Here is a 60,948-nt window from a genome sequence, read left to right on the forward strand (position 1 = left end):
TTTGGTTTGTGACAGGGTCTTGCTATGTAACCCAGGCTGGCCTCAGACTCATAATTACCCCAGTCCCTCGAGTGACTGATATCCTCGGATGACGGATAAACAACCCCCTGACTCCCTGTTCTCTTTCTAATTACTTCAGCCCCTTACTTACAGCGTTCATTTTAACCATTTATAATATAATACTGAATTTTTCTTCTCTTTTTTCCTTCCTTCCTTCCTTCTTTCCTTCCTTCCTTCCTTCCTCCCTTCCTCCCTCCCCCCCTCCCTCCCTCCCTCCCTCCCTCCCTTCCTCCCTTCCTTCCTTCCTTCCTTCCTTCCTTCCTTCCTTCCTTCCTTCCTTCCTTCCTTTTTTTCTTTTTCAAGACAGTGTTTCTCTGTGTAAGTACTGTCTATCTTGGCCTGACTCTCCTGGAACTCTTTTTGTAGACCAGGCTGGCCTCAAACTCACTGAGATTCACCTGCTTCTGCCTCCCAAGTACTGGGATTAAAGGCGTGTGCCTCCACCATCCAGCTACTTATGATCCCTTACTAGTTTTTTTTTTTTTTTAATCTATAAATACTTAAAACTTCCTTACTTTTTAAGGGTTTTAGCCAATCTGTGGGTCCGGCTGAACCTTCCTCATGATCTGAGTCGTTCCTTACTAGCCCAGCTCAGTTTCTCTTCCCTCTGGACTGATACTTAGCAGGAAATGAAAATGAATCTCAATGGAGAATCAGTCACAGAAATGAAAGTAAATCCATCCAAAGGAAGCTGGAGTACCAACAGTTCCCTCTTGCTACATATTATAATTGTATCGGTGTCACATGTGACATAAATAAAAACCCAGTGGCTTCCTCAGGGTCCAAAGTGAAAGCCGCTGAAGGCCCTAGAAACAGCATCCCTGCTGATTAGCCCCAAGGTAAAGAGCGTCTATGCTGATGATTAGCCCCAAGCTGCTTCTTCTACACTGAGGGTCAATGAAGAGGTTGCAGGCAACTGACAGCTTTGCTTTACAGACCCGACGGGGGGGGGGGGGGGGGGGGGGGGGGGGGGGGAGGGCTGAAATTTAGTCAAAGCTGGCTTCTCTCTAGAGACAATTAGTCTTTAGCGGTAGGGGTGTGACGAGGGTCAAGAAAAAAGACATTACTATCTTCCTAGTGGCTTAGTGTTTGGTAAGGATGGTAGATGTTGTATGTCTTCTGACTTTCCAGGAATCAAGTATGGCCTTCCTGAACTCAGTGGAGATGCTCCTCTTCATAGCTATAGTTTAAGACAAGGTAGTGGAACTCACTAGAGATTGTCTTTGGCTGTACAGCTGATGCTCCAGGCTGTCGACTGTACATTGGTGCTCCAGGCTGTCGGCTGTACAGCTGGTGCTCCAGGCTGCCGACTGTACACCTGGTGCTCCAGGCTGTCGGCTGTACAGTGAGTGCTCCAGGCTGTCGGCTGTACAGTGAGTGCTCCAGGCTGTCAGCTGTACATTGGTGCTCCAGGCTGCTGACAGTACAGCTGGTGCTCCAGGCTGTTGGCTGTACAGCTGGTGCTCCAGGCTGCCAACTGTACAGCTGGTGCTCCAGGCTGCCGACTGTACAGCTTATGCTCCAGGCTGTCGGCTGTACAGTGAGTGCTCCAGGCTGTTGACTGTAGAGTGAGTGCTCCAGACTGTTGACTGTACAGTGAGTGCTCCAGACTGTTGGCTGTACAGCTGGTGCTCCAGGCTGTTGGCTGTATAGCTGGTACTACAGGCTCCCGACTGTACAGTGAGTGCTCCATGCTGTCGGCTGTACATTGGTGCTTCAGGCTGCTGACTGTACAGCTGGTGCTCCAGGCTGTCTCCTCAAACTTCTTACCTGCTTCCAGGAAAATGTAACAGTATTGGTATAATGTAACACACAGTTAATGTCAAAATGAAAGACCACTCCTGGTTAGTTTTTTTCTCAAGTTGACACAAGTCAGAATTATCTGAGGAGAGGCATCTCAGTTGAGAAAATACTTCCACTAAATTGCCTATAAGGAAGCCCATAAGGCATTTTATAATTGATTGATGTGGGAGGGCCCAACTCACTGGGGACAGTGCCACCCTGGGCTTGTAGCAGGCAGAATAAGCCGTGAGGACCATGCCAGTAAGCAGCTCCCCTCCATGGCTTCTGCTTTAGTTCCTGCCTCCAGGTTCCTGCCTCGGCTTCTCTTCATGAAGAGACCACAGCTCTAAACTGAAATAAGCCTTTCCTCCCCGAGTTACTTTCAGTTACCAACACAAGGCATCTAAACCAACACAGCAGCACAAGGCAGACTAAAGCAAGGGCCCTGCCCGGAAGGAACGGGGTAACTGTGTCTGTGCCTCCTGCTCACACACAGGGCTTGCATGGGAAGAGGTGGCAAGAGCAGAGCGGCCATAGTCCCTAAGCGGTAATCGTATTCTAGCCCACTGGACCGCTCACCCTCAGACCCAAGTCTTTCTCTCTCGGTGGGAGTACCATCAGTAGCACACCCCGGGTTTCTCTCCTCTCTTCAGAGTCAACACCAGCTTCCAAACAGACAGATGAGATTAGCAGTCCACGAGAACAAGAGCTGCGTACATCTCTCTTCTCCCATTGGTTACGGCAATCGTTTCAGCTCAGAAATCTCCCACGGAGAGGCTATTTCCTAACCATAAGACCCTCGATGCCCCTCTCCTTCAAGCCGCTGGGTTTGAGTGATTTCTCTCTCATACTCATACAGACAGACTTCTTTCTCCTTTCTGTGGCTGGACAACTGTTGTTTAGTCAAGGCTTCTGAGATGAGACCTAACTGGGGGATCAACCATTCAGATTCTCTTTATTTCCCACCAGACTTGGGTGAAAGTCCAACATTTAAAAAACAACAAAAAACAAAAATCAAACACACACACAAAAAAAACAACCCCTGTGGGGTGTTTAGAGGAAATAGTGAAGATACCAGAAAGGGCATTTGCTTCTGTTGCTCAACTGAATCACACGTTTCCCCATTTCCTGGTCCTTCTCTTTTTCATAAATTTCTTCATGATGTGGTTTGAGAGGACACCCTGACCTCTTTTTCAGAATATGAAGATCACTCTTTGCTGTGTTTGCACAGAGCTCGGGTCCACGAACACACACACGTGTGTGTACGTGTTTGTGCATGTGTGTGTGTGTGCATGCGTGTGCATGCATGCGTGCTTGTATGTGTGTGAAGAGTGCATTTGTTACACACTCAGCATTTTTCACTTCTGTTGTGCAGGCCACACGTTCAAAGAGGAAGAGTGACTGCCCTGATTCATTTGTGTCTTGCTTCAATAAGGACACTCCGATGATGTCATCGAAATGCTTGGTGGTGATGAACCCAAGAGTAAGTGTGTGACTGATTACCAGCGCTTCCTTCAGTCTGTGGCAACCCAGAGGACACTCTGAATCTAAAATTCAAATATTAGCAGTTTCGGGCTAATATAACACGTGTACAAATGTTTACTTATTGATTTGTATTTGAAAACACTGCCTCTAGACGAAAATACATTAAGTGTAGCTTTATAGACCAGGCTGTCCTCCAGCTCACAGACATCTGCTTGACTCTGCCTCCCGAGTGCTGGGATTAAAGGCGTGGTGTGCCACCACCGCCCAGCGATTCCATTATTTTAATAGAAAAAATTAATTTAATAACCTAATAAATAAAACATGGATTAAATCGACTAAATTCATATAATAAATAAAAGTTAAATAGGTATTTCTTTCTTGATAGAAAGATTTCTTACCAACGAAGAAGAAAGGATTTTTGTCTAGACCATGGTCAGTGGGGGAGAGAACAGAGACTCCGTGTCACATAGGCATTTGTCTCACATTTAAACGTGATCAGCATCTTCCTTCTCCCTAAGACTTTCTTCAAATAAAAACCTATTGCAAGAAGGCTCTCTAGAACCCTGAGATAATGATCATGTGTGGCAGACTGAGACTCGAAGACAAGCTGGTCTTGTATGCAAAGCACTTTGTTCAGAACTCATCTGAGCATGGCTCAGGCTGTAACCCCAGCATTTGGGAGACAGAGGCAGGAGAATCAGGAGTTCAAAGCCAGCCTGGGCTTCTCGAGGCTCTTCATGTGCATATATTTTAACGTAGATATTTTGTTTATTTTGGGGGTGAAAATCATCACATTAATCATAAAGAGTCATCCAAAAGTGCATAACTTCTCAGCGCCCACTATTAATTGAGCAGTCACATGACAGTGGCAGCTACCAGAAGTTTACGCTCGTTCCAGACAGAGGCCTGAGACCTAGAAACAGAAACTGGTCCAACCCAAGATTTGAACTGTATCTCTCTGAAGCAGTGGTTCTCAGCCTCCCTAAAGCTGCGACTCTTTAATACAGTTCCTCATGTCGTGCTGACCCCCAGCCATGAGATTATTTTTGTTGCTACGTCGTAACTGTAATTTCGCTGCTGTGATGACTCACAATGTAAATAAGTGTTTTTCAATGGTCTTTGGGGTCACGACCTATAGGTTGAGAACTGCTGCTCTAGAAAAATGCCGTTTAGTATATTTTGATTTTTCAAAAATATTATCCACACTAAATTAAAAAAGAGCTAACTACTTTTAGTTTCAAGAGCTTACAGGTCAGAAAGGAATTGAGGCAGGCTGTATTTCAGTTTGTCATAATTTATTTTTCAGTTTGATAATTCCATTTCTAGAGGCCCTCAGTTAACTCCTGGGTAAGTAGATCAGAGAATTTCCTCCCATTTAGGATGTGAGGATCAAATCATTTCAGCTGCTCCTCACTGCCATTGTCCCAAGTCCCAAGGAAACATCTTCACGGTTTATTTTCAAGCGGATGCAATTCACCATCTAAGGATTCTTCCTATGCTTGTAGCTCAGACTCTGCTTGCCTTCAACATTATGGGATCTTTCATAAACAATGTCCATGTATTTTTTTAAATGTCTGATCTCTGAAGGCAGCCTGCTACTTAAAAACGAGGATGCAAGGAGCTGGAGAGATGACTTGGGGTTAAGAGCACATCCTGCTATTGCAGAGGGCCCAGGTTCCATTCTCAGTACCCACATTGGGCAGCTCACAACCACCTGTGACTCCAGAGGGACCTGATGTGTCTGGCCTCCGCGGGCTCCGGCACTCATGTGAAGATGCCCTACACATAACTAAAAATAAAATTAATTATTTCTTAAAGATTTATGTACTTGTAATCGCAGCACTCAAAAAACAGAACGATGGAAGGACCAAGACTGTGGGCTATATAGCAAGAAACAGGCCAACAGGGAGCAATCACAGTGACCATTGCCAGAGCCAGCATTAACTTACGCATGAATCTGTAGTGTAGGCTCCAGGAGGGCTGGGGTGCCCCAACATCAGCATCTTGCTATGTCTTAGCCTGAAATATTCCTTACAGTTGGAATAGCTACAGATATTCCTTACACAATCCCAGGATTATGACATGGTCCAGCCATACCCCCCCGAGCATCGGGAGGGTGTGATGGTGGAGAATTTACTCTGTTCACTAAAGTCCTTGAGTAAGCCATCTTCCCCTACTTTTGCGCAAGCTCCAGAATTGCTTTGACAGCAGGGCCAATGTCCTGTGCTGACCCAGCTCCCACCCTGCTCTGGGAAGGATAAGCCCCTGCTGAGAAGCCGCGCGTTCACTTGGTTTATTTTCCGCAGCACATAACCAGAGGTAATAAGCACTGAGGGGCTAGGAATTGATTCTCAATATGTCAGTAGTATGGAAAATTTCAGAAGAGTCATAAGATATACCATCTAAAATTGCTCGGGAAACATTAAGGATCTGGAAGAATTTTTGCCTAGAAAGAGGTTTTCTTAGTGTCAGCATTCAGGATTATAAGGGGCTCATGAACCACACGTGATACCCGTCAATTAGAAGGATAAGAACTACAGTTTGCTTTAAAAGTGGGGGAGGGGCAGCATCAGGAGCAGCTTCCAAGGTGGCGATGGTAGGGGGCTGGTGGTGAGGTGGGGGCCACTCATCCGCCCCTCACCGGCCACATGGGGGGGTGACAGCTGACTGCTTGCTTGGAAGCTGGTTTAGAAAGGCCTGGTCCCATGGGAGCCATAAGTTCTTAAAGGGACTTGGCAGAGCAGCTTCTACTGCCCGCACAGGTGTGTTCAGCTTCCCTGCATCTCATACCCAGAAACTCTGAATGTACCCTCTCACCAGGGCGTGGGCCTGTTCCCCTGAGCCAGGTGCAATCCATCAGTCAGGAGGTAAGGTGTCCATAAATAAAAACCGGTGATAAACCAGACTGCCTCCATTTTAGGCTTGAAAGCCATCTTACAATGAAGACAAGCTAGGCTCATTCCTATTTGTCTTTAGGCCTCTGTTTCTCAAAGATTGCACCATACCCCACCTGTAACTTTAACTACAAAAGGTTCTCTTCTGTTCTGCCGTTCCAGGGAATGGCAGCCATGCCTTTGTTTCAAAGGGCTATAGGACTACCTTGTAATCGTGTCTTTGTTTCAGGAGGCTGTTCTGGTTAACTTGTTTACGTTCTGCTCCTGCAACCCCACCTATTTTGCCCAAATCTCCCACTTGGAAGGCCCCTAACCCTGAGCGGTAAAAACCCTTGTCTCCCTCATATCCAATGCTGACCTCTGGAACCCCACTTTGGGAGAGGCAGCTCGTGTACACAAATAAAAAGCTTGCTTTAATCAATTGCTTGCTTTATAATTAATTACAATTAATAACTGTCTTTAATTAATTTGACCATGGTGATTTGGGTCAGTGGTCTTTCTCCTCCAGTCTTTGGGATTAATCCTGTACAAGTCAAAGGTCTGGTTATCATGCAGAGAAAGGAAAGGGTTTTGTTAGCACTGTATACACACATTATTGGGAACAATAAGAAAGCAGATTTAGAGGGTCAAATAGAAATTCTAAATGAGCACAATCCCAGAGAACCTAGACAACAAAGAGGACCCTAAGAAAGACATGCATGGAGCTAATCTACGTGGGAAGTAGAAAAAGACAAGATCTCCTGGGTAAATTGGGAGCATGGGGACCATGGGAGAGGGGAGAGGAGAGGGGAGAGGAAGGTAGAGGAGTGAAGAAAAATATATAGCTCAATAAAAACAATTTAAAAAAAAGAAATTACTAAATGAAATAAAAGCAATAACATCAACAACTCAGCGGAAGAGTATAACAAAAGAACAATCACTCCTGAGAGTCAGTGGAGTGGAGGATAAGGAGATCCAAGGTGCAAAGAGTAAAGCAGAAGACACGGCCAAGCACACCCTAAGAAGCAGCAAATGGGGTGAGAGCGGGGAGAGAGAACGGAGGTGCATTTGAGACGTGCATCTCAGTTTTTCAGCCATGTGAGGGTGTACGTCGGACGACAAGATCACTGCAAGCTCGGCCATCTGAGTTCAGTCCACAGAACCCATGGGACGCTGAAGGAGAGACCTCAGCCCACAGAGTTGTCTGCCCTCTTACCTCTGCACATGCACACGCACGCACATGCATGCACGCACACGCACATGCACACACATTCACATGCACCTGCATGCACACGCACGCACATGCACACGCATGTGCGAGTGTTAGAGCAAATTTAAAAATTAATGAAGATGCCGGGCGGTGGTGGCGCACGCCTTTAATCCCAGCACTCGGGAGGCAGAGGCAGGCGGATCTCTGTGAGTTCGAGACCAGCCTGGTCTACAAGAGCTAGTTCCAGGACAGGCTCCAAAGCCACAGAGAAACCCTGTCTCGAAAAACCAAAAAAAAAAAAAAAAAAAAATTAATGAAGATGTAAGTCAAACCAAGATCTGACAAACAAGATAAATAGAGGTAAATAGATAAATAGAGAGAAATTCATGACTCTTCCCACCACAGTAAAACCTTGGAAAAATCAAAGGCAAAGAAAAAAATAGTGAGGAGGGCAGGCAGGAAAAATAAAAAAGAATCTATTCCAATCAGTAGCAGGCAGAGAACCACTGACTTCTGAAAGGCAAAAATCAAACACAAGTGACTTCAACGTGTTGAAAGGAAGAAACTGTCTGTGTACAGTAAAGACAGGCTTCCGTGGTCAATGCAAAATCATGATACTTTCATGGGGTTTGGGGAAGACCTGAGACAATTCTTCCCCAGCAGACAACAGGTCAACATGAAGAAAAAAACCTCAATGCTGCTTCTCACAAAAAAAGGAGGGGGAGGGAGAGGGAGGGTGGTCTCAAATGGAAAGGTAGAGACACAGAATGAAGTGAGGGGCAAGTAAGTCCATGAGGATAAATCTAGAGTGGTATCGTAACTTTGTTAGGGAGGGTTACTGTGATGAAACACCATGACCAAAGGAAAGCTGGGGAGGAAAGGGTTTGTTTACCTACACTTCAGTATCAGTTTGTCATCAAAGGAAGTCAGGACAAGCCCTCAAGCAGGGCAGGGACCCGGAGTCAGGAACTGATGCAGAGACCATGGAGCAGTGCTGCTTACTGGCTTACTCTTCACAGCTTGCTCAGCCTGCTTTCTTATAGAACCCAGGACCACCAGCCCAGGAGTGATACTGCCCACAAGGGGCTGGGCCCATCCCATCAACCACTAAGAAAATGTTCTACAGGTCTTCGTACAGCCAGATCTTATGGAGACTTTTTTTCTTCTTATTTTGGTTTTTCGAGACAGGGTTTCTCTGTAGCCTTGGAGTCTGTCCTGGAACTAGCTCTTGTAGACCAAGCTGGCCTTGAACTCACAGAGATCCGCCTGCCTCTGCCTCCCGAGTGCTGGGATTAAAAGCGTGCACGGCCACCGCCAGGCTCAGAGACATTTTCTTAATTGAGGTTCCCTCCTCTCAGATGACTCTAGCTTGTGTATAAAAATGTGTGAATACCCGTGTATGTTAGCTTTTCCTGAGGTAAACAACTAGGAGGGAAGAAAAGATTATTTTGCCTCAGGGTTCGAGAGGCTTCCATCTGTAGTCACTTAGCCTTGCTGCTTTGGACCTGTGTTGTGGAATAGAGTATTTGTTTAACTATGTAAAGATGTGTTGCTGTTTTACCTTGCCTACCTAAGGCACCTGATTGGTCTAATAAAAAACTGAATGGCCAATAGTTAGGCAGAGGACTAGGTTGCGTGTTGTCATTGACAGCCTGAACTCTCAGTCATCTTCTGCCGTCCCTGTGGTGTGATTACAGGTATGTGCCATTATTCACCCCAGAACCCAAGTTTTTAACCACCTGGTGGAAACCATGAGAAAGATCCCCGGACAGCATCACTTCTGGCGCAAAGACGGATGACAGTGCATGGGTGAGCTTTTTGTCATGGTGACAGCACCCAAGAGAAACAGTTTGGAGGAGGCCATGTTTCTTTGGGCTCACAGCGTCAGTCCGTGGCCCTCTAGAGGACTTAGCGCCGTGGCCTACATGAGGCTCGGTGTCATTGTGGGTACTGTGTGGTGAGGCAGACAGGAAGCAAAGAGGAGGGGTAAATGCTAAGAGGCTCCTTCAGAACACAGCCCAGTACCTTCTTCCAGTTGGGCCCCATCTTTTAAACATTTCAACACCACCCAAAGTAGTGTCACCACCAGGGAACCAAGGCTAAGACACCTGAGCTGGGGTGGGGAAGGGTATTTCGTATTCAGACCACAACATGTCCAAACACTTAGGCTTCTGATGCTCACGGCTCTCCTGCTCGGTCTGTCTCCTCCCTCCCACCGTATACCAAATACTCATCTATATGGATTCTTTATGCAAACTGCCTCCCTCATCAATGAAACAGCAGTATCCAGAGGCACTGAAACCTCCAAGAGGCAGTCCTTAGTGACAGGTTTTCAGGGCACTGGGACACGCCTTTGAGTGGGATAGTGGGGCCCCAGCAACTTCCTCTTTATCTTTTCCTGGTTGTGTGGTAAAGGATTTTGTTCCATAGATGCATAGATCATGATATCTGGCCTCACCACAGGTCCAAAGGCAACAACTAATCAAAAATGAACTAAAATTTCTGTGATAGTTTCTGTGTCAGCCTGACTCAAGCTAGAGTTATTTGGGAAGAGGGAACCTCGAGTGAGAAAATGCTTCCGTAGGATTGCCAGTAGGCAACTCTATGGGGCATTTCCTGATTAGTGACGGATGCTGGAGGGCCTGGTCACACCAGGACAAGGGCTCCCGGGCTGTATAAGAAAGCAGACTGAGCAAGCCAGTCAGCAGCATCCTTCCCTGGTCTATTTCAGGCCCTGCCTCCGGGTTCCTGCCCTGACTTCCCTTCATGAAGGACCGTACACTGCAAAATAAAATAAACCCCTTCTCCCCAGGTTTCTTTTAGTCAGGACCATACGCTGCAAAATAAAATAAACCCCTTCTCCCCAGGTTTCTTTTAGTCATGGTGTCTATCACAGCAATAGGAACCTAAGACAACTTCTAAAACAATGAGTTAAAATAACACGGTTTCCTTTTTTTTTTTAAGTACACCCTATTGTTTGTTTGTTTTTAAAAAAAACTTATTTATTAGACAGTGGTCTGTGTGCATGCGTGCCTGCAAGGCAGAAGAGGGCACCAGATCTCATTACAGATGGCTGTGAGCCACCATGTGATTACTGGGAACTGAACTCAGGACCTTTGAAAAAGCAGGCAGTGCTCTTAAACACTGAGCCATCTCTCCGATGTATAACATAGCTTCCTTATGTTGAACTTTCTTCTGTGTTTGTTAGCGTTTGAAGCTAAGTAAGACACTGTATCAATAGATAGTAGTTTTGTTTTGACTATAGATGTGTCTATATGTTTGCATATTTCTATTGCAAAACAGTCACTTGGGATACAGTGTTGCAAAAGGACCAGACTAGGCGAGACTGGCAGTAGGGAAGCCAGTGTTTGAGCTGTTTATAGTTAATGGATTTAAGAAGTATTGTATGAAGAAATGCAGTTGATGACGAACAGTGAGTCTGGAGAGTCCAGTAAATTCAAACAACTAAACTAGAAACAAAGTGTAGTGCTGAGAGATTGCGAGTGTTTATCTAAGGGAAATGTCAAATTCTGGGTCAGGCAGTAAGATGAATGTTAATGAGGGCACATGGACCAGGCAGGGATAGGGACAGGCTTCTGTGACAGACTGAAACTCAGAACAGTGTGCTGCTCATAGGGAGTTCACAGTGCTGACGTGGAGGTGGCATGGGCTACCCACCTTGGATTCACTGGTGTGTGGAGGTGCAGAATTCGTCACTATGTATGCATCTGAGGCTTCCTGTAAGTTTAGGAGTTGAGAGGAGGAAGTGCAAGTTTGTAGGTTGGGAAATAAAGGCACGTGGCCCTTAGACGGCATGCTTGCCAAAGCTGTCTGTGTCTTAGGGGTTGGGCAAAGGGCAGCTAGAAACCATCACTCTACAAGGTCAGTATGGAGCTGGGGTTTCTTGCAGAGCTCAGGTTTGTGATTAGTCTGTACCTGAGTCCAGAACCTTGGCTTGTCAAAAACAGAAGCACAATTGTCAAGGTGACACTTGTCTTTTAAAAAGTTAGGAGGACTCCTGAGCCCAACCCCCATGGCAGCTGTTCTGTTCCGTTTAGTTCCCTCCTGAAGGACTGGGGAGAAAGATCTCTCCAACATTTAAACTCTGCCAAAATAAAAATAAAGAGAAAACACATGCTGTAGTTACAATAATTAGGAGACTGATCACATCAACAAATGTCACATAACATGATCAACTACCAAAACTAACTCTTCAACCCAAAATTTGATTATGCCCGTCTGCCCCTATAGTTCCTTTAATTTTAATTCTTCTCATTTCTTCCTTGATTAGACTACGTCACTACGGACTGGTCACCTAAGAAACACAGAGACAAACACCAAGGCAACCATTTGAAATTAAAAATTGAAGATTAGGGATCAGAACTAAGAGATGCATGCTGCCTAAAAGCTATTTTTTTGGGGGGGGGGGGTTGAGTTGGGTCAGGCAAAACAGACACGATTTCCTCTAGCACAATGTTTGTATAAAAGCAGCTGGTTTGAATGCATTAGCTACTTTTCAGTTGGTGCTGAGACCAAATCAAAGCACGCACCTTTGTTGAAAAAACTAGGTCTTTCCACCCTTCAAGGACTAGTTAATAGGAGGCATTGGTGGTTCAGTGGTAGAATTCTCGCCTCCCACGCGGGAGACCCGGGTTCGATTCCCGGCCAATGCAACGGTTTCTGTTTTCAAAATTCTGTTTTACATTTAGTAGAGACAGCAGAGTGTCCGAAATTCTACCATACAGCCCATTAAATTTGCAGTCTTGCCGTTCTCCGACCGCACCAAAGAGTTAAACACTGAAAATGGTGGAGCTACGGTACTGCCTGTCGGTACCTAAGATGATTGATTTCTTCTGACAGAACCTTAGAAACCTCAAAAACCAGCAGGTCCCCAGTTCCGGCTGGACTGTAGGCTGACCACTGGGTGCGGTTCCTTACAGGGAAAGGAGAGCCGCTACAGGGGGTAGGCCCTGGGTCAATCCATTGATCCCAGAAAGGCGTGGATGGGGGACGGGCGAGGATGGGGGACGACCCAACCAGAGGACGCGGGTGTGTACCCTAAACTAAGGAACCCAGTTTGTCACCACCGCTAGCGGCTGAGCTCTCCGGGTGCTCTCCGGGTGTTCCACAGGCCCTTCAGAGTTCAAAGGAGGAAGCAGTCTATATCCCTGGCAATGTGTGTCAACAGAATCAGACCCAAAACTATACTTTTAATAAGAAAAAAAAAAGACAAGTTTTGTTTTTAGCATTTGGGAAGGCTTCAGGAAAAGTGTACAACAGAAAATCTTTCTGTATGGGCATGGGTGGGGTGGCTCAGTGGGCAAAGGAGCTTGCTGCTAAGTGTTGATGACCTGAGTTCAATCCCAGGAACCCTGTGAGGAAGGCCAGATGCCCCCAAATAAATATAAACAACAAACTAGATAAAACCTTTTTATTTTAGAAAAGTAGTTTGAATGCCACTGTGGTACAAAGATGATTAATTCGCCAAATTCTCTCTTATCCAAGAATAGCTTAATTTAAGATTTTTTTTTTAAAAAAAAGGAGGGGTTTTAGACAATAATCCTTCTATTTATTTATTTAGACACAGGCTAGCAGTGAACTCAGTCTCCACTCCCCAAGTGCTGGCATTCCACGGTGTCCAGTCAACCTCTCTCTCTCTCTCTCTCTCTCTCTCTCTCTCTCTCTGTGTGTGTGTGTGTGTGTGTGTGTGTGTGTGTGTGTGTGTGTGTGCAAGACAGGGTTTCTTTCTGTGTAGGTTTGGTTGTCCCAGAACTCACTCAGTAGTCCAGGCTGTCTTCCAACTCAAGGCTCAATATTTCTCTTTTAAATAATGTATTACAGCTGGCGGTGGTGGTGGTGCATGCCTTTAATCCCTGCACTCAGGAGGCAGAGGCAGTTGGATCTCTGTGAGTTGGAGGCCAGCCTGGTCTACAAAGTAAGTGAGTTGCAGGATAGCCACAGAAAAAAACCTGTCTCAAAAAAACAAAATAAAATAATGTATGTACTTCTTTGCATTCAAGTTTCTTTCTTCTGCTAGTATGCCTTTCTGGGTTTTGCTAATAGATTGATAGCAAGTTTTTAATGGCCATACTGTGCTGAAAATTTCAGAGGTTTTGTTATTGTTTTGAGGTTTGGCTTTTTTGTTCTTTTGTTTGAACTTGTTTGGAAATCTCTGAATAAAGACTTCACGTGTTGCATAGCTTCTTGGTTGGTTGGTGTTTGTTTGCTTCTAACACTTTGCTCTGCATGGGGAGCAGGCTTCCAGGAGACTAACCTAGGAGAGCTTTACTGGTCAGTTCTTGTCAACTTTTCACCAGCTAAAGTCATCTAGGAAGAGGGAGCCCCAGCTGAAACAATGCCTCCATCAGACTGACCGGTAGGCAAGTCTGTGGGATGTTTCTGGATTAATGATTAAGGTGGGGAGATCAGATTGCTGTGAGCAATGTCACCCCTGGACAGGTGGCCCTGGCGGTAAGAAAGCAGGCTGGGAGAGAGATGGAGGAGGTACAAAGGGTGCGAGTCCCACAGTGTGTCCTCAAACAAAGGCACTGGGAAGCCGTAGTCAGCCTCCCCAGAAGTCAGATGCCCCCAAAGGCTGCTGAGCTGAAATCTTGTCTCTCAGGCCTGATTTCCTGGGCAGATGGCCACAGCTGGGCAGCACCTGAACTTGAGACTTCCAGTAAGAAATTAAGTCACACAGTCAATAACCTTGGTCCCCACAGTCTAATCTCTGCTTCATCCCCTGAGATACAATAGAAGCTACTTACCTGCAGCTATCTTCCATTTGGTAGGACATGCAGTCAGGAAAGGAGCCTTTCATATAGATCACATTTGGGACCTTCAAAGATAAAGGGACGTCCAAGCTCAGAGAATTGCCTTTGTTTGTGTGTGCATATAAACTGGAAACTTTACAGAATTAGAGGAGAACAGAAGGGGAGGAGATCAGCTCGAGTCTAGCTTCAATTATAGAGAGAACCCCTGTCTAAACTAGAAAGAAAAGGGCAGGGAGCACACCCTTTTAACCAGTACTAGGGAGCAAGGACAGGTGAATCTTTAGTGGTCTGAAGATCCGGCTCCCAAGCTACCACCCGGGGTGACTCAGAGAAGGCGTCTCAGGAGGGAGGATTGAGAGATTTCTGTAATAACTTCACACATGAGCTGAGGTCATTCTCTCTATTAGTCTGCAGCTCCAATTCCCTTGCTCTGATTGTCCCTGATTCTCTTTAGTTCCGGTTTTCTCTGTCCTAAATCATTGGTTCCAATTCTCCCCTGCTTCCTTGTTCACCTAGCTTAAGTATACTTTTTACAGGAGGCTTGAGGCAACAATGAAAACAATTACAAGAGTTATATCTCTCTGGTCACAGTGCGTTCCCTGGGTAAATGATAAGGGCGGAGCCATTTACCATGGCAATGCGAAGTTTCAAGGTTTCTGGTGTAAGACTGTATGACCAGAGGCTGAGGCCATATGGCTCAGTGAGACAAGCTGAGAGACAGGTTTTTATCAGCCAGACTTGGCAAGTGAAGAATTAGCATGATTTTTTAGGTTGCTTTGTGTTAATAACCTTGGTTAGACATCTGCAACTCCTTGTACACATCTGTAAAGTTTTTATGATCCATTTACAGAAACATTCAGTCTGTATGAACTTGCTCTGAGGTAAAAATGAGCTGATTGTGTGCAGTTCTTCTTAGATTAGGGAGAAATTGCTATTTTCTTGTGTTAGTCTAAGTAAAGGGAACAAAACATGCTTTTAAATGTCTTACAGTCTTTGTGGGACAATAGATCTAGTTATGAAGTAAATCCTAATACATTTTCTATGTATCAAAATTATACAGCTTAATGAGAATTCATCTTCCTGACCACCCTCTGATCTGTGCCCATAAGATTAAGATGCAATCACAAGATTACAGATACATGTCATATAAAATTGCATACTACCTTGCAGGTATTAGGGAAACACCATAGCTGCTTTAGCAAATGTAAAATTGCAGGAACAACACTTTCCAGAGTCAGTGGTCCCATAGGCCCTGCCTGGACAGGATTCTCCTCCATCAGAGAATCATTCCTCAGTGGGTTGACATCTGGATTCTAGTTGTCACCTGCTGTAACTCTTACCAACCTCTGACTTTTGACCCTGATCATTCACACCAAATGCAGGAGAATAGAATTAGGTCTCTGTCTGCCACCTTTCATCAAAACTAACTTTAAATGAACAAAGACCTAAACGTGGAAACTGAAACACTAATATTGCTAGGGGAAAAAAAGCACACAGGCAGTACCTACGTGATACAGGTGTAGGAAAGGACTTTCTCCATCTGCCCAAGAATTAAAGCCAACAACTGACAAGTGGAGCTTCATGAAGCTAAAAAGCTTCTGCACAGATAAAGAGACAATCAATCTGGTGATGAGAAAGTCTACAGAAGAGGAGAGAACCTCTGCAAGATATACACCAGCAGGAGAGAGAGAGAGAGAGAGAGAGAGAGAGAGAGAGAGAGAGAGAGAGAGAAAGTAGGCCTGGACTTGAAGAGAGAGTTTGAAGAAGAAAGAGGAGGAGGAGGAGAAGGCAGCTAAGAAACGTCTTAAAAATATTAATAATCTGCCGAGCGGTGGTGGCGCACGCCTTTAATCCCGCACTCGGGAGGCAGAGGCAGGCGGATCTCTGTGAGTTCGAGACCAGCCTGGTCTACAAGAGCTAGCTCCAGGACAGGCTCTAAAGCTGCAGAGAAACCCTGTCTTGAAAAACAAACAAATATATATATATATAAATATATATAATATATAAATATATATAAACATATAAATATATATTAATAATCCTGAGAAATTAGAGAAGTGCAAGTCGAAACAACTTTGAAATTTCATCTTATCCCAGTAAGAATGACAAAGATTTAAAAAAAAATGCTGAAGAGGATGAGAGAAAAGGGAGCCTTGATTCACTGTTAATGAGATATTGAACTGGTCCAACCTCTCTGAAACCAGTGTAGAGATTCTCAGACAGTTAAAAATAAGTCTTCCATATCATATGGCTTAGCTGTCTCACCCCTTAACATATTTCCAAGGGACCTGGCATCCTCCTCTACAGCCGCGTCTCAGCATGTTCCTCAGTGCTCTCTCTACTCCCAACACCCAGGAAATGGAAACAACCTCGGTGTCCTTGGACCAATGAATGGAAAATGAAAATGTGGCACATATGCATGATGGAATAATACTCAGCTGTAAAGAAACATGGAACCGTGAACGTCGCAGGTCGATGAGACTTCTAAAGATCCTATAGAATGAGGCAGCCCAGACCCAGAAAGAAAGTTGTGTATTTTCTCTCTTCTGAGACTCACACCCCCAAATCCTCAGATGTGAGTAAAATCCTGGAGTAACTGCAGAAACCAGGGAGGCAAAAGAGACCAATGCCAGGGTTGGGGGATGGAGGAGCAACAGAGAGGGAACAGCAGGACTCAATGATGGGGGGGAGAGGGGGAAGGAAAATGCAAGAGATGCTAATTAGGGAGCGGGAGGGAGATAAACTCAGAAGGAAAGAGGAGGCAAAACAACAGGAAGGGAGTATGAAAAGGTCATAACAAATCATTAACTAGCTACCCAAAAACAAAACAAAACAAAACAAAAAACCCCTCTCCTCTGTGTGTGTGTCTTCTGGTGTGTGTCTGTCTGCCTGTCGGTCTGTCTGCTTGTCTGTGTGTGTCTGTGTCTGTGTGTCTTCTGTCTATGTGTTTGTGTGTGTGTGTATGTCTGTGTGTGTGTTTGTATGTGTCTGTGTGTGTATGTGGTTCAAATGAAATTTTTCCCATCTGGTCTGACAATGATCCCTCCAAGAGTCAGAGACCACCTAACAAAAACAAACAAACAAACCAAAACCACTAGCTATGAGAAGCCCTCTTTTGAGTTGTTGGTTAGAGTCACCCCTCTCAAAACATCACAGGGTATTGCTATTGTTCTCGGTTGTCCCCCAGAGGTAGAAGGAAAGTCCCCACCACTGAAGATACTGTGTACTTCAGACACAGGGCCCAGAGGACCCTGAGCTGGAATTGACCTGAGAGCCCGCTCCCTGAGGAGTTATTTTCATAATACCAGAAGGCACCACACAAGCTTCCACAGGAAGAAAATAACCAACAGTCCTACCCAGCTATGAACCACAACAATGACCAGCATTGCAAACAGACATTAGCAGCAACCGACAGCTTTCTAATTGGACTTGAGGGAATCACACCGACAGGCCTAGCCAACTATCAGGGCTAATGAGATCATAGATATTGTGAGAAGAATAGATATAGCGAGATCATAGATATTGGAGGAGAATTTACAAACCCCCTTTGCTAAACCAGCATTATCCCTAATGGAAACTTCTCTTTGAAACAGACTGAGATCATTACAGAAAACCACAACCAATCAAAATACAGAATTGTGGAGCCCAGTCACAATGGATACATCTACAAAACTCTAACACCTAAGGAAGAGGGGCAGAAATACTTGAAGAGCCAGGGGATCAGGGAGTTTGCTGTGAGATTGTGTCACCTAGTAATGTCAGAAGTGACATGAAGTCTCACCAGCAGGACTGCCTCAGCGTGAACCGACCAAAGACAGCAACAATATATGCTAACACTAGGCTAGGATGGATGGGAGAAAGTCTACGAGGCCTCAGCCTTACATAGAGAACTGCAGGTAACCGAGGAATGCTGGGGGCAGGAGAAATAGTCTTCCTCAGGGAAGAGCGCAGCAATCGATTCCCTAATACCAAATGGTCAGCCCTGAAAACATACAAGCAAATAAGTACACAGACTGAGCGTCTGTATTTAGGAACATATATGTTTACACATCCGCAGATGCAATTAACAAGAAAAGAGGCCATGCATTTGAAAGCAAGCAAGAAGGGGTCCATGGGAGGGTTGGGGGTGGGGAAGGAAGGAGGAAATAATGTAATTCTAATCTCAAAAAAATTTAAATAGTAATAAAAAAAATTGCCGGAGACCATTCCAGAAAAGGACAACCAATCAAAATGCAGTTGTGGAGTCCAGTTCCAGGGCACACATCCACAAAACGCTCTCAGACCTAAGTGATCTCAGGGATCACTGTAGGAGAGAGACTGGAAAGACCGTAAGACCCAGAGTGTCCGGGAGTTTGCTGTGAGACTGTGTCTCCTAGTGATATCTCACCAACACGACTGCCTAAGCATCAGCTGAACCAGGACATGCTGAAGAGCAAGCCACGGAAGCCTCAGCCCTACACAAAGGACTGCCTGCAGCTAAGGAATGCTAGAGTAGGGGATCCTTTCCCAGGAAAGAGCACACCGATTGGTTATGCTCAGCCTGAAAACATATATATGGCTAACAGTATACAGAAACGAGCAGGCTGCATTTATGTGTTTAGAAATATAGACCTACGCAATACAGTGAATATGTGTATGTAACATCAATGGGAAAAGAGAGCGTGAGTTTGAAAGAGAGTACGGAGGGTTTGGCGGGGGAGGAAAGGCAAGGAGGAAATGATGAAACTTCATTATCTCAACTAAGAACTATTTTAAAAAGAAGAAAAGAGAGTACCGGTCCAACAAGTTCTACTGGAGCTCCCAGGGTGTTAGCTTCACGCAGGTCCCACCTGGGCAGACCCGGATGGCAGACTTGTCGCAGGGCGGGGCGGGACTTCTGAGTTTGGGAACGCTAAGGAGAGGGCGATTCGGCGGCTGTTCAGGATCAAAACGCAGGCTTCAGCAGGCTTCAAACGACAAGAATTCGCCGTTCCAAACACTCCAGGTCTTCAAGGCGCTGGAATTAACCCAGGAATTTTGCAATAGCTGTGCGCTATTGTTTAGTGGGCCCTTTCCATCAGAATGTAATCCGTGGAGCAGCTGTGTCTCTGTGGCGCAATCGGTTAGCGCGTTCGGCTGTTAACCGAAAGGTTGGTGGTTCAAGCCCACCCAGGGACGTCTTGCGAATTTTATATTAAGGTCTACAATAGGACGGACTTATGAAATTACTTACTTGATCTCTTATTCTAATAGAAAATACTCTGGGAAACTTGATTAGGTCCACTGTTAACTGAGCAGGCCTCACCCCCAAATAAGCCCCTTTCTGTGTAGTCTTGGACAAGAGAAAATGCTCTGTACTAATATTTTGTTTTTGTTTTTCTGTCAACTGTAATGTTAATATAATAATACATCCTGCATTGTCTACAAGACAAGGTGGCTTTAGTAATTGCTCCATCCCATAATGCTGCCAGGAAGGGCAAAGTTCATCATTATCGTGTTTGCCGGATATTCCTGAGCCCTGGGTTGATCCCCAGCACCTGAAAGGAGTTGTTGGAAGTTCTGAGTTGTAGCTGACTGGATAGGACGTGAGTTGCTCTTACAGGGTACCCGAGTTCGCTTCCCCACAACTGTGCCAGACTTCACATTATCAGCAGGAAAATCCGCCAGCGTCCTGCCTCTATAGGTGTCTGTGCGCACATACACAAGCCCTTTTCAAAAGTCTAATAACTGTGCCTCTTCTTCCTCCGTTGTGCCGGTATCTATTCCTACACAGGGGGCTTTCAAAATTGAGCTATTCCCATGATTTTTATGCACACACACAGTGCTAGCCCAGCCATTCTCATACAAATTGTTTGCCAGTCGTCCACGTGTTTCTAGGAGCTGAGCCCTAGGCTTACAAATGCTGTGTCACAGAGATTACAGCATAGACTAGGAATGGCATTCTACGAGAGTGTCGCTCTCCTCCGAAATGGGAGGAAGGCGCAGCACACAGCAAGGGCTAAGTAGGGTATCTCTCTGTCTGCCCATCAGCTACATCTTCAAGGTGCTTTGTATAATTGTCATCTTCTGGTGACCTGGTCAGCCAGGGCTAGAGTGAATGCCCAGGGTGGCTCCTTGAGTAGCTTTTTACTCAACCATCTTACCCAAAAGGAGAACTGTGTCACTGACCCCTGATGTTTGTGCCTCCTCTCTCTCTCTTCTGTCGATGACAGGAGAGAATCAGTAAAACACGCTCTGTTATTCAAAGTTTTCCAAGGGAACAGGACCAACTTCTATCTGTCTATGGATCAATCAATATTTATTTTAAGAGACTGGCTCACGTAACTCTGGAGGCTCGGCAAATCCAAAATTGGCCGTGTGGCCTGGCAAATGAGTTCTGGAAGAGTTTTGGTTTAAGTGTGTCTTCTAGGACTAGTAATGTTAGAATTATATAAGTATGTTATGAAATATATATATAACTGATCAGATAGATGTGTGTGTGTGTGTGTGTGTGTGTGTGTGTATAACTGATTCCCTCTTTGGGAAGGACAGCCGTTTTTATTAAGTCCTTCAAGTGATTGGATGAATGTTGTGGAATATTTGTTTAATTATTTAAAGATGTGTTGCAGCTTTATCTCACCTGCCTAGGCACCTGATTGGTCTAATAAAAAGCTGAACAGCCAATAGTGAGTGAGGAGGTATAGGTGGGACTTCCAGGCAGACAGAGTAAGTAGGAGAAGAAATTTAGGCCCAAGGAAGAAAGAAAAAGAGATGCCAGGGCCAGCCAGCCAGATGCGGAGGAAGCAGAAAAGTAGGACATACAGAATGAAAGAAAGATAAAAAGCCCCAAGGCAAAATGTAGATGAGTAGAAACAGATTAAATTAAGTTAAAAGAGCTAGTGGGACAAGTATAAACTCAACTGAACATTTATAATTAATAATAAGCCTCCGTGTCTTTATTTGGGAGCTGGTTGGTGGCCCAAAGCAAATCCCAGCTGCAGATGAAACCCGCTCACATTCCGTTTCACTCAACATTTACTAACTTAAAAATTGATCTCACTTAAAATATACCTTTGCACCGGGCAGTGGTGGCACACACCTTTAATCCCAACACTCAGGAGGCAGAAGCAAGTGGATCTCTGTGAATTCGAGGCCAGCCTGGTCTACAGAGCGAGTTCCAGGACAGGCTCCAAAGCTACACAGGGAAACCTGGTCTCGAGAAAGAAAACAAAGCAACAGCAACAACAACAAAATACTTTTGCCTGGTCTACACAGTGAGTTCAGAACAGCAAGGACTATGTAGAGATGCAATGTCTTTTAAAAAAGTAATTTAAATATGTCTTTGCCAAAACATCCAACATCTTGTTGAACCAATTATCTACGTTCTGTGAACTAACTAGGTTGGCACATAAAATTGACTATGATGCTGTCTCTGTTATCTCTTGATTAGAGGGAGTGCTTTTCCTGTATAAACTGTTCATCCGAGACATATGATATGATAGTCAATAGAATCCCACACCTTTTGACATGGGTACAGAAACAGCTCCACAGAACTCATTCCTTTATCTGTTGACTCCAGCTCTTTTTGGCTGGATTTTTTGTTTTTGGCTTTGATTTTTGTTTGTTTGGTTTTGGTTTTTTGAGACAGGGTTTCTCTGTGTATCCCTGGCTGTCCTGGAACTCACTCTGTAGACCAGGCTGGTCTTGAAGTCGGATCCGCCTGCCTCTGCTTCCTGAGTGCTGGGATTAAAGACATGTGCCACCACCACCACCCAGTAACAACTTTTTCTCTCTATTTGTACGCTGTCGGTTCTTCTTCTCCTGTCAGTGGTGTGCATGTGGACACAGCCACCCGGACCATGGACACAGCCACCCGGACCATGGACATAGCTTCCTGGTTGTTCTAATTTCTAAAATACAAAGCAGTTACTTTCTTTCTATGCTGGGGATCAAACCCAGAGCAAGTACACAACAGGATAACAGGCAAGTACCCTACCACCCCAATCATTGAGAAAAAAAAATAGACCATCTCACTGTGGGATGCAGGCAGCCTCAAATCCATGGGTCCTCCTGCCTCCACTTCCACAGTGCTGGGAATAGAGGTGTGGGCCACCATGCCTGGCTTCTTTGCAGAACTTGACATGTGTTAGAGTTGATGGTGCATACCTAGAACCTGAGCCTTACCTATTATCCGCACGCTCAGGAGTCTGAGGCAGGAGGACTGAAAGTCCAGGGACAACATGGGCTACAGAACAAGATCTTGTCTCAATATAACCCATCTACAATTTTTTCCCCTTTCTTGGTTTTTCAAGACAGGGCTTCTATGTATAGCTCTGGCTGTCCTTGGTTTATCAAGACAGGGTTTCTCTGTGAGTTCAAGGCTATCCTGATCTACTGTCGAGCTCCAGCACAGCCAGGGCTATGTTGAGGGATCCTGCTTCAGAGAGAGACAGACAAACAGCGATTTTAAAGTGTCTGAAGATGGCAGAAAGGCAAGGACAGTTGCCATCAGGCCTGACCATCCAAGAGCTTGATCCTCAGAGCAGGCATGGCAGAAAAAGATCCAGCTGTCGCAAACTGTCTGCTGGCCTCCACATGCGAGTCATGGCTCTCACACACCTGCCCTCGCCACATACACAACACAGAAAAGAGTACTTATTTATTTTGTGTATGTGTGTTTGTGCCTGGGTGTATGTGTGTGCACAACACACATACAGGAACCTGAGGGGGACCAGGAACACAGACTCGTGTCACCCCAAATACCATGTCCCGACGTAGTGTCAGTCTCATGGTGTTTCTGTAGAAGAGAACAGAGACATCCATACATCAAGAGCCTTGTAAAATGCAGTGGTGGAGACACCTCTGCTGTAGGGCTGGCTCACTTGCTGCCTGGCTTCTCTGACTTCGGATTGGCAGACGATAGGGGTCTGCCGGTACACACCGAAACCAGAGACAAGGCTGTTTAGTCCACGGCTGTAAGCAACCATCGGCTATTTGGGGGTTGGAGAAAATTCAAGATGATTTGTTTCTGGTCCTGCAACATTTCATCCAGCTCTCCTCCGCAAGCAAGAAAGTTTATTAAGCCAACGGGTCGAGGGTGAGGGGTGTGATGTCACCCTTGGGTGCCGGTTGGGGGCGTAGTCTATGCAGATGAAGGTCGCGCAGGGGCTGCCGGGTCCGCACCGCCTGCGGAAACGCGAGCGATCTCTAGGATCTCTAGTGGCGTAGAAAGAAGGAAGCGCGGGTCCGCGGGTGGCAGGAGGGCGCAAGAATTGGGTGCGCGTTCGGGGAGACCGTGGAGCAGGCACGGCTAAGTGACCGTGTGTTAAGAGTGCAGGACCGGTGGGGCTGGGTGGTGGCTGCGAACGAGAAAAGCATACTTACCTGGCAGGGGAGATACCATGATCACGTAGGTGGTTTTCCCAGGGCGAGGCCCACCCATTGCACTTGGGGTGTGTTGACCCCTGCGATTTCCCCAAATGCGGGAAACTCGACTGCATAATTTTTGTTAGTGGGGGACTGCGTTCGCGCTCTCCCCTGGCATCTTTGGTGAAAAATGGCAGATTTGTTAGTTTGATCTTTCATATGTACTCAACAGGAGCAGCTTTTCCATGTACTATGGAACATTCTGAAACTCAAAAATCTTTCGTAGAATCCTATTCTTAACTCTTATTCTACATATAAAAAACTGGATCAGTAAGGCTCTGTATGTACACTGGAGTACTCTAGGAACTCAAGATTTTATTAAGGTTGCCCAGTTGTCAAGAAAATTAAGACATTGATTGGGCTTAGAAAAAGGAGTTTTACTCCTTACAAACCATATTTCAATAATTTTGCCAGCAAGACAAGTCAAATGGTCAGTCAGTTGAGCACATGAAAATTGAGCTAGCTTGCTTATTTTATGTCAACTTGACATAAACTAGAGTTGTCTGAAGAAGACTTGAGAAAATACATTCATCGGATTGGGCTGTAGGAAGCCTTTGGAGTTATCTTGGTTATGATTGGTGTGGGGTGGTGCCACCTATTCACCTTGAATACGGAGAAATAAGCTTTATTTTTCCATATAAATACTGTGCAGTATCAGCAGAAGGGTACACAGATCCTGAAACAGGTTGATGGAGAGAAGTTCTCAATCAATAGAGGCCTACATGGAGAATCAACATAGGTCTCCGTGGAGAACAGGGTTTGGTTTGGTTTCTGGGTTTTTTTTTTCCCCCCATGGTAATGCTATTTTTATTTCCATGTTAGCAACAGAGATATTTGGTAATATTTCACACTTGACTTCAGTGCTCCCAGAGTCCTCTGTTTCTTTCAGCCTCTATGTATGGCCTATCTGGTGGCGCAGGCCAGTAGGATTTGCTGAAGGAGGCCGAGGCAGAGCGTCTGGAGTTGAGATGCCTGTTGACGTGGGAGTTGAGCGCTGGCATCTGATTCTTTTTTCTTTTTTTTTTTTCTTTTGGTTTTTTGAGACAGGGTTTCTCTGTAGCTTTTGGAGCCTGTCCTGGAACTAGCTCTTGTAGACCAGGTTGGCCTCGAACTCAGAGATCCGCCTGCCTCTGCCTCCCGAGTGCTGGGATTAAAGGTGTGCACCACCAACGTCCGGCTTATCTTTCTGATTCTTAAAAGTTTCAAATTATAAAAATTACCCCCGACTTCCAAAGAATCATTCCCTATGCCCTTTATCTTAAGTGTAGGAATTTAAAAATCAATCTTTTTGCCCTATTCAAACTTTATTTGTCTTCAGTCACTGATCTCATTGTTTTCTTGCCACTCCGAACCTCACTCATTCTGAGCCTCCTCCGTATCTTCCTGTAAATTAGCAGGGAGGTTTGTGTAGCGTGTGGATTCCTAGGAACTTCTTCAGTTTCTAGTAAGCATTCTGCATGGCTGGGAGGACGCTCACCCCTCAGAGATGGGTGGGAATGGGGGTAGAGACTCACATGTATTGAATGACATATTTTTATTAAACTCTTGAAGCAAATTCACAAATCACGAAGTCTGTTCGTTTAGTTCTGTAACTGAGGCTTCACTGATAAGTATTCCAGAATATAAACAGCTTGAGTAAATTGCCAACTACTGTGTAGTTTGTAAATGCAAAATCAGGATTTATCCAGGATTGTCCCCCCCCCCCACCACAGAAACTGCACTTGAGCTCTTGATACAGAAGAGAAACACCAGCACACCCAGCTATGAGATGGCTTTTATTTCTATCTCTAGGGAAAGTCCATTAAATTAATGTTTGTTTTTCAACAAATGTATATAAATACATATGGAATGTTTTCTGTGACAGGCATATGTGTGTAAACACGCAGGTTATGAGGTAAACACAGCAGCCCTTCTTTTCAAACAAGATACTCGACACTATGTAAACATCTTATTTAAAAACACTTGTCATTGTGATTCACTGCTTGACAACTAAGAATAAACAATAAGCCTAAATAATGGTGCCCAGAATAATGAATAGGTCCTAGCTACGACTCAGGGAGTACCTCAAAGTCAGACCAACGAGACACACAGCAATACAGTATTATATCGGGAGTGTCCACAAGTGGCAGAGGGTGTTGTCTGGTCTGGGACACGCCTCACAACAGACCTGGAGATGCGCCTGCCTCTGCAAGGTCACGGTCCGGAAGTGACACTAAGGATGAGGACCGGGACGTTAGCCAGGGTGAGAAGGGCGGACCTTGGAGACCTAGGAACCCCCACATCTTAAAGGAATCTGAAGGACGCAGGGACTGGGACAGCCAGGATAGAAAGCTGCATCAATGTTTGGCTCCAGCGCCCCGAACTGATCCAAGCTTCCTTCTCTCCACGATGCACCTGGCGCTCTGCTCTTGCAGTCCTGGGCGCTCGTTCTCCTTGGGTTTCTGTGAGGATCTAAGATGCCGCTGCTGCTGTCCTCGGAGCATTTTCCATCGAGTGTGTAGATCTTTGTCCCCACAAGCCCTCCGCTTGTGAACTCTGGAGTCTAGATTGACCCTGGAAGCTGTTGGTCTATCGTTAACTGTTTTGATTTTCTGGCTCTGTTCCCTAGAACCAGCAAGGGGAAAGACAGAGGTCCATCCAAGCGGCTCCTCTCTGGAGCAGAACTGCATACAGCTGCCCTTCCAGCCCGCAAGCTCATCACCAAGTCTACGGAACATGAAGGGCCAGGTGTTGAACGTGGGTGCCTCTGGCAGTCTGAGATCTCCGGGGCCACCTCCCTTCCAGTTTAGGTAGCAGAATGGGCATCTACTACCTGTCTTGTCTTTGTTGGACCCCAAATGACCTAGACAGGACCGAAGATGAGACCTCTCTAGGTGGAAGTGAGTGTGGGGAGACAAACTATGGAGGTGGGAGAGAAAAGTCCCTCCAGATTTCTCCATTTAAAGCTACCAGGAAGTCTCTTTGGGTACAGAGGAAGACAGGCCACGCCTCTCCCAAGGAAAACAGGATTGGAGAAACTGGAGCGAGATGGATAGATTGATTAACATTCTCAGATCAGCCTCTTTCCCTCTTCTGGCAGCAGTTGCTCTAAGGTGAACTGTACTGGGTTAAAATTCTCATTTTATTCATAACCAGTTGAACAGGAAAATGACAAAAAAAAAGGAAATCAAAACAAGCAAACAAAAGGTGCTTCCAATTTTGTAAAGAGTAAATTAAAGCTGTTATCCGAAAAAGAACCTCAAGACTAATTAAGTTCTGAAGTCAGCCTTAGGGATCCCAAAGTCTCCCAGTGACCTGGAGGCGGGGTCCTCAAACCAGTACAATCCAGGCTGCAGATGCGTGGCTTAACCTGGCCTGATATTTGGCATTAAAATATATATCTTAACTTGTAAGGTGATTGACTGAGTACTGGATTTTGAGTTTCACCGACTAAATGACAGCAACCGGAAGCCGAGTGGCCCCCTCTGGGTCGCTAGATGGAGGCACTAAAAGCTAAATTCGGATTTGAGAGGAGAGAGTGTGGGGTCAAGGGAGAGAGCAGGGCCAGAGGAAGAGTCCTACCGCTTCTGGGTGGAATGGACCCATCGATCTTAGTTCAAGAGTCAAGAACATTGATTGATTGCTGGCACCATGAAAAACGAATGAATGAATGAATGAATGAATGAATGAATGAATCAATCAATCAATCAATCAATCAAGCCATCCTGTAGCCTCCGGCTTCCCAGGAGCGGGAGCTAGTGAAGTGCCCAGAAGCTGCGATACACCCAAATGCCCGGGCTTCACAGCTTCTGAAAGCTTCCGAGTCCACGCGGAGAATAACACCTATTTACAGTCCATGAACGTGAACCCTGGTGAGCCACGCATTCCGACCCACAGTGTGCGTTCCCAGGGCCTGCGCCTTTGGCGTGGGCAGACTTTGAAGACAGAGCAACTGGTAGGCTGCTGTCTGCCTGTCTGAGGGATTGCTGGTGTGCGCCGGGCTGCTCCCGTTAAAATTTAAAATGCCTAATCCTGCCCTGATAAGACAAACAGACAAGAAATTTGAAATGCCTTTGGATTTCATCTGTTAGAAACTGATGGAGATAGCATGTGCACCATTTTCACGAAGTCTCTAAGGACTGTTCTCATGCGCAGTTTCCGTAGTGTAGTGGTTATCACGTTCGCCTCACACGCGAAAGGTCCCCGGTTCGAAACCGGGCGGAAACAAGTGAATGTTTTTAACAGGCTTTTTAACTGAAATTGCAACCCTTTCATATAGTGAACAACATACAAAAAGCTGCCCCCGCTAGGCTCTCCTCTTGTCCAGCTTCTAAGTAATGGATGTTTTGTGGCACCTTCAGTGTCGCTCCCTCCCTGAGGTGGGCTTCCTTACTGGGAATAGGAACCACAGCTAGTCTTAAAGCAGCCATTGCAGTGGTTTAAAGTGTAGACTTTGGTATTTTGTTACGATAACCTACCTGAGCTGAAAATCCGCTGTTCTCTAGAAAACCCGCTGGCGTGGCCCTTTTGGAAAGTTCGGGTCTCCAGTGGATTTCGGTACTGCTGAGAGGCTAAGACTGGGCCTGGGAAGAGGAAGGACGCCGATGTTGGTGCACAGGTGGGATATGCAGATGAAAGGGTGCAGGAGCTTAGCGTCCCGAGCTAAAACGTGGTCTGCTTGTCTGGACAGTGCGACGTCACGTGAATGCCATGGCAGTCTCCTGCACAGAGCGGCTTGAAGCTATAATGACATTCGGGTTGGAGGGAGGGTCGTGATCTTCAGGGAACATGACGATAGACGAGGCTATAAAAGTGTCCCCAAGAGCTTTCCTACTTACCTGGCTGGGGAGATACCACAATCGACAAGGTTGTTCTCCTGGGTGAAACCCACACCTCTGTACTCCGGAGGCACTGATCCATGCGGCTTCACCACATACGGGAATTTCGGCTGCATAATTTACGGTATTGACGGACTGCAACAATACACTTTGAAGATCCACTCTGGCTGTGCTCCCCCCACCCCAAACCAACTTGGTCAGATATTGTCAGGTCTGTGTGGCTGACTTGGGGGTTGAGGGGAGCGGGGAGTGGCGCTGCTCTGCGGGCTTCTGTCAGGTCAGGTCGCTCTAGCTCTGGTCCAGTAGGGTGCAGCAAAGTACTGCCTGGAAAAATCTGGGCGCACCGTGATCTCCCCAGTTCTGTTCTGTGAGAGTGAGTTTAGTCCCAAGTGTCTATTCAAAGGTCTGTAGACTGGCCCATGGCCCAGTGCACCAAACCGAGGCCCTCACCCAGTGTGGGGGTCTCCATCCTGCGGGCTCTGGCTGTTGGTACCAGAAGATAAAGCGCTCGCTAGTCTGGGCATACTGGTTCATTCCCTTAATTCTAGCACTCGGGAAGAATTGTCGGTGAGTTCAAAGATAGCCAAAAGAAAACAAACAAACAAAACCTACACTGGGCAGTTCGGCTTTCTCCCACATCTCTCCTCATTTTCTTATAGCCTCCCAACTTCAAGCCCGATACCACTTAATGAGGCTGTTTTCTTCCTTCCCTTCTTCCTTCTCACCACCGCATCCTCAACCCCCTTCCCTGTGCTCTTCCTTACGACACAGAAGAGCGAAGCATGCGCAGTCTCTCAAGAGGGCTCCCTTCTCCCCGCTCTCTATTCAGAAGCCGGAATAAGAGAGCTGGTGCAGTACTTGTTGCTATTTTCTACTTAAAGGACTCACACAGAGAAAATCCAAGGTTTCTCTCCACCAGAACCCTGACATGCGCGCACACACACACACACACACACACACACACACACACACACCCTCCCGTCCTCCAGCTCCAGCCCTATTCCGCAGCGGCCAGTGGTGTGGCGGGAGCTGGAAAAAGGCAAGAGGGTTAAAGGGGAATCGTGAAAAGATGGGGGAAGGTAGGTCAGAGGCACCGACCAGGTACAGCGAAATGAGATCAGATGGGAAGAAGAAAAGGGAGACACCAGAGAAAATAGAGGCTCTGCAGCTATACCATAGTAAAGCAGATTTTTTAAAGTATTAATTAAGTCTGGTGGTGGTGGCCCACGGTTTTAATCCCAGCACTTGGAAGGCAGAGGCAGGTGGATCTCTGTGAGCTCGAGGCCAGCCTGGTCTACAAGAGCTAGTTCCAGGACAGTACACCAAAAATAAGGTAATTAAGATGCTACGTGATGTTTTAGTGTGTGCCTACGGTCACATCGGTTCTGATCTGAGACCTGGTAGTGCCATACCCTCTCTTGGGCCCACTGGGGCTAACTTGGTATCTTTTGGTTTTCTTTCAATCCACGCATGCAGAGAGAGAGAGAGAGAGAGAGAGAGAGAGAGAGAGAGAGAGAGAGAGAGAGAGAGAGAGAGAGAGAGAGAGAGAGAGAGAGAGTATACTTTACCTCCTGTCGCCGAAATCCTAGCAAGAACAGCGGGGCATGTGCAGGGAGAAAAAGCAGAGCCAAGTCAGAGGCAGGTGACTTGCTTCTTAAACAGTAGAACCTAGTACTCTATGTTTTAATTGGTCAGCGAGTTTGGCCCATAACTGAAAGGTTGGTGGTTCGAGTTCACCTGGGGTCTCACTATTGAGAGGAGGAAAAGTCTTGAGTACTTCTGGGAAGATAGAGTACTTCTCTCCCTTAAAGCTGTCCTTCTTTCTGAATGCCACCCTATTTTCCTGAAAGGTCCTTAAAAACTAAGTTCTGTGGGCAGGCAGAACCAAAACTATAAGATTCCCTTCCTATTGTTTTGCAACTAATATCTCTTCCATGGACTTTTGACATTGGTCTTGTGTTTCATTGTTATAAATAATGATAACAGCCATTCTTGTGCACACATCTGAAGTCACTTGCACAAACACTTTGGTAAGGCAGTCCTGGAGAGCAATGCTAGTGGGTAGATTAAGACGAACAAGCAAGCAGTTATCTCTTCTGTTGCCTTATTAGCTGCAACTCTTTTTTTTTTTTTTTCTTTTCCGAGACAGGGTTTCTCTGTGTAGCTTTGGAGTTTGTCTGTAGGTAGACCAGGCTGTCCTGGAACTCACTCTGTAGACCAGGCTGGCCTCAAACTCAGAGATCCACTTGCCTTTCCTTCCCAAGTGCTGGGATTACAGGCGTACACCACCACTGCTCAGCTTCTTTCTTCATTTTTATTGTGTCCTTAGTGACTCAATTGGATTTAGTCATTTTGAATTTATCTTAGTCTACGCAGACTTTAACAATTTCGTGGCGGTCATATGCTAGCGACTCTAATGGGTGAGAACACCGACAAGTTCCCATCACAGGTCAAGTCATTTCAGGAAGGTGAGTGGCAAAGGGAGAATTTGATCACCTAGAAGAGTCCTATAACAGCCTTTATTAAAAAGTGTCTGTGTCGGGCAGCAGTGGCGTATGCCTTTAATCCCAGCACTCAGGAGGCAGAGGCAGGTGGATCTCTTTGAGTTCAAGTCCAGTCTGGTCTACAGAGCTAGTCAGGATCCAAAGCTACAGAGAAACCCTACCTTAAAAAACAAAACAGAACAGGTCTGTCCCCTGGTCAGAGGCCAGGATTGGACACTTTCAGCCCTGTGACTCTGGTCTGGTTCCCAGTCAAGGGTGCGTGTTTTGTAAACTTGGTCCTGGGGAGTGTTAAAAATTTAGGCAATTGAGACGCCATCCATCTTTCAGGAAAGGAGAAACGGACCTATTCCAAGAGACGCCCTTACTTCAAGCCCCTCTAGGTGCTATTATTCTCTGTTAAGCCTTTCCTGTTTCTGAATTCTAATTCAAAAAGTCTAACGGACCTCCTTCCCTTTCTGTCTCCAAGGTTACCGGCTGAAACCCACATATGTCTGCCCCGACACACACTGAGCGTTCTTTCTCCGTGTCTGCCCTTTCTCCACCCCCTTCTTGCCCTGTTCGGGCTTTCACCGCTTGGCTAGCATTCACAAGGCCTGGGTTAATTCTACATAATGAAAGAGAATACAAAGGAAAATATAATGGTAATCTATTTTAAAACAGGAAATCTTGGAGACAGGAACAATGAGGAACTAAACGCTCAGTCTGGAGGAATATTCCAGACTTAAGTACATGATGGAAATGACAGGAAGTTAATGCACTTGGGAGAAATAGAACTCACAGACACGAAGTAGAGAGGGGACTGGAACAACTTTTCTAAAAATTAACAAAACTTTGGAACCTATGGGAGTGATAGCAAAAGTTTTAACATTCAGGAAGATGAAGAAAATGTGGAAAAATAGTTGCTTACTACCACATTAGTTGAGACACGCTATTGCTAGCGCCTCCAGAGTACCTTGTTCCAGGAGAGGGTATGACCTGCCGACAACTGCAGCCTTCACACAGTGGAGACCATGTGTGGGCCTCGCCTTTCCGATGTCTGAAGGATCGCCTTAGTCACCGCGTATTCTACACGTAACACACATGTAATCAAGTTGATGAGGTCGAATTTGAATATAAAGCCACTTCAATCCGTGAATGACAGGGATGTGTAACCGAGAGCAATAGAACTAGAATAACCGCGGCACCAGGAGGCTGTGGTGACAGGATTTATTTAGCAAAACCATTCAGAGAATACGCGAGCCTCAGAAACTGGACATCAAACACAGGAGGAGGGCCGGTGGGCCTTGCACCAAGAGCCCCTGCCCACCCGCCTTCCTCTGGGGCTGTTCCCAGGAACACAATCGACCTAGAGCTGTATTCTTCCAGCTAACCTCCGCAGAGAGACACCCCCGACACCCCATCCCCGCTCACTGAAGAGACCATCGTACTTTCTAGTACTTTGGGAACCCGCAGAATGCCTGGAAGGAGCAACTAAACTCAAATCTTGCATGAGCACAGAAATGAAATGAAGAAAAGGGAGAGGTCCCACCGAGATTTGAACTCGGATCGCTGGATTCAGAGTCCAGAGTGCTAACCATTACACCATGGAACCTACAAATGTAACATCTCTGTATCATCCTCTTGGTTGTGTGAGATAGCTAACATTTATCCATTTTCTTATTTGTTTTGTGTATTTTATTTTATCTGTACCTCAGGAAATGAGAAACTAAAGTCAAGTCTCCTACGGTCTTAAAACCAAACAAGAGCCCCAGTCAAAAGCAACACATCCTCCCTTCATTTACCACACTCTGTCCTGAGATGAAATTTCCGAAAACCGAGATGTTTATTTCCTTTGCCTGTCATTCTCTCCCTCTTCCTCCTCCAAGGATGCTCAGAGACGAAAGGATGTGATCTGGGACTTTCTTCCTTCTTCCTTGGACGACTGGCACCTACTGATTCCATTCCAATTTCCTTATCATAACTAAAAATTTTCATTAAAGTAGATACTATCCAAAGGTACCCAAATCACTCACTGGAGGGCCATAGGCTATATGTATCCAAGGCCTCATAGAACACATAGATAAAAATCAAAGTATCTCAAAAAAGGACTGTGTGCATATTGCAGGAACAGTTTCCAGGCGGCCTTGGATTGTTAAAGATAAGCCTGTGTTCGCTAAGGTTTTAAATAAAAATCCTTCCACCTCTCACTTATCTTTAATCGGAGCAGAATGAGGCAATTTTGCGCTTTTCAGGGAGGGAAAGAGAGGAGAGAGTGATCATGAGAAACAAAACAAAATAAAAAATTATGCTTGATTTGTCAGAGTGGAAGCCACCTAAGTTAGTCCTTTATGATGGGAAAAGTCCCTGCTTTTGTTTATATCTGGTGTGCACTGTTTGGTTTGGAGCTAGGCAAACACAGGAAATCTAGTTTTGTAGCCCCAGCTAGCTTCCTTCCACCTCCCAGCCTTCCTGCCTCAGCCACCAGTGCTCTGGGATTGCTGACATGCACGATCAGCTCTCGCTGTTTATCCTGGGCTTCCGTGTGCTTATGCAGGACTCCAGAGCTCAAGGCTTTCTTTCACACCCACCACAGTTGCTTTCTACATTGTGTGTGCGCGTGCCCATGAGTGCAGGCGCCCATGGAAGGCCAGAGGCACTGGATCCCCTGGAGCTGGAAGTATTAAGGGTTGTGAGCACCTTGCATGAATGCTGGGAACCCAAACTCTGGAAAAAACAGTCAATAGATTCTCTTATTTATTTATTTATATTGTACATATAATAAATAAATAAATACAATACCATATTCTGTGCTGGGATTGAAGGTGTGCGCCACCACTAACCAGCCAGGAGAGTTTTAAGTGTAAGGTTGAAGCACATTTTCGTGGTCATACTTTGAATGTCTCTGGTTATGACATGGGACAATCTCTGGATGGCCCATACAGTAGACCTAAAGAGTGTCCTCTACCTTTCTAATAAAATTTCCAGACCCGTCTTGTGATGTTTCAGGAATTGGGAAGATTATAGTATACATCAAAATTGTAAGCCCAGAGCCTGACATTTCCAGAGTGTACCAGAGTCATCTTCTACTGAGCTGAGAAGGACCAGAGCCTGACATTTCCAGAGTGTACCAGAGACATCTTCTACTGAGCTGAGCAGGACCAGAGCCTGACATTTCCAGAGTGTACCTAGAAATACATCATCCACTGAGCTGTATTTTTTTTTCTAAAGTTGCCTAAATTTTTATTATGTGACATCAGAAATAATCTTTGCTTGCAAAAATTGGGCTAGTGTTTATACAAATACAGCAAGAAAATGATGGCCTGGCAGGGCGTGGGGGTACACACCTTTAAGGAGGCCTGGTCTAGACAGAGAGCTTTGGGAAAGCCAAAGCTACATAGTGAGACCTTGTCTCAAAACAAAAGCAAACAAACAAACCAAAAGTTGATGGACTGACTGGCTTGGCTCTTTTTCAATGACCTTTGATTTCTCTTTTCTTTTGAGATGGGTCTTACAGCATAGGTGTGTGTGGTGGTTTGAATGAGGACGGTTCCCCATAGGCACATATATTTTGAATGTTTCTTTGCCAGTTGGTTAGAAATGCCTCGGACCTGCTCTCTGCAGGTCAGAGAGACTGGAGAGGAGGTGTGGCATTGGCACAGCTGGGCACACCCACAAGAGACTTTGCTGAGGGCCAAAGCTTAATTCTTCATTTTATTTTTCTTTCTTCTGCTTGTTCCTACTCTCTTCTGTTTTTCTAGCCTGTTGCTTCCTTCTTCTTTACCCCAGTTATTCTCCTTCTAGTCCTTTCCTTCTACTGCTCTTATTTTTCTCATATCCTTTTTGTACCTTCTAAGACAAAAATTTCTACACAAGAAAAGATTCCCTCACAACCATAGGTTACATCTTTTCCAGAAACAAATTAAAATCACATTATAATCACCGCAAGTTACATTTTCCTTAGAAGCCCACAAGTAGTTAAACGTTTTCCTTTGTATTAATTTTCCCACCATAACGTCTTCACCCCAAAGCAATGATTCTTTTATTGCTGATTAACAACATTTTAACTAAGTTTGCTTCAGCCAGTTCTCTTTGTGCTGGAGGGCAGCTGTTTGCAGTTTCAGTGTAGCAGATTCGATTCTACAAAAAAAAAAAAAAAAAAAAAAAAAAAAAAAAAAAAACAAAACTTTCAACAAGTGGTCTAGTCAACCACCTATTTTTCTTTACACACAACAGGGTCATTTAATTTCCTTTTACAACTTTGTTTTTTCAAGGTGCATGCCAGAGCCTGTGGTTAATTCTGTAAGCTACATGATGAAGGAACTCAGGCTGAAGCTTGGGTGTGGGGATGTAATTTTATTTTTATCATTAGCCTGTTTTTCCACAGGCAGAATTCATGGGTCTATAATGCATAAGACTTCCTTGTTCTTACTTTTAATCCTCTGCAAGTTTCACATCTAACAAGGGGGAAAGGTGACTTTCAGCCCCTTTTTGCCCTTTTTGTATCTCTTATTGGAGCAATAGGCAGAATAACCTAAACATTTCCCTAACCATCTTCACTGTGTTAGCACCTGCATCTTTTAGGCTGACTCAGAAAGTTCAATTAAACCATAGATTTAGCCAATTATCATTGCTCTTATGAAAATTATCTTCATTGTGATCTGTAAATAAATTGCTCAGCGAGGTGTGGGATTTTCCCAAGAAACAGTCGCACTATAGGAGACACGGTGGGATCCTTTCACATAGGAATCACACCGGAAGGAATCACACAGGAAGGCCAGGAACTGTGGAGTTGCAATTGTTGGTTGAGATAGCAGTAGCTTAAGGCCCAGCCACTGTCCTCAATGATAAAACGTTTGACGCTCAACATGGGACCCAAATTTTTACATAGGGCTTGAAAAAGAGAGGGAGGGAGGGAGGGAGGGAGGGAGGGAGGGAGGGAGGGAGGGGGGAGGAAGGGAGAAAGGGAGGGAGGGGGGATGGAGGAAGGGAGGAAGGGAGGAAGGGGGAGGAGGGAGGGAGAGGGAAGGGAGGGAGTATCAGAATCAGCTCCTTAAAGAGGCGCTGTGCAGCCGATCCCTTGTGCAGCTGCCACGCTAAGTAAAAGCGCCTGCCACAGTATGGACACCAACTTCTAGAGCTGGCTCAGTTAAATGTAGTTCTTGGTTGAATTCGGCTCTGGGCCAGGCCCACAAGCTGGTTTAAGGCTCCTCTCTCACGGACCAAGTTGGGGTGGAGCCAACTGCCAGAAGCACCAGGAGGGCCCTAGCTGCCTCTCAGCTGTTTAAGATTTGGTTCTCGCGGTCAGAAAAGGCTACAGATATACAGTAGATTAAGACGCAGGAACACGGCAGCAACAAACAGTAGGAAGCCCAGCAGAAGAAAGGAGCATTTGGAAACAATCTTCCCCGGGGCTTTGCCTCTCCAAGATACACCCATCATAACTTTGTTATCTGGTGGGCTGTGTTCCATAAGCACCTTTGCTGACTACAGCTCCCCTGACGCCGCCACTGGCAATTAGGAGGTGTGGCCCCGTTGGAGGATTGGAGGATGCCTGTTTTTGAGGGTGAGCTTTCTAAAGTCCTTGCCCAGTCTCTCTCTCTCTCTCTCTCTCTCTCTCTCTCTCTCTCTCTCTCTCTCTCTCTCTCTCTCTCTCTCTCTCTCTCTCTCTCCCTCCCTCCCTCCCTCCCTCCCTCCCTCTCCCTCCCTCTCCCTCTCCCTCCTGCCTGTGGATCAAAATGTAAGCTCTTAGTACTGCTTCAGCCTCATTCCTGCTGCCCCCAGGCTTCCCAATATGATGTTATGGATTAACCCTCGGGAACTGTAAGCAAGCCCCCAATTAGAGGCTATATTTTATAAAAATAGCTTTGGTCAGGATTTTTGTCACAGCAATAGAACATTAAGACAGTAGGCTAACATCAAATCCACTATCCTCCTGTCGTCTCAGCTTCCTGATTAATCAGCTAAGATTAGAAGCATGTGCCACCAGAACCAGGTTTACTGGAATATTTAGTAAAGAATCTTCAAACTACAGGCATGGTGGTGTACACCTGTGGGAGCCAGCCATGAAAGCTAAGTCTGGACAGGTCATTCAAAGGAAGTTCTTTACTTCCAATCATTATCACCTGGGACTCTGGCCATTGATAAATTTAAATGGAGTCTGGAGTCTCAAAAGTTACCCTGAGAGGATGCCTGGAAGGCCAAGATTACTCGACCCCCACCCAAGAGCAGACCATTCAAAGGAAATTCCTGGCATTCCAAGCACTGTAGATAGAAACACCTGCCAGCACTTCACCAGGATACCCTAGACAAATGTCAGCCAATCAGGGGTCCTGAACCTCAGAAACCTCTCACCCCCACCTTTACTATGATAAAAACCCAATTCTAATTGAGCTCGGGGCTCTCCAGATATTCCAATATGTTGGACATGCAGAGAGACTGAGTTTGCAAACTTGATTAAAATAAAGGCTTTTTGCTTTTACATATGGGACTCAGTCTCCTTTGTTGGCTTTTTTGGGAACCCACAGATTTGGGCATAACAACTTTGAAGGCAGGCTACATAAAGCTCCAGGCCAGCTAGAACATGAGAGTCTGTCACACAGGAGCATGCACACACACACATGCACACACACATGCACACACATGCGCACACGCATGCACGCACACATGTGCATACATACACACACACAAAATCCCAAATTAAGTTTCCAAAACCCTCTTCTAACTAAAAGCCATTGCCATCCAAGTTGCCTATAACGCCTCAGATTTAGATGAATTCTTCTCTTAAGGTCTTCAAACTAGCTATAACAGTGTTAGGTCTTCCTTCCAAAGGAGTGAGGATTGGGTATCAGGCCAGGTTTTAGTGACAAGCTCCATAAAGTCCATCTTAGTTTGATAGCTGTTTGGTGACACTGGATTCAATAAGACATCAGATTCGATGAACATTTTCAGACGTCCTGCTGGAGTCCAGCTCCAGCGGGGTCCGGGTTCCAAGGAGGAAGGTGAAGTCAGCGAGGGAAGGAGACCGACACACCTAAGGGTGAATCAGGATGGCTGCCGGTTTACTGAAAATAGGCTACGTCTTACACACTTTGGAATTACATCGTAGTTTAACCACAAACAATACTGAAAGCAGACTTAATAACCGTGCTGAAAATGGTCATCAGCTTCATTATGGCATTTTTTTCTTGAAGCAAAGTGTAATAAGTTTAGTACGAATTTAAATGCCTATTGTTCTCTAAGGTTCAGTAACCTTGCCAGGTACCTTTAAATCTCCTCCTGCATGGTCTCAGCCCTTGTGGTCAGGAGGTGCAGGGAGCCGATTTGCCGGCCACCATCACAAGATGGCGCTGAGCCCCTGCAGCGCTGAGTAAACAACTCCATATTAGGCAAGGCTCTAGACAGAACCTCCCGCAGGCATGACCCGTGTCCACTCTCCCTATATAAGCGGCTGCCGTTTAGTTCTGGGGCCCCTCGCTTCCTGCTCTCCCTACAACCAAGAGGCTCCAATAAAACGTGATTTGAGAAGGATCCTCGACTCGGTGGTCGTTCTTCCCTGCTGGCCAGGGGGGTTCGCCGCAAGGAGGCGTCAGACACTGAGTTCTGAGAAACAAACCCATACGAGCAGTTGTTATTCCTCAAGAGCCCGATGCGGCATCTGTACCATGGAGCCCAGCAAGCACTGAGCTGTTTCCTAACTGCATGCCTATGTGCCTTGGTCTTATGGCTTGTTCCCCTCCTAAGCTCCCATAGGGGAAGGTCCTAACATCTTACTCTTTTTCCATTATACTATACCATTCTGATTCCTTCAGTGTATGCTTCCGTAATGGCAGAGGAGGATCAAGCCTGCTCCGCTTCTTAACAGAATCTGTTCCTCGTGGGACATACCAGATCTTGCCATTCATCCAGTAAGCCACTAGTCCTGGGCACTTTTCTAAACTTTTTAACTGAATTCTTGCCCTTAATGGCCTCTGGTTCTGGAAAGCTTCGTCAGTATAAACAGAACCAAGATTTCCAATTATGTTCTGTTACATTTACTTATTTGTGTGTAAGCCAATGTGTTGTTCCCATGTTGAAAAGTCAGACGTGGTGGCCAACGGCTGTAATCCCAGCACTCCAAACATGAGATGCAAGGCAGAAGCTGGCCAGAAAGACTACAAGAAAGTTGCCCTCTGACCCTCACCTGAATGTTGTAGATGCATACCTATTTTTATAATTTTTTAAAAAAATGCTGCAAGATCCCCGGCAGCAGGGGGCTGGAGAGATGGCTCAGCGGTCAAGAGCATTGCCTGCTCTTCCAAAGGTCCTGAGTTCAATTCCCGGCAACCACATTGTGGCTCACAACCATCTGTAATGAGGTCTGGTGCCTGTAGACATACACACAGACAGAATATTGTATACATAATAAATAAACATTAAAAAAAAAGATCCCCGGCGGCAGTAGGCAGCTGGGTCCCAAATGGTGGTAGCGGGCCATGTGGTGGCAGACAGCGGGCTGTGGTCCCCGAGCAGTGGCTGGTCCCAGGCAGGGAGACACATGGCGGGCGGGCAGGAGACAAAGACATGGATAAACACGACATGCAGAGTGAGGTTGAAGATTTATTCAGGGAGTTATGATGGGGGAAGGGAGAAAGGGGGAGTGAGAGAGAGACAGAAAGGAGAAGAGGAGAGAGAGACGGGGGAGGGGGGAGCGGAAAAGTGGGGAGAGGGGCAGAAGCGAAGCTGCCTCTCCGAGAGAGAGGAAGAGGCTCAGGCCTGAAGATCAGCCTGCCTCAGCGGGTGGGGAGGGAGTGGGCGTGGCTTGTCTCTTAAAGGGACCAGGGACCAAAACCATAACACCTATGAGTGTGCATACACTCACACACACACAAGATAAATAAATAAATAAATAAATATTTGTTCCCAAAGTTTATCCTTATATTTGGAGAACAAGACATTAGAACAGTGTTTGAAACAAACACTACTTAAATGAATAATACTTCATCCAAAAAAATTGGAAAAACCAATAAATATACTTCATCAGTTCATTTAGTCTCAGATAATTCTTGTCCCATTTGATGCTGATTTAACAGATCTATGAACTATCAATCCTGAAACCTTATCTGTCAAATGGTATGATATTTTTAATTTTTTTTTTTTTTTTTTTTTTTGGTTTTTCGAGACAGGGTTTCTCTGTAGCTTTGGAGCCTGTCCTGGAACTATGGTATGATATTTTTAAATTATTTATTTTACTTTATTTGTTTGGTGTTTTGCCTGCATGTATGTCTGTGTACTCTGTTCATGCTTGGTGCCCAGGTTGGCCAGAAGAGGGTGTGATGTCATCTCTCCTGGAACTGCAGGTACAGATCATTGCTAACCTACTTGTGAGTTCTGGGAATCGAACCCCGGTCCTCTAGAAAGAGCAGCCAGTGCTCCTAACTGCTAAGTCGTCTCTCCAGCCCCAAGCAGTATGATTTTTAACTCTTAAAAAAAAAAGTGTGTCAAACCATTCCATGAACTTCTTGGAAGAAGGAAAAGTTTAGTGTAGAGGGCCGAATTTGAACTGCATAGAAACTCTGTGCAGGGGTGACTTGAGGTAACCTTCTCACTTACAGGCTTGGCAAACCAAGTCGGGAGGAGGCAAACCTCTCCCATCAGTAGAGTGCCTTGCCAATGGTCAGTCCTTGAGAACACAGATGTGCACTGTCGTTCAGAGGCTCTGATTAGGTTGTGGTTTGTCTTCTGATGAGGTGTTTCTACATATTATATTACAACAAGAGTTATTCCCATAACACCGAGCTTTTTGTTTAGATTAGCTAGGGCACGAAGCTCTTGAAATTAGTTGCAACCAAGTGACTAGTCTATGAAACTATTTTCATGTATTATGGGAACCTAGTTTGAATCATGATTTGAATATTATAAAAAAAAGAGCCCTGGCTTTGCAGTAAAGTATGCAGTGTGTCTCCTACTCTGCATCCCCTGTGTCCTGATTTCTGTGGTACTACCCAGGGTCATCCATAACCGAGGAGGTTGGGGAAGGGTCCCCAACAGTTTAGGTTGATAGATGCTTGGGAAAGCAACTGAACGAATCAATGAACTCTGTGGAAAAGATGACGTAGCAGGGCCACGGCTAAAGATCTGGTTTAAATCCATTACCATGACAGTCTAGCTAAGAAGAAAGTTTGATTATTTCTGTGTCGCACACTATGTGAACATAATAAACTATGACTATGTTATACCAAGACATAGTAGGTTTCTGAGGGATCTCAACAGTTCACAGAACCTGGTCAATAACGTGTTTGTATGCGAGTATAACCCAAAGACAGTAAAATGCCATCTGTGCTGAAGATGAACCCAAGGCTTCATGCAGGCTAGGGATTTAATCTACCATCAAAATATTTCTCAAGGCTACACACCATTTCTTATCTAATACCACTTCCTATACAAGTTAAATATACCATGTAAGCATTATTTAGTGACTATTTTTATAAAGAAAAAGAATCATTTTTTGTTTGAGACAGTATGTAACTCTGACTGGGCTGGAACTCACTGAGATCCTCCTGTCTCTGCCTTTAGTGATGGAATTAAAGGGGTGTGCTCCAAGCCTGTTGAAAATATGACACATTTTTAGATCATTTGTGGACTCTTTAGAAATCCTCAAAATTAGTTAGATATCAGATTTCACTTAAAGTTTGATGTTAGGAAATTTGTCCAAAAATATCAACAAAGCCAGGTATGGTGGCACACGACTTTAATTCCAGCACGATAGAGGCGGAGACAGGAGGATCTCTGAGTTTAAGGCCAGCCTGGTCAATAGTATCGAGATTTATTGAGGTATCTGGCCCCTAAACCTCTCAGGATCCAGAAGGAACAGTACAGGAAGCGAAAACTGACTAAAAGGGTCGGAGGGGAAAGGAACGAAGCAGCTCATGGGTCTTCTGTTTATGTCCCACTTCTTCTTCCAATGCTCTCTCCAGTGCTCCTGCAATGTTCTTGATGTTCTCTGGCCCCACAAGGTCTCCAGTTTATATTCCCACACAGACACAATGAACAGTTCTTTGACAATAACAGTGACCCTAGGCAGGCATTTCACAGGGTCAAGAATCAGAAAAGGCAGCCGAGGCAGGTGCCTGTTATCCTATTTACATCTCCAAGGGGGCGGGGCTGTGAAGCACCTGGGCATACCTGACAAGGGTGAATAGAGGAAGGGCTGTGATTTCTAAGAGGGAGAAAAGGAGTTTTGTGTTAGCTACGTTTGTGTGGTGAGTTAAGCTAGAGGTTTGTAATAAATGTAGAGAAGGGAACAAAAACGCGGTAGCGCTGTGCATTGTAGAAGCACTTCCGTTCCTGCACAGCTGGGAACACAGCGATTTGTGGTAGCCATGGCAACCAGCACACGCTGTGGGAGGAAAATGATGGCACTTGATCCCTATTGGTATTTTTGCCAAATACTAGCTGATGAAAGGGAATCTCTTCTCTCTGGGTTGAAGTGAAAAGCTGTGGCCTTGTAAATCCTGGAGACTGCTGCTTCTGGCCCCAGGCTAAGTGGCGGGGCTCACACCTGCAGACCCAGGTGAACAGGAATTCCTTTCTCTGGGGCTGGGTTAGAGATCCAAGCATCTTTCCTGTATCTCTAGGGGTGAAGGCACAAACAGTTAATTTCCTAGACTATGATCTTATATCCAATGAAACTGAGATGAAGGTAAGTGCAGGATATTGACAGCTTGTTAGGGTAGAGCAAACGCCAGTGGGTTACACTCTCCTGAGTCAGCTGTTAGAGAATTCACGGCCACCCCGTCCTGCTTATCAATAAGGGCAGACACTGTCTCTCTTCAGTGCCTGTCTTTTGGGGTTCTATGCAGTCTATTTGCAAGGCTTCTCTCCTTGTTGGATGTCCTGCCATAAAAGATAGTTGGGGGATGGCGGTAGCTTTAGGTAGATTTGACTATGAGAACAAAGGTTTCTTTGACTGAGTGAATACTTTCACACCAGGGCCCCACAGTGTGGGAAAAGGTCATCCAGTTACCAGTACAGAAAGGAGTTATGCTCAATAAATGATTGATACACTGCTGAGGTGTTTTTGGATGAATGCCACTATGGAAAAGGGGGGGATGCCATGGCTTCGCAAGGGTTTTACATAAATGACAGCAACTACTCAAAAGACAAGTATTCCCGAAGCTTTGTAAATTGGTTTCCTCCACTGGGATACTCCTGTGAGCTAGTCTAGAGGGGCATCAGCTGTCCTTTTTACTGTATGGTCCTGTGAACCATGGCACAACAGAGTAAGTTCCAGGACAGCCAGGGCTGCACAGAGAAGTCATTTCTTGAAAAACCAAACCAAACCAAAACAAATCCCCAAAACCCCCAAACAAATCAACAACAACAATAGCAACAAAAACTCACAATGGTTTACAATGTAAGGTCGGGGCTGGAAGTATTCCCTATACTAGAGCAGAACTTGAGGATATACAAGGCTTTGGGTTTAATCATCACCACTCAAAAGTCAATGGCTTAGATTGAATAGATACTGCAAATAATAGGTCCTGTTTAAGAGAAATAAGATTTATACATTATGAGAGAAAAGAAAGTCATCCTCCAGCCTCCACACCCATGTGCCTCTAATAAATAGGTGTAAATTTAAACATTTTTTTTAGTTGAAGAAAAGGATAGTAACAGAATCATAGATGGAATTTTTTGTTTGTTTTAAGACAGAGTCTCACAATTTGGCTCTTGCTGTCCTGGAGTTCACTATGCAGATCAGGCTGGCCTTGAACTCACAGATACCTGCTAGCTTCTGCCTCTCAAATGCCGGAATTAAAGGCGTGAACAACCATGCACCAGCTTTGACTGGGATTCTAACGATGTTCTCGTGGGCACACAAGCCAGAAAAACAATCACTGTGTGACCTCACAAACTCCTGAAAGTGACTCCCCCAAACCCTATTCTAGATCAACAGGCTACAGAAGCAACCAGAATCGGGTGGCTTTGTTTGTTGTTGCTGTTGTTTTAAAGCATCATTCATTCCTAAATTTCTGCAGTAATAATTCTCAGAGGTTCCTTTCGCTTTCAGACTGCTACAAGACCACTTCTCACGCCTCGGTTGTGCCCTTTCTTTTCAGCCCTCCTCTGCGTCACTTTCTTTCTGCGCCCACGGAAACCCATTGTTCTGTCGGTGCAGGCCAGACCGAGAGCTGAGAGCTGCCAGGGATCCAGCCACATCTGGGGTGGCCAGTCCCTCGCTGTGCCTGCTCCGGGTCTTCAAAGGACTCAGCCCGTGGACTCCTTTTCCGAGTCCTGCTGGGCGCCCTGGCTGTAACCTGGTCAGCTTAAATCCCTGGGACCCTCGGGAAGCAGCAAGATCCTGTAGCATCAGGGAGGTGCTGGCTGGGGTGTGGCGCCCACACCCGCCCACACCCTCTGTACGAGTACAGCCCTGCAGAGGACGACTAACTGAAATGTTCGGAGTTCACACCTACCTCTGGACACCTACTGTTATTTTAAACAGCTTTTCCCCCCTCTATCAAGGTCTGACAGATAAACACAATCATCAGTGACAAACAGATAAACACAAAAAATGATACCCTCCTAAGGTTCGGGCCACCTAACCCTGCTGGTGGGATATCAGCGCTAAACCCGTGAGACTCACCAATTCCTGAAACTGCTGTCCTGCCCAGTTCTAGATCAACAGATCCTTATCTCTTTGCCAAGCCTCGGACCCCTAAGGCATGTGCCTCCCCCCCTTTCATCTGCAAAATGAGGTGGTGGACAGGGACATTCCAAGAGTAGCAGGGTACCTGAATTTTAAGTGATTGCTCTGGCAACGATGTTCCCAGCACAGAGAACATCAGCATGACCACTCAGCTGCACACAGTGCTAGTACTGCCACATTTTATGTTAGATTTTTATGAATCCCACACTCATCAGGAACTCAATTTTTCTACTTAGACTCTGGAGTGCTGGCCTACACCACACCCCACTTTATTGTTTGGGAAAAAAAAAGCATATCTTAGTTTGTGCACTATGTTGCTTACACTGTTCCAATTTTTTTTAAAAAAAAAAAAACTGGATTGTTTTCCTGGTTATTTGGTGGCTCCCACAGGTGTTTAGTTCTATAGTGGAGATGCCTGTACCATTGCCACATGGTAGGGTTTATGTTATGGCTTGGCTGTACCCACACCAAGGGTCATTACCATCCCTTTGGACACTGCAGAAGAGCCACAGAGAGCGGGTCCAGGAGACAGCGCCCGTGAAATGAGCAGGGCCATTTCTTCTTCCTTCTTCATCTTCCGTCTTAGTTGTTCCTCTCTTCACAGCTGCTGCTGAACCAGCCTGGTTCCATCTTAGGCTTGAGAGCCATTGTACAGCAGAAAACTAACTCGGTTCATTCCTGTTTACAGTTATTCCTATTTCTCTAGGACGGAACTATGCCCCTGCTGTAAGCTTAATAACAGATTGTTCTGTGCTGCCTGCTTCAGGAAATGACAACCACGCCTTTGTTTCAAAAAGCTATGCCCACCTGTTACAACTACGTTGTAACTATGTCTTTGTTTCAGGAGGTTGCGATGACCAACTTGTTAAGCTAATGTGCTTCTGTGGCCCTCCCTGTTTGGGACCCCCTATTTCTGAACTATAAAAACCCTTATCTTCCCCATGTCCAGTGCTGAACTCTTGAACCCTGCCTTTAGGGAGAAACAGCCCGCGTCCACAAATTTTAAAAGACTTCTAATTAATTTAGCCATGACTTGCTTTAGTGGTCTTTCTCCTCTAATCTACGGGATTTACACGTGAATACCCAGGGATTCTAAAGGAGGGTGGGGCTGGGAGGGGTCAGCACAAATGAAATCCACAAAGGGTTTGCCGGTGTAAATGCCTGTCTCATCAGGCTGCTGTGGTTAAGCTCTCTGCACATTGCTTCTCGTCCCTTTCCTCTCTGGAGAGACTGTCCCTGGGTCTGGAGTCACTGTGAATCTCTGGCGTACTCACCCACTGACTGAGCAGGATGGTGCTGCAGAAGGACCAGGAACCACAGTGGCATGTCTACTTTAATGGCAGCCAGAGTGTACACGGTGGAGGTTCAGTTTCATGGATGAATCCTCGAAGGATAGTGTGGGCTTTTTCTCCTGGCCCTCTCAACATTTTTCTTAACACTTGAAAGATTCCTGAGAGGCACATGCTTTAAAACAATTTTCTAAACGAAGCGACAGAGGAAAGGGGGGATGGGGAAGGAGAAAGAGAAGGAGGAAGAAAGGGATGTGTGGGGAGAAGGAGAAACAACAGAACCTCGGTAGCCGTGAAGCGAGCAGAAAAGGAATGCCTATAAGTTCCCCACCGTCTGCAGCCCTGAAACACCACGATTAACTTCCGTTCCCCACTGTGCTGTGCTGTGCATTGGGGCACAGCAGCAAGCACACATTCCTTAGCATAAGATCCACGAATCTGCAGTTTTCATCTTCCTAAGTCTCTATAAGTTCAAAGTGTCTAAAAACCAGAAAGGTTTTTTTCTGCTGAAACCCATTTGCTTTCTTCTTTCCCTAAGCGCAACCGCAGAGCATCTACTCAGGCAATCTTAAGATGACTATCTGCTGTCATGATTGAGATGTTCAGAGAAGAAATGGAACCAGGATGCCAGTTGCTCCCTCGAGTCAGTTACCACATAAGGAACCTGAAAGACCGTGTTCACCAACACCTGGATTGCTGAGTTCCAGGAACCCAAGGCTTCAAAGGTCCGGACGAGGAGCTAGTCGTTTTCTTGAGAGTCGAAGCTGTAGTTGGCGTTAGAGTGAAGTGAGAGCTATGGAAATTAGGAGTGCATGCGGTTCTGTGTCCGTACTCACTTTGGAAACGCGAGGAAATTCGCACGGTGTGGAGAGAGAGTGGGTCGGTGGGTGACAGAGGAGCGCAGGAGAAGCGTGTGTGTCCGGGGAGGCCCGCTAGCATGCGGGGCAAAGCGTCAGTGCGTTCAGAGCGCAGGGCTCGTCGGGTGAGTCGGGGCTGGGGGTGGAAACAAAACTCACCCGGTGGGGAAAACACTCTTATCCCGCAAGGGGTTTTCCTGGAGACTCAGTGCCAATGGCATGTGCCGATACCTGCGACTTCCACAAAAGCGGGGAAGTCGGCTGCATAACTCGTAGTATATTTGGAGCTGCGTTCAGGCTTTCTTCATATCATTTGTCACGAAAGATAGATGATAGAAAAATAATTAATACGAGTTCGGAAGGGTTTTGTTTGATGAACTCGCCTGGCTGTTTGGGTCGCCGCGCGGAGCCACGGGGAAGAACGGAGATCTTCTGCGGTTGCTGAGCATCAATCCTGGGTTCTTCGAACAGTTCTTAGTCTGAACGCCCCCTCTTCCCGCTCCTTATTAGAAAATTTCTTGATGGAATTTAATCTTGGCAAGAGCATTAAATAAAGTAAGCTGTTGTTCTCTCCCAGGATTTTTGCGTTGGTGAGACATTGGAACCCCTTACTCAAAACTTTACTTAAAAGCTACAGTTCAGTGTTACCAAAACCTCAGGACAGGATTCCTACTGATAAAAACCGTTCTGGTTGTTTTTTTGAGATAGGATCGCACTATTTAACACTGGCTGGCCTAAATCAGGCTGATTTCGAACTCACAGAGATTCTCCTGCCTCTGACTCCAGAATGCTGGGGTTAAAGGTTTGTGTTGGTTTTAACTCCCACAAACCTGGTAGTCACCCCCTTCCCTGTATCTTGCAGCCAGGCTACCCTATAACTCAGTTACGGTTTAAAAGAGATAGTCAGAAGCCTCTGAATAAGAATGTTTGCAAACCTTCTACCTGCCCGTCTTACCATTTTTTTTCCAGCCTAGCATATTGGTGTGAAGCCATCTTCTGTCATGAGAATAAAAACCCCAGGCTAAGGTGTCTGAACGGAAACAGGAAGAATTTGGAAACAATGAAAACAGCTGTGGTGGTGATATTCGATATTCCATATCTGTAAGCTTGTGCCTGGACTCTTTGATACACGGAAGACATTACTTACCTGCTTGAGCCACTATTAGTCAAATTCGCTGTTAACGTTTCCAGCCAAAAACAATCTGAAAGAATAGAACTGGGTCCTAGTCCTGTTTTCTCTGTTCATACCAGAAAACCTTGCAGGTGGTAGGCAAAAGAGGAAAAAGAAAAAGCTGGAGTGCATTGGCCGGGAATCGAACCCGGGTCTCCCGCGTGGGAGGCGAGAATTCTACCATTGAACCACCAATGCATCCTTCAGAGTGCTTTGTAACAGGACGTTGAGAAAAAGTAAGAGAAGCCATGCATTTTAGTGAATGTCTACTGAAAAACTACGTAAACCAAGGATCCTTATAACTTTTTGAGTTTTCCAGTGTTAAGAAAGAAATAAAGGTCCTTCTGCGTGCTAGGCTGTGATAAATCACACCCCACAAACAGAAGTTTCTTTACTGTTAAACGCTTCACTGGCACCAAGAAAACACCCTGGTGATAGACCAAAGGGCAGGAAACCGTGATACTGCATTGGCCGGGAATCGAACCCGGGTCTCCCGCGTGGGAGGCGAGAATTCTACCACTGAACCACCAATGCGTCCTGTTGATGGTATTTAACAGCACAATAAACAAAGAAAAGAATCCATCCTATCCATCTCCGTTTCTACTGACAGTAATGCAACCCAGTATCTCCATACGTAAACTGTAAATACAGTATCTTGTGTATTTCCCAGTATTGAGGAGGAGGAAATGGCCTCCTACATGCTAGGCAATGAAAAAGCCCAAGTCCTCTCACCCATCAGTCTGGGCCAGGTTTGCCCCTCAAGGAGTTTTGGTGCTTGGCCTACTGAATTCCTTCATCTTCTGACCGACATAACCCTGAAGTTTCAGCTCATTGGACGGGAAATGCTAATTCCAGTTCAAACCCGTGGCTCTGAAAACCCTCTCCGGAAGTTTACCAAACCTAACTAAGGATACCACTAAAGTCCAACTTGGTGAACCAAGGCCTTTGTCAGTGTTACAGGAGTGTGGGAAAGGAGTGATGGCTCGTGAAAGCTAGAAGCCTTTCCACTCCCTTTAGAGCGTCCTGTGTCTTAAGGAGTCCCCACCCCATGCCAGCATGGAATGTTTCTACCAGGAAGAAGTTGCTACGTCCCTAAGAGTGCAGTGGAGCGCACAGCGCAGCCGCCTGCATGTTTTGAGCAGAAACTAACAGGCACTTCGGAGCCCTCCAACAATCGCAATTACTTTCTGGGGCGTCCTACGCTAAGCTCCAAGGAAGACTGACCAGAGAGACCTCTTAGATTTCTGCCATGCTGCTTGTTCAGGGAGAAGAAAATCCAGATAGTTCCAGTAATCCAGTAATTCCAACCTCCACCCCCCTCGAGAGCCGCCAATGTTTGCTTCCCTGCCGTGAGAGGGGTGGGAATCAGGATCTGGTTAGTGCCATTGCCCCGCATTCCTCTTCATCTACAGCGCTACCGGTTGACAGGTAGGTGTTCAGGGTCTCAGAACCAAGCAGTTCCTACGGAAGCCCATTTAGCTCAGTCTTCCCCACAGCACAGCTTCAGAGAACAGAGAAACCAGACAGAAACAACCAAAGGAAAAGGACCCTAATTCTACACCTAGACTTTAGGAAGACTCACGAGGCATTCTTGAGTGAAGAACCACATTCTCAAACTCCCCTGGTTTTCCAGTTTACTAGAAGCAGAATAAAGATGGTTGAAGTGAATCACCAACTACTGCCTCTTATTAAACCTCTTATTATATGTTGTGATCTAGCTGCCCTCACTCCCCCTGACCTACAGCGGAACTTCCTTGTGGCCTGTAATTGACAAGGATGTTTGTGTTCTTTCTGGCTGGTGGTTTTCCACAGAAGCAGTAGAGGTATGAAAGGCTGGGGCAAAATAAAGGTTGCTGTTCTTCCATGTGAAAAGAAGCCTCCACGTCTCAATCCCGGCATGCACACACACACACACACACACACACACACACACACACACACACACCCTGCCCCGTCAGTCTTGGCATCCAGGCTGCGCTGGCGCAGCAATTATACATACTCCTATTTCAAAGAGAAAAGAAAAGAATTGTAAGAGCAAGCCTTGAGTGTGCAGTACCTCTTACACCTACAGATAGTTAATCGCTGGGTAGCTCCAAATCAAAAGACTGTGCAAGAGTGTACTAGATGATGCCCGTGCTGCCTGCCCATTGGGGAATATAGGAATTACAGTGCATATCCCTATCCTACAGGAAAGTTCTAAGGGCCTGTACTTGAGTGCCAAAGATTCTGGTTGCATTTAAATAAATGCACGCTGCAGTCGACTGTAGGAGCCATTCCTCCATTCCATGCGTTTCTAGGCACCTTTTCACATGTGGGAATAAGCTGCTTACGGTCTGCACCCCACGGGTGGTGACGGGGGATGGTGATATTTCCCTACACAATGCACATCAGGAGTCCTGCCGCTTCATCTGTACCAAAAATGAAAGCCACATTAGGCCCCTGATTTTATTTGCTGAAATAACAGAAGCATGTGTCTGCAAGCGACTCCCGATTGGTGCCCCTCGTTCCCCTCACCCCCCCCCATTTGTGTTTGTACTTTTGTTAGTTTCAATAGACTTTTGTTTTAAAACGGAAACCAAATTGCCAGTCTGTAAACTCCCTATGTAAGCCAGGCTGGCCCCATTTCATCTGGGGATCTGCCTGCCTCTGAGGGCTGAGATTAAAGGTGGACACCACCCCACTCTTCCCAAGAAATTTCTTACGACGTGTGCCATAGTTCAACATGGTTTCATTTAATATGTTGTAGGTTTTGCCTACTCCTTGTTCAGATTTTAATAGCGGTAACACTACAGCGGTGGTCTCAACCTTCCTAATGCTGGACCCTTTAATACAGTTCCTCATGTTGTGGAATTATTTTCCTTACTACTTCATAACTGTAATTTTGCTACTGTTATGAATCGCAATGTAGTTTTCGGTGTTCCCCGATGGTCTTAGGCGACCACTTAAGCCCGCACGTTGAGAACCACTTCTCTGCAGGCTAAGATGGTGTGTTGCAGATTCTCTGCCAACTGCCTGACATAGGCGACTATTTAGGGGTTTAAGATAATTCAAGATGATTTGTCTCTGGGTCTTCAACACTCCAGCTCTCTGCAAGCAGGCAAGTTCAACAAGGCAATGGAGTGAAGGGGAGGGGCATGGCATCTCCCCAGGGTCGCTGATGGGCGTGATCTATACAGATTAGGTACCAGAAGGAGCACAGCAAGACGACGTCGCTACCTCCCAGGTGGCGGGTACGCTTGTTGGCAGGGGACAGGGTTGACTTCCTTCTTGAGGTCACGAATGTGGGCGGGGTCTATGCAGATGAAGGTCGCGCAGGGGCTGCCGGGTCCGCACCGGCTGCGGAAACGCGAGCGATCTCTAGGATCTCTAGTGGCATGGAAGAAAAGAAGCGCGGGTCCGTGGGTGGTAGCGGGGAGCAAGAATAGAGTACGCGTCCAAGGAGACCGTGGAGCAGGCACGGCTAAGTGACCGTGTGTTAAGAGTGCAGGACCGGTGGGGCTGGGTGGTGGCTGCGAACGAGAAAAGCATACTTACCTGGCAGGGGAGATACCATGATCACGTAGGTGGTTTTCCCAGGGCGAGGCTCACCCATTGCACTTGGGGTGTGTTGACCCCTGCGATTTCCCCAAATGCGGGAAACTCGACTGCATAATTTCTGTTAGTGGGGGACTGCGTTCGCGCTCTCCCCCGGCAATTGTACCCAAAAAGAAAGTGTTCTTTAGGTATGACTTCTATTTGGACCCAGTACACTAAATGTCTTGCTGTGGTAGAAAACATCCAATATTAGGGAGTCCTCATCTACCTGAGACCATGCTGCATATTTGACTCACCGTTTTTAGGCATCTTTCACTATGTGTGTAGTCTGTCTTGAGTGCTTCTGTCTCCTGAGTACTGGGATTTAAAAGAAAAAATCCCCACAGCAAGCATCCCCCCCCCCAAGATTTACTTTTATCTTATGTGAAGTGAGTTTTTCTTGCATGTATGTTCCTGTAGTACATGCTTGCCGGTGTCTCCACGAAATGTGGAGTTCCAGAAGGTTTTGGTCACCATTTCCTCTGCAAATCGAGGTCCTCTGCAAGAACAAACCCTCTTAATTCTCTTGCCTCCCCTCTCTAGCTCCTTCGCTGGTTTTTTGTCTCCTGCCTTCTGGGCCTGGGGGGTGAGGGGGCAGAGCACCCATTTTCTGGGTCTGACTCTGAGTCTCTTTCTCTTGGTGTCTGCTCCCCATTCTCTGAGTGTACCCGCTGTACACCCTGCCTCTGTAGAGCCCAGACTGGTGGTCACTGGTTCCAGCACAGACTATGGCAAGGGAGGGAGGTGAGGAGAGTAATCAGGATGAAGACATCAAAGAAGCCAGTGCCAGAAAGACTGGGAGCTCCTAACCACAGGCTGCATATGAAGCAAAGGCCAGTGACGGCGCAGGATATACAAATGTTGAAAACGGGAGGCTTCGTCAGTCACACGTTAACTCATAGCTCACGTGACTCTTGTGACCCTCTGTGATAGAGCTGGGAAGTGCTTTTACTAAACTTTTTTTTTCTGGTCACTGATGGAAATCCCAGCAGATGCTCTCTGAACTCCTAATTCATGCCTCTAACAGGACTCTGCTCCTTCCCAGTGCAGATTCTGATCTCCCACTGCTTAGGACCATAAGCACCCGATGGCTGAGAACAAAATGGGGCAGGCTGTCACCCGTCAGACGTACCTGTTCTGTCGCTACTGATCTCCCTCTCCCGCAGTCTCTCTGTCCTCTTTGACCACTGTTGCCTGTGTATACAGCAACTGCTGGTGCCGTGGCTTCCTGTCTCCCCACTGACACCCGCCCCTTCCTTCCATCCCTTTCCTCTTTCCTCTGCCCGCCTCCATCACGGCTGCTATCCTGTGCGGATCCCTGTTCTCTGCGAATATCCAGTTATCTCTCTGCATCTCTGTGACTGCCCCTTTGGGGTCTTCCTCCCTGCCTCACATTTGCCTGCCATACTTCCTCTTCTTCCCTATGTCTCCTTAATTCTCTTAGCTGTGGACAGATCTCTACCTGTGCAGGTGTTTCTTGCAGCCCGTCTTCCCTTGTTCCTCTAACATTTAAAGAAGCGTGCTGACATGGCTCAAACCATTGTCCTATTGAAACCCCTGCTTGCCTCTGTACAAACAGGGAGACTTCATCGGCCCTATTTTCCCAACCCCTCCCACTCTGAGAAAACTCTGAACAAAGGAATGGTCCCAAAAACCCAGTTCCGAATTTCTGGCAGTAAACGGAATCCACCTTTTTGACGTAACCAGCCCACCCAAGTGCCTGCCCAGCAGCTTAGCTTTTGACCATACTTGGACACAGTCCCAGCTCCTGGCTAGCTTATCACCCCTTGCCTGTGATCTGTAAAACCTCTCTGCCTTAGCCCAGGCACTCAACTTCCCTAGTGCCAGTCTCTGGGACTGGTGAACCTGCCCGGGAGCAATGTCCAATAAATCTGCATTTATCTGGTTTTAATTTGGTCTGATCTGGCCATTTGTGCTGGCAGAAACCTACCAACCTATCGTAAGGAACAAATGAATGCACACGCAGCTCCTCAGCACTGGCTGGCACCTGGCATACTTACTTAACTGTATGAACTTGTCGAATGGGAACGTTCCTACTTAAGGCACAATGTCAGAGACAAGACGTTATAAAAACTGATGGCATTTAGGTTACATCCTCAGTACTTAACCGTGTGGTAGACCCTGTGAGACTTGTCCTCTTTGTTCTGCAGCCATTCCTGGGCTAGGAGAATTCCAGAACCCAAGTCCCCAGCAGGTCTGTCTGCTCTCATTATATTCCACCCCGTCCACCTTGTTCCTTTTTTTCCTGTCTTTATCTCTTTATTAATATTTTTATGTGCATTGGTGTTTTGTCTGCATGTCTGTCTGTGCGAGGAGACCCTGGAACTGGAGCTACAAACAGTTGTGAGCTGTCATATGGTTGCTGAGAGAAGTGAGCCGGGCCATCTCTCCATTCTGACCTGTCTTTATCTCTTATTCCCTGCCCTTTGTCCCTCTGGGGCAAATAATTATCCTTTGCTCTGAGAACTTAGTTTTGGGGTGTCCTTGCCAAATACTGGTCCCTTAAGTTGGCTCTGGGCTAACGCAGTGAAAATGTCAGTGCTTAGTGGCGGAGCCCAGTTCATTATCACAACAGAAGGGAGGAAGCAGGGGAACCAGAGGATTCAGACAGGGGCTCAGATGAAGAGCAGACCGTGGGGAAGAAATATAACAGGGCCAGAGGTCTGTGACACACGGCTAACACTCAGGGAAACTCGGCCAGGCTGGCTGCTCCCTCTTGTGTGCCTGTCTTCAGGTCCTCGCTGTGTGACAAAATTCTTAGGGAGATATGAACTTCTCATCCCACAAAGTAAGCCTACTCATCTCAATCAGGGAACGGAGACGAAAACAAAGCAGGGCCACCACCAAGACCATAGGTGAAGCAGTGGACTTCACGGGGGTTGCTTACAGAAGCAGAAACTGCTCAAAAGACAGCGGCAACACAAAAGGCCATCACAGCAAGGATGACAGCTCACAAAAGCGGGAACCTGGAGCGCAGTGCACAGCCTACGGGCAGCTCAGGTGGTTGGAGAGTGTCTCTCTGCAGTCCTCACAGCTTGGCTGGCTGCTTGTGGAGGGAGGTGAATCTGGTCAGTTTCAGGGACTTCCTGAAGCGATTGAGCTGTTTACTTTTGAACTTCCTTGCAGGGATTTCCTTCCTTCACTTCCTTTTAACACCCTGTCTTAAGTTCGTTTTAGAACACCTGTTGTTCCACTTTAAGTCCTGTCTCCTAATTAAGTCCCTCCAACACGGAAGGTTTTAACAGCTACATAGCAGCGCCTTTCCCTCAGCCTTGGCACCTGCTTGGAGAGGGGAAATGGGATGGGGGGGAGGAGCGAGTGCATGTCCAGCTTCTGCTTAACATAATTAACGTACCAAGGTGCCATGCTTAGGGCCCGTGTGTCCCAAACCTGTCATACCTAAGGTGCAAACCCCAGAATCCAAAACCACAATATAAGTGACTGTAAAGATTAATTTTACATGCTTACATTTATACAAAGGAATGAGTTTGTATTTACTATTCATTTTTTTCTCTCAAGTTTATGCGTCCAAATCTTATTATGGAAACAGCAGTGCCCTAAGAAATGCTGTTATCCAAGAGTGCAGCGTCATGTTGTTTGGTATTTATCTCATCTCTGATAACTATTGTTTTTTCTTGGGCCTGCCGAGGTAACTTGGGAGTTTGTGGGTTCCCTCCCTAGGCCGTGCCAGGGAAGCCAGCAAGGAGTCTACTGCATGGAAACCTCTGAGCCTCGGCCAAGTGAGGAGGCTTCCAAGGCAAAGGCCGTTCACGCATGCCTGGGTGGTCCGTTCCAGAGGACAGCTGGGCCACAGCCGCTCAGCTGTTCTCCCAGCACTACCCAAAAACAGTAAGCCAAGATCCAGGACGATACAAACAGACTGCAGAAAGGCAGCCGTAGTCTCCGCTCCCACCTGAACAGCAGCAAAACCTGCTCCTGGGCATCCAAGGCCTCAGGCCAGGTCGCCCTAAGTGCTTTTCTCCCGAGGCAAACATAAAGGTCCCACCGAGATTTGAACTCGGATCGCTGGATTCAGAGTCCAGAGTGCTCACCATTACACCATGGAACCCACACACTGTGACCTTTCCCTGTCTAACATTTCCTGGGTTGTGGAATGGATCGTCGCCCATCCAATCTTTCATGCTGACTGTCCTACTGCGTTTCATCTGCACCTGTGAAAAGATGGAGACCCCCCTCAGCTCAGAGCTGGGAAGGAGTCCTTCCAGCCAGTATCATCTGTCTCAGATTGCCACTCCTTCCCATCGGCCTGACAGCTGCAATAAATGGTGTGAGTCTTGCCTTTTCCCCACCACCCAGAAACACCAAGAGCAGGAGTTGGAAGTTCCTGTCTTCTGTGGTCACCTAGCAGCCACAGTGGTCCTCCACCACTTCCTATAATCTGTAAATGTGGTCAGCAGTGGAGGGAGAGTGGGACGCAGGGGGAGCTTCTTATTTTTCGTTATATACACACATGTATACCCGTTTGCATACCTTTGGGTTTTGTGTTTCCTACAACAAATGTTTAAAAAAACAAGGTTAAACACAAGCAATTATATTAAAGGTTTACATAAAGCATTCAAGCTAGCGTTAATCCCAAAAATATGTGAGGAGAAAGACCACCTACTTAAATCATCATGGCCAAATGAATTGAAGCATGCAATTAAAGCAAGCTTTTTTGATTATGTATGCCTTCTGCCTCCCTCTAATGTGGGCTTTAAGAGGGCAGCACTGGACACGAGGAAGACAAGGATGTTATAGTTCAGGGGGTTTACAAATGGGGGATTTGGTGGGCAAAATAGGTGGGGTTACAGAAATAGCAGTTAACAAGGTGTTCATAACAACCTTGAAACAAAGGACGGGTTGCAAGATGGTCAATCCATTCCAACCTTTTGAAACAAAGGCATGGCTTCTGTTTCCTGGAACAGACAGCACAGAACCACTTGTTAAGGTGGAGCATTGCCCAATCCTTGAGAAACAGGGGGTTAATCATGAACAGGAATGAACCTAGTTCGTCCTTACTATAAGATGGCCCTAAGAGACCAGTGCTGGCTCAGGACCCCAAGGCCAACATCTCAGCACAAAAGAGATGTATTTACCCCAGAAAAAGGGAAGGGAACGACGGAAAGGAGAGAAAGGGGCAAGGGAGAAGGGGCAGGAATATTTGTCCCAGAAGGACAAAGGACTGTCTCTGGATAGAGGGGAGATGGACATGACCCGCAGGCAAATGGTGGTTTATAAAGGTAAAAGGGGAACGCTCATGTCAGGGTGAAGAGTTTAATTTTAATTGGGTATGTTAATTAGGTTAGTGAAATGGGGATTTTGATTGGTGGACTTTAATACTTTGATAGCTGGACCTTGGTAGTCAGCCTCAGGAGGAGGAGGAAGTGGCCAAATGAGGGACTAGACAGACCTTGATGGCTAGCTTTAGGAATGTAATCTAAAGGTTTTTAGCAAGGCAGAGGGAATGGGGGAGAAGAGCAAGGCCTGCCAGAGCCATATGCTCAAGGGGGCTGGTGTTTTTCAACGGCACGAGATGGAGGCAGGCTGGCTCATCCTTAGACCATACCTGCCCATGTTAAAACACCGTATGTCAAACTGGAAAGCCTGACTGTTATTTTCTGACTTATTTCTAACAACTGATTATAAACCTAGTATGGAGACATTTACCTTTAATCCCGGCACTCAGGAGGCAGAAGCAGGCAGATCTCTGTGAGTTTCAGGCCAGCTTGTTCTACAGAATCAATTCCAGGTCAGCCTGAGCTACATGGCTAGATATTGTCTCAAAATAACATAAATAAATTCAAAATTATTAAATTGTAGTTATTCGCTCATGTTTTGCAAATTTTTTTTTTCAATAATGCTACACGCATTCATCTCTTGAACAAACAGCTGTGTAACTTGCGTGCAAGAACAAACGGCTGCTCACTCCCGGGTCTTCAGAGGTCCTCACTCCCGACCAGGCGGCTCCCAAGTTTCAGGCAAGCATATGAGTGTTTGTCCAATGGGTCTCCAGATGAGGCAAAGCCCCATTAATGACAGTCTCACTCGGCAAGGACCAGTGGACTTCGGGACAGAGCAGAAGGCTGCTGGGACCATGCAGTCTATACGCTGTTCTCTCTTACAAGGGTTGGTGATTCTCTTGGCGGTTCTAGTGTCATTTTGTTAATCACGCATGGGACAGACATGATCATTCCTGGAAACCTCAGTTTTTCTCTAATATCTTCCCCTAAAATTCCTTGGGAGCTTATGCTTCCCAGGGTTCTTGTCTGGAGGTGACAGTTGTCACTGAAGACCCCAGCAGCTGTTCTAATTCAGGGTTGACAGGATGGGAGGCAGAGCACCCCGTTTTCTGTAAATGTGTTTTGAACAGGGTTGTTGTTCTTGAAAATGTGTGTCTATGTCAATCACCAGTTTTGTAAAGTCAGGATGTACCTGGCTCCATATTTGGCAAAACTAACAAAATGATAAGTGATTTTTGGTTTAAAAATGTTTTTATGTAAAATTGGAAGAAACATATTTCGCATATTCTTCGCATATTGGTTTTTCGAGACAGGGTTTAATCTGTAGCTTTTTTTTGCCCTGGGACTAGCTCTTATAGACCAGGTTGGCCTCGAACTCACAGAGATCCGCCTTTGCTTCCCAAGGGCTGGGATTAAAGGCGTCCGCCACCAACAGCCCAGTTTGCATTTTCGTTTTTGCGGGAGATTACCGTTGGATGGTGGGGAAATTTGTTAATGTGGAAAAACATGCTTGTTTTGATGCATAAATAAAGGCGGCTAAAGTTACTCGGGGCCAGCCACTGTGTGAAACTCATCTGGTGGTCGGACAATTTATTTCTAGCGCCGAGCCCCTTTCCTGACTCAGGACCTGAACCCAGGTGGGACCGCGGCACCTGTTCTCCCCTTCCTTACCATGGCCTTTCCTACGCTTGCCTCCCAGGCCCAAGCCCGGACAGTGCAGTGACTCAGACACACGCTTGGGATGACTAGCCCCAGGGGGCTGTGAACGATCGATCCTAAAGCGTACGGGGGCATCTTCACCCCGACAGCGTGGGGCCCCCCATACTCCCGAGTGGCGGCGCGACCCCAGCATCGGAAGGTGCGGGCAGGAAATGCGGGGTTCGTGACGTCCGGGTGAGCTCGGGAAGCAGACCGGGCTGCGTCCCAACTGCTGCACCACAGCGAGCACTGCGACCCGCTATTGAGGACTGAATTCTCTCCTGTGATCACCCCAAGGGGTGGTGGACTTGGTGACTCATCACTCATCATCCAGCCTCCCTAGCATTTACCTACAGTGTCTTTGTGGCGCAATCGGTTAGCGCGTTCGGCTGTTAACCGAAAGGTTGGTGGTTCAAGCCCACCCAGGGACGTCTACACCTAGTTTTAAAACCGTCCTTCGTCTACGCAAAGGAAGTTTACAGAAGTATCCTGTCTCCGGGGCAGGGTTTAGACTGTCGGGGGAGCGTTCATTGCTTACACTGTTCCTGTCCATTTTATTTAGTTTCTTTTAGACACGGCTGGAAATTTCTCACCAGGCTTTCTCAAGTCGCTGATGCCTCCGCCGCAGCAGATTGTGATTAGAGGCAGGAAACATCACACCTGACAGGGACCTACTGTGAGCTAGTCATTCCCCTGGATCCACAAATACAAACTTAGCGTGGTTTCCTTTGACTAGTTTGGGCACTTGGAAGACGAAAGTTGAGGATTCTAGACCTAAAGGGAAGTCCTTAGATGTCTCTGCTTTACCCTGATCTCCTCTGCACTCACAGCCCACTACTGGGGTCGATCCTAGCACCTAGTAGGGCAGCAGGAGTAGGGGACGCCCCTGTGTTTCTTTTTTGATTTGATTGTTTCTTGATGCCTGGGATTCAGACATCTGCTAGCTGCTGCCTCCTGGGTGCTAGAACTAAAGCCACGCCCCCGCCCCGCCCAGCCTGCCTCTGCATTTCTTTATAAAAGAAATATAGAATTTGTAAGATGCTTTGTTTTGTTTGATACAGGGTCTGACTGTCCTGGCACTTCCTATGTAGACAGGTTGGTTGCTTACCTCCACTCGGGAATGCTGGGACTAAAGGTCAGTGACACCACACCTGGCTGAGATTTTATTTTTGTGTATGTGTAGGTGCTCACAAAAGTCAGAAGAGGGTGTCAGATCCCACGGACCTGAAGTTACAGACAGCTGTAGACTGCCAGGTGTGGTTGCTAGCGAGGAACTCTGCAGGGACAGGAAATGATTTTCTTAACTGCTCAGCCCCCTCGCCAGCACCTACTCTGAATTTACTTCTCTTCTTCTTCCTCCTCCTTCTTCCTCTTCCTTTTCCTCCTCTTCTTCCGAGTCAGGGTTTCTTTGTGTAGCCCTGGCTGTCCTAGAACTTGATAGACGAGGTTGATCTCAAACTCATCAAGATCACCTGCCTCTGCCTCTGGAGGGCGTGGAGATTAAAGACTTTCACCTGGCCCTATTCTGAATTTCTTAAGCCTCAAGTACAGTTAGGTTCCTCTCCACCTCCACCCTCGCTTTCCTTCCCTGTCACCTTCTTTCAGAACACTGTTTTAAGTGAACGTAACTGCTGTGGAAGTGGACAGACACTTGTTGACTCCTGCGGATGTTTGATAGTGGAGGGAAGGGTGTTGCCATTGTCACATGATGGCGCTGATACCGTGCTCTATCTGAGCCCATTCTGCAAATGGATCTTCCACAGGGGTGCTGCCCTGTCCTGTTCGTGTTCCCAGCTGTAGTTCCTTTCTTGTTTACTTGCCTGCACAGTGAACTTTCTCCCACCTGTCTCCAATGCTGACCTAGGACAATGCTGCCCCAACTGTCTCCAGTGCTGACCCGGAACAATGCTGTCATGGAGCTTAGATCTGGGGGAGGTGCAGCTGAGGACCCAGTGCAAAGGCACACAGACAGGGCATATTTTGGGTGGAAATAAGGCACCTCAGAGTCCTCCAGCAACTAATTGTTTTAAACTCAGTCTCTGTGTTGTGACACGATTCCCCATAGTGCGTGTGTGTGCTCACACATGTGAGCATATGTGTGCAGGTATGTGCGTGAGTGTATGTGAGTGCGCATGTGCATGTGTTTGATGTAGGAATGAGAGTACATGCATGCCAAGGGACCAGTGTGGAAGCTGAAGGACAGCTTTTTGAGGCTGATTTCTCTTGCTTCTGTTGTTGCCAGCTGGCCTATTGTGGAATATTTGACCATGTAAAGATGTGTTACATTTGTTTATGCTGTGTAAATTACTTTAACTGTGTAAAGGTGTATTACATTTGTTTATGCTGCATTTCTTTAATTTTGAAAAGGCATGTTGCTGTTTCACCTTGCCTGCCTAAGGCAATTGTACTAGAAAGCAGACTGGCCATAGCTAGGTGGGAGAAAGGATAGGAAGGGCTGGCAGCAGAGAGACTGAGAGAGACACAGGGAGATGCCTGGGGCTGGAAGTCAGGCCGCCAGCCAGACAGGTGGGAAAGCAGGGATAGTAAG

General features: G+C 46.3%; 11 non-coding genes and 1 pseudogene across 11 annotated transcripts; 8 read left to right on the forward strand and 4 right to left on the reverse strand.

Annotated features, from left to right (window-relative positions):
• Window positions 1–12,012: 12,012 nt before the first annotated feature.
• Trnag-ccc lies at window positions 12,013–12,083 on the forward strand. Its single transcript has one exon. It is a non-coding gene; the product is annotated as a tRNA-Gly (tRNA).
• A 7,183-nt stretch (window positions 12,084–19,266) lies between these two features.
• Trnan-guu lies at window positions 19,267–19,340 on the forward strand. Its single transcript has one exon. It is a non-coding gene; the product is annotated as a tRNA-Asn (tRNA).
• A 4,177-nt stretch (window positions 19,341–23,517) lies between these two features.
• Window positions 23,518–23,681, forward strand: LOC119801559. Its single transcript, XR_005283242.1, has one exon. It is a non-coding gene; the product is annotated as a U1 spliceosomal RNA (small nuclear RNA).
• A 4,019-nt stretch (window positions 23,682–27,700) lies between these two features.
• On the forward strand, window positions 27,701–27,773 carry Trnav-cac. Its single transcript has one exon. It is a non-coding gene; the product is annotated as a tRNA-Val (tRNA).
• Window positions 27,774–28,376: 603 nt separating this feature from the next.
• LOC119801542 lies at window positions 28,377–28,553 on the forward strand (annotated as a pseudogene).
• Window positions 28,554–32,407: 3,854 nt separating this feature from the next.
• On the reverse strand, window positions 32,408–32,479 carry Trnaq-cug. The gene has a single exon. It is a non-coding gene; the product is annotated as a tRNA-Gln (tRNA).
• Window positions 32,480–46,848: 14,369 nt separating this feature from the next.
• On the forward strand, window positions 46,849–47,005 carry LOC119801543. The gene has a single exon (XR_005283228.1). It is a non-coding gene; the product is annotated as a U1 spliceosomal RNA (small nuclear RNA).
• Window positions 47,006–47,995: 990 nt separating this feature from the next.
• Window positions 47,996–48,066, reverse strand: Trnag-ccc. Its single transcript has one exon. It is a non-coding gene; the product is annotated as a tRNA-Gly (tRNA).
• Window positions 48,067–48,331: 265 nt separating this feature from the next.
• Trnag-ccc lies at window positions 48,332–48,402 on the reverse strand. The gene has a single exon. It is a non-coding gene; the product is annotated as a tRNA-Gly (tRNA).
• Window positions 48,403–51,394: 2,992 nt separating this feature from the next.
• On the forward strand, window positions 51,395–51,558 carry LOC119801517. The gene has a single exon (XR_005283207.1). It is a non-coding gene; the product is annotated as a U1 spliceosomal RNA (small nuclear RNA).
• Window positions 51,559–55,459: 3,901 nt separating this feature from the next.
• Window positions 55,460–55,531, reverse strand: Trnaq-cug. The gene has a single exon. It is a non-coding gene; the product is annotated as a tRNA-Gln (tRNA).
• Window positions 55,532–58,757: 3,226 nt separating this feature from the next.
• Trnan-guu lies at window positions 58,758–58,831 on the forward strand. The gene has a single exon. It is a non-coding gene; the product is annotated as a tRNA-Asn (tRNA).
• The last annotated feature ends 2,117 nt before the right edge of the window (window positions 58,832–60,948 follow it).

The sequence above is a fragment of the Arvicola amphibius genome, chromosome 14, assembly GCF_903992535.2.
Source record: "Arvicola amphibius chromosome 14, mArvAmp1.2, whole genome shotgun sequence".
Classification (NCBI taxonomy): domain Eukaryota; kingdom Metazoa; phylum Chordata; class Mammalia; order Rodentia; family Cricetidae; genus Arvicola; species Arvicola amphibius.